The following is a 72,089-nucleotide window of genomic DNA, read 5'->3' as shown; positions in this document are numbered from 1 at the left end:
TGTTGTTTGATTCTCAAAAAGGGCCCCGAAACAAAAGAATAGTTATAAAGATCAACGAACTACTCCTATTACTACAAAAGCGTAGTAACAATGGTAAGTACGTGGTCGAACCATAGAGAGGCCAAGAATTAATTCTGTCTTAAGCTAAGTTTGACTTTGAAAAGCAGTATAAATAGGGTTTTGATTTTTTGAATAATTTGAAAACATGCAGGAAATTAAATTGCAAGGGATAAATGTAAATAGTGATTGGGTCACCTGGTTCTCAGATCAAGATAGACATCCAATGTAATTTCAATCATCATTTTCTGCCAATTGATTTTGCAACGAATTATGGATGCATAACTACTTACTCGATTCGATCTAAATAGTCTCTACAGTGGCGGACAACTACCATGAATCTAACCAAGAAAGCGTCCTACTTATTAATTAAGGTTGGAAATGTCATGCCCTAACTAATCTACATACATCTAAATTCTGTTGGGTTTGATAATGGCCGTATAGAACTAAAAGCACATGCATTATGATTTAGGATTCAATTATATCAATTAACTGTCAGGAAAGCCATATTCAATTAACCAATTTTATCTTTGAACCTGTTGGGTTGTATGTCCTAAAACTCACAATTTGTAGTGTTAAACATGTTGGTAATGGTGCCCTAAATCTTCTCGTAATCTTGTAGTTTGTAAACTCTGTATAAATATATTGTTATTAATAAAATAAGTGTTATTTTATAAGCATTTACTCGATCCAATAAACTAAGATTCGAGGTTATTTTATGTAAATTTAAACATGTAGAGACATACAAGTGGATCTTGTTTAAATAATAACCTAAATGGTCTGTAGTAGATGGATAAGGTTTGGTACCTTATCCTGGTGACACTACGGATACGACCCGCTTTGTAGGTTTTACAAGTGTTGTTAAGTGCTACAAATGATCTGATCCTGATCATTCAAGTGGAGACATGCGAGTGAGGGTATCCTATACAAAGAGTTTGTGTAAAACTGGACCACGAAATGATTAGTCTCTTTGTATAACACTGTTGATAATAGAGACTTATATTTCACTAGGATGACCATAGGTGACATGATCTGAATCCTAAATGAGTTGTGAACTCCCACTCATGAAGGTGATCCTTTGTATGGGTGAGAGTGGCCAGATTGTCAACTCAACAAGCCTACCATTTTGGAGATTCATCTGATTAGAGAGTTAGGAACTCAGCTTCACAAGATGGAATTCACTCATTCCCCGATGTAGGGGTAAGTAGATAAATTGCTCCCTTAAGGGCTGATTCTAGGTCTTGAACATAGTGGCCACACCCTTTCTTGATAAGAGATGACTCAGTCATAGTGGGACTATGACTTATTGTTCATCAGAGGAATCGGTGGTACTTAAGGAGTTAGATGTAACTATAGGGGAATAACGGTAATTTTGTCCAACTGTACTTATGAGTAATTTGTGAAGGGTCATCGCGCTATTAATTGGTTATATCCAATGGATACAAAAATTTATCTACAGTGCGAAGAGTGCAACTGTCGGTCTTTAGTGGAGTGCCAAGTAGTTAATGGATGGTGGATATCATGATTAAAGAGTTTAGTCAGTTATTTACGTACTGTTGGAGCTTACAAGCTATAGGTCTATAAGGTCCCCTTAGTAGCTCGATGAATTCAAGTTGAGAATAAGTTTTTGGGTTAGATTGAAATGTTCAAATTAACAAAAGAGAATTTGATTATATATGATATAATTAAATCAATTCAATTATATATGATATAATTGATATAATTTATTTGATACATTATTAGATTTGAGGAATTAATATAAATATGATTTGTATTAAATGTCATAAAATAGAAAATGAACTATGGTTTATATGTTGCATATGATGTAATATTAAAACTATAGGTTATAAATATAATATATAAGTTAGTTGTTGTATTTATTTATAATTTATTAATTATATGATAATTAATATTTCTTTTTCTAATCAACCGACCTTAGTGGTGGTTATACACGATTTTACGGTAACTGTGAGATAAAAGGAAAAATAGTTTGTCAAATCATTCAATTGAAAGGTCTCACATAATTCACTATCGAGTAAAAGGAGTTTTACTACAAGATGGTTTTACAGAGCCTAAACGATCGAGCGTCGAGTCTATGCGATAGACTTTCTTCTTCTACACGATAGAGCTGCTTGATACTCGATTGTTTACTTCCTCCATCCCTATATCCAAACACTACTACAGAAATTGGATTACTTGACATTTTTCTAATGTCAAGTAAAGGGTATACTTGATATTTATAAAAGCGTCGAGTATTCAAGTGTCAAGTATAGTGTGATAACTTGACTCCGAAAAAAAATCAAGACAAATGTTTCTTGATACAATTTTCGTGTCAAGAAAGATAATACACTTGACATGGTGGTATGTCAAGTTTATTGATTCTTAACATTGATTACGTATCATATATGATAACTCTTTAACGTTTTTTATGTGTCAAGTATATGCTTTTTTTTTTTCAAATTAAATGCCCCAATCGATATTCTCATTTTTTGCCTTGTATTCCAACAACACAATTACATCAACTCAATGAACATTATACATTTAAGATCTATCAACTCAATATATTCACCAAAAATCCATATGTTCAACTATGACCTTTCATATGAACACTTCTCACAAATTATAACAATATTTCTCTTTCACATGTACATGCACAAAATAAAATCTCAACTATTGCTTTTGTATACAAAACTCAACTTTCAACAAACACAAAAGTGACAAATTGTTTAATCTGTAACCTCTCAAATAAATACATTATTTAATCTATACATAACCTCCTTCAACAAGGCCTTTCTCCTTGAGTCAGCCTTTGTAAACCTTGCCAAAACCTCCTTCACCAAGCATTGCTTTAGCTCTGAAATTTTTGGTTGTAGCTTTGAGCTCTTCCATGCTATACTCCCTCAAGTTTGAAGATGGCAAAATCTGTCCATGTGGAAAAACTTCATCTCCACTTGCTATAGAGAATTGACTGTTCTTGGAGATGTTGGTGATAGTTGATGATGTTGTCTAACTGGTTGTCTAAGATACTGTTGGATTGTATCATCACACAGCGGAAGTGATGAGGATCGGTAAGCACTCGAATTCATTAATTTTGGCAGAAACTAAAGCATGATATAGCATAAATAAATGGGTTTCAATTAATACCTTTGTAGAACTTCTTCAAAGCTTAATTTCCAACTACAAATCTCTCCGAATCATGTTGTAGACCACCTCAAGATCTTCCTTACTATCCTCTTGGTGCTCTAGATTGAGTTGTGGGACTCAAAACAAGCTTGAATTAAAGGAATTTGGAGAGTAACTCACAGCAGCAACCCAATGGAAGAACACCTTCTTCACGCGAATTTTTCAACAAAAATTCTACTGATTTCATTGCCTCAAAATCACTTCAGTCTACTCAATATATTGCAGACTATCATACAATGAGGATGGTTGCATGAGATGCAGCTCATACTTGGAGTAATTGAAGCATTAGGAGGTAGGTTTAGTGTGAGCAACTTGAAAATGATAATGGAAAAACTCAAAATCCATTTTGTGTTATTCTTCTTTTTTAACTATTCAAAATTGATTTTATAAATCAATTTATTTTATAAAATTGAAAATATTATTAATTTTAAAAAATTAATTTCATTATTTAATTTTCTTAATAAAATTAATAAATAAGTATTCAAACAATTTAAATAATTCTAATTAATTTTACACAATTCCACCTTCATATATTTAAATCATATTTAAATTTTAATTTTCCAATTCTGTCTAATTCTAATTTGAATATTTCAAATTAACTTATCACGCTGCTCTCAAGCTAATCCATTTATGAGCTAGTAAGAGAACGTCGCGGACCTACAGATCATGGGCTCCAATGATCCGAGATTAATTGGCTAAACTCATTAGACCGAATTAACCCCCATTCGTTAACTAATGGGTCACTTCACTAAAGTCCATAATTGAATTTTATGTCCACTCGATATAACCATGATTAGTAAGTTAACCATTCATAGGTTGTTCGTAATAACAGCTGGATTAAATCTCTGTTTTACCCCCGAAATTACCTCTTGTTCCTTAAGTCCCACTGATCCGCTAATGAACAATTGATTTGTGACCCTATCAACAAATCGAGTCCCTCTCAGGTCAATGAGAGGGTGAGGTCTCTTGTTCAAGACCTAAAATCAGCACTTAAAGGGAACAACGTCTCTACTAACCCTAATCAGGTAGGAGTGAATTCCATCTTGTCCCTAGCTATTCATCCGGTCTTATCCCCAAAATAGGAGGCTCATTGAGCAGTGCTGTTGAACTACTCTCACCGTTTCCAGACCAAAGGATAATCCGAACAAACAAGAGTTCATAGTTACCTCAGGATTAAAGTCAAGTTACCTAGGTCATCGCTTTGAAATAGTCAATATTAAACATTAAACAACGTTATAAAGTAAGAATGACTGATTTCCTGGTTCGATCTGGTACAAAACTCATTTGCACAGAATGCCCCCACTCCTCGTATCATAACATGTACGTATTAGGATCACTTCGTTTGTAGCACTTTACAACTTTTTGTAACAACTACAAAGTAGGCCGCATTCAATAGTGTTACCAGAATAAGGCACCCAACCTTATTCATATATTATAGATAATTTTTTACTATTTACTCGAACTTGATCCACTTTTATGTCTCCAGATAAAGTTCAAGTACTCATATATGCAAGAGTTAAACAACATGCAGCGTAAGTACCAAGGATCTATAAGCATTCCAATTCACTAATTTCGGCAAAAACTTGCATACTCTTCATAAAAATAGGTTTTCTGAACATACCTTTGATGAACTCTCCAAAAAAATGTCTGTTCAGCTGCTGTCTTCACTTGATATTAACGTTTACCACCTCAAAGCCTTCCCTACTATGCTCTTGGAGCTTTAGATAGAGTTATGGGACTCAAGAACAACTTGAAGATGTGGAGAACAAGAAAAGCTCACAGCAGCAAGTTGAAGAAAACAGTCTCTTCTTCACCGTAATTTTTCTCTTCAAAATTTTGTATTCTTCTTTCTTCCCCAAAAACTCCAATCTTCTTTATATATTAAGATCAACATGCAAAGAGATGGAGTGCATGACTTGCAGCTCATGCTTGGAGAATCAAAGTAGAGAAGAAAATGGTTTGTGTGTGAGCATAAAGATGATGATAATGGAGAAAACTCTTTTTCCATTTTGTGCAACCATGCAAACGAATTTTCATTTTCTTTTTAAAACACAAAATGACTTTTAAATCATTTTAATTCAAAAAATTTATTTTCTTAAATTAATTTCATAAATTAATTTTTTTAAAAAAATAATTAATTTAATATCAAATATTAAATTAGTTTTTGCACAATAATCATCTTCATATATTTAAATCATATTTAAATATTTATTCACTTGTTCCGCTTAATTTGAACGTTTCAAATTAATTTCTCAAGCTACCCTAAAGTGTACCCATTTATGAGCTAGTATGGGGACCTCGCAGACCTACAGATCATGGGCTCCAATGATCTAAGATTAATTGGCTAAACTCATTGGACCGATCTCACCCCTATTCGTTAACTAATGGTTGATTCCACTAAAGCCCATAGCTCAACTCCCCTCACTTTAGCTATATTATGTCCACTCGATATAACCATGAGTAGTAAGTTAACCCTTCATAAGTTGCTCGTAATAACGACTTGATCGAATCTCTGTTTTACCCCCGAAATTATCTCTTATTTCTTAAGTTCCATTGATCCCCTAATGAACAATTGATTTGTGATCCAATCAAAAATTCGAATACCTCTTAGTCCAATGAGAAGGTAAGGCCTCTTGTTCAAGACCCAGAATCAGCACTTGAAGGGAACAACCTCTCTACTAACCCTAATTGGGTAGGAGTGAATTCCCTCTTGCATCCTATGTTCCTAGCTATTCATCCGGTCTTATCCCCAAAATGGTAAGCTTGAACAGAGGCAATTAATCTACTCTCACTATTTTCAAATCAAAGGATAATCCCGAACAAACAGGAGTTCATAGTTAGCTTAGGATTAAGGTTAAGTTACCTAGGTCATCGCTTCGAAATAATCAGTCTTAAACTGTAAACAACGTTATAAAGTAAGAGTGACAGGTTTCGTGGTTCGATCTTACACAAAACTCATTTGCACAGGACACCCCCACTTCTCATGTCTCAACATGCACGAATTAGGATCACTTCCATGTAGCACTTAACAACACTTTGTAACAACTATAGAGTAGGTCGCATCCAATAGTGTTACTAGAAAATGATACCCAACCTTATTCATATACTATAGATCATTTTGACTATTTACTTGAACCTGATCTACTTGTATGTCTCACATAAAATTCAAGTACTCATATAATAGTCAAGGGACTTAGGTTTATTGGATTTCTAAAAAACAATATATTCAACAACAACTTTATCGAATTCTAAAAATAAGTTCTAATGTTTACAAACCATGAGTTTTAGGATATAAAACCCAACAAACTCCCACTTGGACTAAAACTTCAGTGGTAACTTATATATCTGATATATAAGACTGAGTTTTTGAGTTTTGTAGAGAAATACAATAAACTAGGGCATCCCATACCCATGGTTTTATCATTTGGTATCTCATACCTGATATTTCTCCCATTTGTCCTAGGTTATTAATCTCTGGTATTTCTAGTCATACTAGATGATTCTTAAACACTTTAGCTGAGAGAATCATTGTAAATATATTAGTATACAAATAGGTTTCTTATGGGGAATTCATCTATTTCTCAATAATGGCTAGGAAACACATTTTCCTTCCACTACATTGAGGTACTCTCAACTCTTTGATTAAGATGGTATGACTTGCCTTAACAACTTTTGTTAACAGTCAGAGCTAGAAATCTTAAATTCATTATACTTCGATCTTAGCCATTTAAATATCTAAATATTTGCTGATGGCTATTAACAATTTGATTCTTAACAGAAGTTACTATGAGATAGAACAAACATATTTCTTGAAAAAATATTTCATTCATAACAAAAAAAAATATGTACAAAAGGTTCATTACAAGATTTAATAAAAGCAGGTAATTTACATCTTCATCAGCAACTTCTACTACTGGATGAGCTGAGCAAACGGTCTCCAGGATCTAAGCAGCCTATTTTCCTTTCTCTTCTCTCTTCTCTGCAAGATATTTAGGGCAATTTCTCTTCCAGTGCCCTAGCTCGTTGTAGTGTAAACATTTCTCTTTTTCTACAGCGGTTTTCTTACTCTTCTTACCATCAGGCTTTTTCCCTTTTTCTTTGTTTTTCTTCGCTGGAATACTCTTAGTCTGCGAAGACGAGGCAACTTCAGGCTTGGAGGACATTTCTCTCTTCTTAGCAGAAGCAACATTTACTTCTGGTACTGGTTCCAGACCTTTAGTTCTCCACATGGTCTAAAAAGCCTGCAGCTCATTAAGCAGAGTTGTCAAGTTGTATTCAATTTTATTCATCAAGGCATTGGTATAAAATTGCAGAAAACTCTTCGGAAGAGATTGTAGAATAAGGCCAACTTGACTTCTCTAATCCATCATAGCATCGTTCACTTCAGCCACATTAAAGTGGACCTTCATGTCCAGAACATGTTCACGAACATTGGTCCCCTCTTTCATGTGACAATTGTAAACGTATTTGATAGCATCATGCCTCAGGGTGAAGGGCGGTTGTCCAAACATCTCTCTTACAGATTCCATAATCTCTTTGGCAGTGTTCATACCCTCATGTTTTTTTGCCAAAACATCAGACAGGCTGGCGAGAATATAAGCACGAGCTTTATCATTAGCCCTGATCCATTTATAAAATGCTTCTCGAACAGTTCGGTTGGTATTTGAGCTAGGAATGGGAGGACATTCCTCCGTTAAGACAAATCTCAAATCGTCTATCGTGAGTATTGTATTCAAATTATATTTCTAGTTTACATAATTGTCCCCAATCAATTTGTTCGAAGCCAACAATTGTATAATAGAACTCGTCATTTTGAAATTTTAAACAAATTTTATAAGTGAATTGCTTTTAAATCCAATCAAGTTTTAGCAAAGTGATAATGTACCATAATCATTATTTTTGCAACTATACTTAAGTGATTTAGAACAAATGCTACCGTGGGGCAGTTAAGAATTCCTTCACAAAAGCAAAACAATTCTTGACCAAATACTATCTCCATAATAACTCATATTCCGATAGTCATTTAGTTATCGTTTTTTATCAAGATCATTACTAACACAAAGTAAGTCTTATAAGTGTAGACCCGTTATTTTCAAATCTTACAGAATGGTATGAGCATGCCTCCGGAATAGAAGACAATACCTAAAACGGAACTATAAAACCCTATTCATTTTACTGAAGCCTGGGTTGTTCCGAATCCTATGTTACAACCCTCCGTAGGGATCACCGCGGTTAACGACTAGCTAGTGCTGCATGAAAAACGACAACAGATGCAACATAAAAATCTCATGGTTCAAACTAATGGAGGAGACCGTAGGACAATGTTGACACATTTCCTTCACCCACTTACTATGAACGACTTCCCCTATTCACCTTGTTATTGACCCATGCAAACACTTTCCGTATGGAGCAGTTGAGGTAAAATTGACAAGAAGCCGAGTAAGGATCTAACGGTGTGAACTCTTGAGGATGCTAATAACTTTTACTCTCCCACTGAAGTGTTCTAAATGTTTGGGCATTTTACTTACGGAAGACGGCTAATTTCATACAACCTAAGTCTAAGTAGTTTATCCAAATATAACTCTTATAATTGGATTTAACCTATAATTTCTAGGTGATAAACCATTTTATTACCTCACATCGCTCACGAATGCTCATAAAACCAGTTACCAATGCTTAATTATTCAGCTATAATCCCCAGGTAGGAGATATTCCGTAGACCGTCAACTTAAATACTCCCAGCCTTCGACAGAATTATATATCGGTTGAGTTTGTAACCATAGTTTTATAAGTTTAACGACATATTTTAACTATTAAAACAAGTGGTTAACCTAAGTGAGCATGCAGTTGTTCTTTGTTATGGATTTTAAATGTCTAACCAATTTTATAACAACTTACAAAATTTAGACATGCTTAACATCCACGACAAACAACGAAGGTGATATAACTATTATATTAAACATAACTCTAGCATGCATACTATATATCATAACAATTTAACATACTGTCAATGCATGTAAAATGCTTCCTACAGTAAGGTTTTAAATCTATATGGCATACTGTATGTATATACATGAATTTATTTAATTATCACATACATCTCATGCATAAACAATTAAATACTAACTGTTATGGTTTTCGTTTTGGCATAAACAAGCAAACAGATAGCTAACTATTACAAACAACTTCATAACCGTCTTTGAACCACTCAAATTGCTCCAAACCGAACCCAAAACAACTTGAACCAGGCTGGACGAGTCTGAACCGGACCAACAAAGCCCGAACTGGACCAACCACAACCATTTGAGGCTGAACTAGATTGAATGTTGAGTAAATCGGTCAAACCGGTTGCTCTTGGTCAACCTCAATATGCAGCTTAACGCCTGGAGGTAATCATCTAGCATCGTCGCCTTGGGTTGAGAGGAAATACACAATCGCATAGTGTTTTCTGAAAGCTAGATGATTGTTTAGCTCTATCGCATAGGACTAGACGATCGTTTAGTTCCATCGCAGTGTAATCATTTAGCTCTATCGCATAGTACTAAGCGATCGCATAACACCATTGCCTAACGCATTCAAGTCATCGTTTATATCCGCCGCAACTAAACGATCGCATAGCTCCATCGTATAGAACATCATCGCATCATATAACATTTATCTACACGATTACTTAGCTCCGCGACCAAACAATCGATCAGTGTTATTGCATAGCACTTCATTGCATCACTTAGCGCGCATCATTGCTAAACGATTGTATAGCGCCATCGTTTAGCAAAATCAACGTATCGTCTAGTTCCCAGTTATAAAACTAAACGATCGCATAATGCTATCGTATAGCAAATGAACGCTTCGTTTAGCCCCCGCAAGTACACAATCATTTAGCATTCAACATCACAATGACCAGCGCATATTACTAAACAATCGTCTAGCTTTTCTTCTCATCGTGTAATGTCTGGAGCTAAACAATCGTTTAGCAACTGGACCTCAGTAACAAATTTAAGCAGAAGCTAAAAACTCTGGAATAGCAGCTCGACCTCTTTCGTTTGTTTCTTCAATTACATCTTAATTTCAACTCTAATGACTCCAAATAAATTACAGACTCTTGCTAACACATAAATGCTCATCAAACAAGAGCCAATTACAAATTTAATTGAGAAATTAAAGAGAATTAAAATGCCAAATCAGAGAAAACCATAGCAGTGCATCAGTTTCATATATCTCATGAAAAAACACCCACCTTGCCAAAATTAGACCGAATTGAAAGCTTAAAAGATGCTCTGATACCAATTGTAAGAGTTAAACAACATGCAGCGGAAGTATCAAGGATCCATAAAAATTTTAATTCACTAAATTTGACAAAAACTAAAGCATGCTCTTCATAAAAATAGATTTTCAGAACATACCTTTGATAAACTCTCAAAGAAAATGTTTGTTCAGCTGCTATCTTCACTTGATATCAACGTGAACCACCTCAAAGCCTTCCCTACTATGCTCTTGGAACTTTAGGCAGAGTTGTGGGACTCAAGAACAACTTGAAGACGTGGAGAAACAAGAAAAGCTCACAGCTGTAAGTTGAAGAAGACAATCTTCACTGTCATTTTTCTCTTCAAAATTCTATTTTCTTCTTTCTTCTTCAACAACTCCATCTTCTTTATATATTAAGATGAACATGCAAAGAGATGGAGTGCATGGCTTGCAGCTCATGCTTGGAGAATCAAAGTAGAGAAGAAAATGGTTTGTGTGTGAGCATAAAGATGATGATAATGGAGAAAACCTTTTTTCCATTTTGTGCAACCATGCAAACAAATTTCCATTTTCTTTCTAAAACACAAAATGACTTTTAAATCATTTTAATTAAAAAAAATTTAATTTCTTAAATTAATTCTTTTAAAAAAATAATTAATTTAATATCAAATATTAAATTAATTTTTGCACAATAATCATCTTCATATATTTAAATCATATTTAAATATTTATTCACTTATTCCGTTTAATTTGAATGTTTCAAATTAATTTCTCAAGCTACCCTAAAGCATACCCATTTACGAGCTAATATGGGGACCTCGAGGACCTACAGATCATGGACTCCAATGATCAAAGATTAATCAGCTAAACTCATTAGACCGACCTAACCCCTATTCGTTAACTAATGGGTAATTCCACTAAAGCCCATAGCTAAACTCCCCTCACTGTAGATATATTATGTTCACTCGATATAACCATGATTGGTAAGTTAACCCTTCACAGGTTGCTCGTAATAACAGCTGGGCCGAATCTTTGTTTTACTCTCGAAATTACCTCTTGTTTCTTAAGTTCCACTGATCCCCTAATGAATAATTGATTTGTGATCCAATCAGCAAATTGAATCCCTCCCAGGCTAATGAGATGGTGAGGCCTCTTGTTCAAGACCTAGAATCAACACTTGAAGGGAACAACCTCTCTACTAACCCTAATCGGGTAGGAGTGAATTCTCTTTTGCACCCTATGTTCCCAACTATTCGTCTGGTCTTATCCCCAAAATGATAAGCTTATTGAGCAGAGACAATTAGTCTACTCTCACCGTTTGCAAATCAAAGGATAATCCCAAACAAACAGGAGTTCATAGTTAGCTCGGGATTAAGGTTAGGTTACCTAGGTCATCGCTTCGAAATAATCAGTCTTAAACAGTAAACAGTGTTATAAAATAAGAGTGATAGGTTTCGTGGTCCTATCTTGCACAAAACGCATTTGCACAAGACACTCTCACTCCTCATGTCTCAACATGCATGAATTAGGATCATTTCGTATGTACCACTTTACAACACTTTATAACAACTACAGAGTAGGCGGTACCAAACCTTATTCATATACTATAGATCATTTTGACTATTTACTTGAACCTGATCCACTTGTATGTCTCCACATAAAGTTCAAGTACTCATATAATAGTCAAGGGACTTAGATTTATTGGATTTCTAAAAAACAATATATTGAACAACAACTTTATCGAATTCTCAGAATAAGTTCTAATGTTTACAAACCACGAGTTTTAGAACATAAAACCCAACAATATAATAGTCAAGGGACTTTTAATTTATTGGATTTCTAATAAGCAATATATTCAATAATAACTTATTGAATTTTCAGGATAAGTTATATTGTTTATAAACCACGAGTTTTAGGACATAAAACCCAATACCACTATCATAGCCACATATTTTAATCATATAAATAAGGGAAATTTTTCCAAATCATAAACAATATAATCATTATCTACATGTAGCCTTTAGTCTCAGATCAAAATTCAATGGAAAAAACCAACCACACACACTTAAAAAGCTAGGAAACTCTAAACATGAAGCAAACAATTACCCATATGGGAAGAATAGCAAAGAGTTTCGAAAAGTAATTCATCCTCAAAGATTGACAAACAATACACATCATATATAACTCAAAATTCATGGAAAAACCAACCAAACGCACTTAGAAAGATGGGAAACTCCAAACATGAAACAAACAATTACCCATATGAGAAGAAAGGAAAAGAGTTTTAGAAAGTAATTCCTCCTCAAAGATTGACAAACAATACACAACATTAATAACTCAGAATACAAATTAAAAGAAACCCTATCAAAAAACTCCAAACTCTAAAGGGGAAAAATTATTTGGGTAAAACTTGCAGATGGTAAGCACAAATTTGAAATAGAATTGGATTCAAGTAAAACCTATTGAAATTACCTGAACTGAGATGTCTAGTTGTATTAGGGATATGATTATAAACAAGATAACCCCAACAAATCCTCATTTATCTTCTCTATCTCTCTCTTCCTGTTGGGAGCACAAAAAGGAAGAAGAAAAAGATAGTTAATGAGAGCCCATGTGGATCCAGTGGAGGATTGAGGATGAAAATAGTGGATCCGGTGGACGACTGACCAGATCTAAAACAGGGGCAGTGCAGCTGTATAGCGAACCACGTTTGGAGCGAGGTTGGGCAACTTCAAACAAGGGCGTTGTGGTGGCTGGGGTACGAGCGGCGGCGTTTGGTCAGTGCAAATGGCGGGCGACGAAGGCTCCTTTCAACTTGGGCAAAGGAGACGAGTGCCGACGTCTGGTCATACAAACAGCTGGGCTCGACAGCAACAGACAGCTTCGACTGGACGCTGAAGGGTGGTGGCTGAGGGAGGAGCTGATCGGCTGTCGATGACGGGGAGAGAGACACTCGATTGGGGCTAGTGGATGCTTTGAAGAGAAGGTTTTTTCTTTGGGGGGGGGGGGGGGTGGTTTGCGAGAGAGAAAACGAGGAAGGAGGGAAGTTTTTTTTACTAGGGTGCATTAACCCTTTTACTTATTTAAAATAATAGGTTAATTATTTTTTATATTTTATTTGATAATTTTGGTAGGAGAGAAACCAAATTTGAAAGGGAAATGAAAATGGAGGAGAGAAGGAAACAAAAAATAAAGATTAAAAATACTATTTTTAATATTTTTCTTGACACGAAAGTTATGACAAGGAAGAGCTTCTTATACTTGACACGAAAAACGTATCAAGCAAGACCTTATATTACTTGACACCAATAACGTGTCAAGTAATAGTCCTCATGAAAATATCCAAAAAATTTCGTCAATCTTCGCTTTTTTAACCCTTTTACTTGACATTTTCTTTTCTAAAAGGTCATTACTTGACTTTTCTTCCAAAGAAACGTCAAGTAATTAAAAACTACAAGTGTCAAGTAATTTAGATTTTATAGTAGTAAAAATTATACAAAGTCCACAACTCCTGGATTCTTACATCGAGAAAACAAAGGTAATCTTGTGGTTGTATTCAATTGATTGAGGATCGAGTTATACTCATTGTTGGTGTTCGAGGGAGATCGAGTTTAAGTTCTTGATCATTGCATTCGAGTTTGATCGAGGGAAACACTTGAAAGGTATTGTTTCTTTTATCCCTTGTATTTGATTCAAAGCCATGCTGTAATTTTATTGATTAATGAATAATCGTTTCTGTATGATTGTAAATGTTTGAGTCCTTTCACAATGGAGTTTGGAATGATTTGCTTCCACTCAAAAGTCCTCTAGATATAGAGTTCCTTCAATACATATTCTACTATCAATATGTTATTGACGTTTATTCAATAAAACTATTGTTGAATATGTGAATTGGACTTGTAAAAACTAAATCCAATAAACTAAAGATCCATGGCTATTATATGAATACATGAACTTTACGTGGAGACATAAGAGTGGATCAAGTTCAGTAAATAACTAAAATGGTCTATAGTATACGAACAAGACTGGGTACCTTATTCAGGTAACACTATTGGATGTGGCCCACTCTATAATTGTTATAATTTGTTTTAAAGTGCTGCAAACGAAGTGATCCTGATTCGTTCATGTATTGACATGAGGAGTGGGGGTGTCCTATGCAATGAGTTTTCATAAGATCGGACAAACAATTAAGTCACTCTTACTTTATAACGTTGTTTATTGTTTAAGACTAACTATTTCAAAGCGATGATCTAGGTAACTTGACCTTAATCCTGACCTAACTATGAACTCCTATTTATTCTACATTATCCTTAGATTTTCATAGGTGAGGTTTAGCTCAACAGCGCCGACTCAATAAGTCTCCCATTTCAGGGATAAGACTGGGTAAATAGCTGGGGACATAGGGTGCAAAAAGAAAAAATTCACTCCTACTCTCTTTTAGAGATAGTGGAGAGGTTGTTCTCTTAAGTGCTGACTCTAGGTCTTGAATAAGGGGCCCCACCCTCTTATTGGCCCGAGAGGTACTTAGTTTAATGATTGAATCACAAACTAATTATTCATTAAAGGATCAGTGGAACTTAAGGAGCAAGATGTAATCTCGAGGGTAAAACAACTTATACCAGCTGTTATTACGGACAACCAGTGAAGGGTTGACTTACTTATCATGGTTATATCAAATAGATACATAATATATCTACAGTGAGAAGAGTGCAACTACAGGCTATAGTGAACAGTCCTGTTAGTTAACGAATGTTGATTTACTAGGTTAAAGAGTTTGGCTGGTTAGTCTCGGATCATTGGATCCCATGATCTGTAGGTCCATCAGGTCTCACTACTAGCTCACTACCAACAAAATTGAAGAACTAGGTGAAGTAAGAATTTGAAATGTTTAAATTCGGGGTTTAGAAAAATTTCTATTTTATATGAGATATAATTTACAATTAAATAATTAAATAATTAATTTTTTTTTTTAGAGTATTCTTGAACATTGAAATTTTTTTAAAAACTTGATTAATATGATTAATCAAAGTTAGGTGTCAAAAAAAAATTTAATATGTGATATTAAATTTGTTTTTAAATATTTTCTAAATTATGAAAAAAAATTCATAAAAAATTGATTTATTTATTTTATAAATTGGTTAGTGGAAAAATCCAATTGTTGGATTTTCCTACTAAGTAAGTGAACTTTGAAGTCGCACTTTCAAAGCTTGACAACTAAAGATTACATGCTAGTGGAGTTTGAGGTGGAAGACATGCAAGATAGGATTTTGCATGTAATTTGTCTTTAAATAGTTTGGTTTTTGAAATATATAAGAACTAATACTTCTTTGACTTTTGACTTTTCCACCAAAATCTCTTTACTCTCCCTTTTACTAGAGTGAAGTTGCCTTATCTTCACTAACAAAATGGTCCCACTACCGTGTTCTTCAACTGGAGAAAAGCGAGGATTTACCGTTGGTGGTGTCGATCGAGCACAGAGAGGAAGCATGCTATAGATGCATGTGATGTATGATATTGTTTTATTATGTGTACATAAAGTATGCCATATAGTTTTTTTTTTTCTTTTATAAAACCTCATCATAGGATAAGCATGTCGCATGCATTTGATATATATTATAAGTGTTATAATGTATATAGTATGCATACTTAGTTTTAATATAAGTGTTATATTAAAGCATGTCTTTTTAAGGAAGCACATTATAGATGAATGTTCTAGGGTTATGAATGTTATAATTTATTTTTATAATTGTTGTAAAATAACCTAGACTTTTAAAATCTTTAACAAAGATAAGATGCATGCTCACCTAGGGTTAATTGGTGCATTTGAATCACCTTTTTTTAAGAGTTAGAATAAGTCGATTACTTGTAAAACAAGAGTTGTTTACTTACCTGGGGAGATCTTGTCTAAGCTTGGGGTACTTAAGTTGACGGTTTACGGAACACCTCCTACCTCGAGATCAAATTGGCGTCTAAGTCAATAACCCTAGTTTTATGAGTATGCATGAGTGCTGTATGGTAATAAAATTGGTTCCTCACCTAGATAACCTAGGTTAAATCCTAGTATAAGAGTTATACTATGATTTTATACATAGACTTAGGTTGTTTAATTAGTCGGAATATTCCTAAGTAAAGATTTACTTAAAAACAAATAGTACACTTCAGTAGGAGATTAATAACATATAAGATATGTTGTTCTTAGCTCTTACATCCTTAAGAATTCACACCGTGAGATCCATGCAACGTTTCTTGTCACCCTGGAAGGGACCTCTATTCAAAAAGTGTTTTCATGGGTCAATAGCAAGGTGAATAGGGAAAGCAGATCATAGTAAGTGGGTAAAAGATGTGTGTCAACGTGTTATGCTGTCTCTTCTGTTAGTTTGGATCGTGAGATTCTTATGTTGTCTTGCTTGTCATCTTTAAGTCGACATTAGCTAGTTGCTAACCACGGCTATCTCCTAAAAGGGTTGTAATATAGGATTCAGAACAACTCAAACTCCAAAAATGGATAGGATTTCTTAGGTCGTTTCCCAACTTTGACCCTCCAATTCGGTAGCATCGTTAGGGCTGCTAATTTATGAGATATGAAAATGGAGGGTTTGACTGCTCCTATGGGAAATGGAGGATCTGAAAATGTAAAATCTACTGGAGTTTTAGTGCAAGTGAGAGTTTGTTGGGTTGTATGTCCTAAAACTCGCAGTTTGTAATGTTAAATATATTCTATTATCAATAAAGATGTTATTGACGTTTATTCAATAAAACTGTTGTTGAATATGTGAATTGAACATATAAAGACTCCAATAAACTAAAGATCCATGGCTATTATATGAATACGTGAACTTTATGTGGAGACATAAGAGTGGATCAAGTTTAGTAAATAGCCAAAATGCTCTATAGTATACGAATAAGGCTGGGTACCTTATTCTGGTAACACTATTGGGTGCGGCCCACTCGTAGTTATTACAATTTGTTGTAAAGTTCTGCAAATGAAGTGATCCTGATTCATTGATGTATTGACATGAGAAGTGGGGGCGCCCTATGCAATGAGTTTGCATAAGATCAGACCAACAAATAAGTCACTCTTACTTTATAACCCTATTTACTGTTTAAGACTGACTATTTCAAAGAGATGACCTAAGTAACTTGACCTTAATCCTGAGCTAATTATGAACTCCTGTTTATTCGACATTATCCTTAGATTTGCATGGATGAGGGTTGACTCAACATCGCCGGCTCAATAAGTGTCCCATTTCAGGGGTAAGATCGGGTAAATAACTATAGATATAGGGTACAAGACGCAATTCACTCCTATCCGCTTTTAGGGACAATAAGTGTTAGAAGAGGGTTGATATTTGTTGTCCTTGCATCTCCTCTTGGTTCACGCAGAGCAGGTGATCAGAGAGGAGGTGTGACATTCCATTCTTTTTAAGACAATAGAAAATATTAAATACTTGCAGCAAATACCCATAAGCAAATATACCATATACAAAACTTGCAACAAAAAAATTCTATTCTACTATGAGCTCGTCAATTTCTCCTTGCTTCTATACATTATGCAATAACAAAGAACTTCTATAAAAGTATAATCAAGTACATCATTCGACACTTCTCTATCACATATGATACCATGCGTCCCTCTAAAAGCTACAATCGGAAACATAAAAAAATTCTATAATATATATGAACAACCATCCATCCACAAACTACAATTAGTATCCAAATTAACATTCAGTATATTTATAAATTAGTATTTACATTCTATTAAAACCAAAATAAATAAATAAATAAGTTAAGCCTTACACAAACCGTCGAATAAAACTTTTCCATTATGTTCGAAACTTTTATCAATCTCTTCTCGTTTATATGCACATTTCTTTGCAGTTTCATATAGGCCTGTTTGTATGACTTTTTGGGAAACAACTCACATTTCTTTACATTCTATGTTAGGCTAGAAAAATCAAAGTATACAATTTTCCAATAGAAATAGTAAATCCATGGAAAGTTGAAGTTTGAATACATGCAGGTAAAACATTAGATGGAATGAAGTGCTAGCAATTCACACTCCAGAAAAGAAACTCTCTTAGGAAACAATATTGACTGATGAAACATTGAATATACTTGGCATTGCAACCTTCCACAAACAGAATTATCAGGAAAAAAAAATTAATATATAGTTATAAAAGAATGTAAATAGATTTAAGATGCTATTAAGATTTTTATCCTTCCAGTCATTACTTTTCTCTATGTAACTCAATAATTTATGTTGGGTAACAAAACAACATTCAGAATTTCAAAGGTCCACTTTTCAGCGGTAATAAATAGGATTGGTTGCACAAATAACAATTAGGGCAAAAATAATAAAAAATGTAAAATAAAGATAAAGATAAACATATTAGGAATATAGTACAAAATTAGCGTCAAATATCACTAATAGTAATTATCAGTGATAGTTATATAGGTAAATGACTAAAAAGCCCACATACAGCCCAACATTTCATGCTTCTTCTTCTAGTTTTCTCAAGTTGAAAACTATATCACTAATAGCTACTATCAGTTGCTATCATTGATAGCTGCTATCAGTGAAAGCTTTCAATTTGAAAAATGTTAATACAACCTTAAAATAGTAACATTTGAAATATCATCATTAAATTAGTTATCAGTTTTCAATGGCTATCATTGATATACTTTGATCAATTGTAATCATACTTGAAATATTAATACCTAAGACTCTCAATGGATATCAATGGTAGACTTTTATAAGTAGTTATCAACTTTTGAAAGGAAACTATCATATTTCAGAGATTAACATTTAAACCTTTAAATGACAGAAGTCTAACAATAAGATGTCTATAACTATCTATCTAACAATAAGATGTCTATAACTATCTATCTCTGATATTTGCCTAATTCATATCATCAATATCATCAATATCATCAATATCATTCATTTTATTGATATATACCAAAGTCATATCACTGATATCACTAATAGCTATGACTATCGTTGATAGCTTTAATCAGTAGCTATCATCAATAACTTTTAACAGTATCTATCAATGATAGACTTTCATCAAATGGAATTGACTTTTATATTATTGATATCATCAATATATGGATATCACCTAAATTCTATTACCAATATCACTAATATCACTAATAATTATTATTATCAACACACAAATATTATAGTACACAAATACACAAATATTTCAATTTGTACCATTCACTTTGAGTCATTTATGCCACTTTTCAAGTTTATTTATGATAGACGTCATACTCTTAAAGTCTTATAAAAAGGAAAAAAAACTATTCATCTGTTTGATATCGTTCACATTTCTCATTTTTTGAGAAATCAACTTGTTTAATAACTATTCTCGTTTTTATTTCAAACTTTTAAGAAATGTTTCTAAAAGTCGCGTAAATTCGTGGACTAAAAAAAGTAGTTTTTTTCAAATTCGTTTTCATTTGCTATTTATATTTAATGTTTCGTTATAATAATCAAATTTGATGATTAGCTTGTTGGGGTTAAGTCACTTATGAATTGGATACTTCCAAGTCTTGGATACGAAATTCAAGCCTCATAATTCTGATGAAAAAAAGAAGCAAAAATCGGATAAATGAAATAAAATAAAATAAAAGGAAAGAAAAAAAATAGAAGAAGCACAAATTGGAGAATGGAAATACAATTAAGAAAAAGGGAAGAAACAAAAACTGGAGAAAGAAAGAAAATAAAAATATAAAAAAAATGAAGGGAATAAGCAAAAATCGGAGAAATGAAAGAAAAAAAAAAGAAAATGAGCAAAAATCGGAGGAAGAAAAGAAAAAACAAAAGAAAAAAAAAACAAAGAAAAGAAGATGAAAAGGAAAGAAATTAACAAAAAAAATTTAAAAAAAAAAAAGATGAAGCAAAAACTTGATAAAGGAAAGAAAATAAAAAAGGGAAGAAACAAAAACGGAAGAAATGAAAGAAAATAAAATTGAAGAAAAGAAAGAAAAAAAAATGAAGAATAAAGCGTGCAACACAACAAGACAAGAAAGAGCGAAATTGAAAATTAAAATAATTCAAAGGTTGACTAATCAACAATTTTATATTTGCAAATATTTTAAAGATATGATATAATTTTAGAATTTTTCCCTTATTCTACTATCTATTACAAATATTCTTCTTTTATTTGATACAGGGATGACCTAAGGGAAGAAGAGGGAAAAAGAAGCAGAAAATCGGAGAGAAGATAGTAGTTTGGTTTTTCAATGGCAGCTTTCATAAAGTTGTCACTTTCTGTGGTTTAAACCGTTGGATCGTGCTGAAATTGGTCAGTCTATTTGGGATACAAAATTTCTTGTTTTGAACGGTTGATTGTTTTTTGAAGTTTTGGTTTGTTCGTAATCATTGCCGAAAAGAATCTGTAAAGATGGGTGATTTTCATTCTTTTTATCTCTCAAGTATTCATCTTTTATGTATGCAAGTATTGATGGGTAGTAAACCTTTGTATCACTGATTTTGGTTCTTTTTCCCACAATTTTATGATAATAAGAGAAGTTGAAAAGGATAGACTCCTCACAAGTCTCATGGTTTTTACTCTTCACATCGGAAGGGTTTTCCACGAACAAATCATGTGTGCTATTTGTTTTTAATCTTCCCGAATTTTATGGTTTATTGCTTTGCTTGGTAATTATTTAGTTAGTTAATTTGTGGTATTTTGGAGAACAATTGTTTGGTTGATTGTTTTGGAGGAGATACTAGTGGGTTGTTGTTGTTATATTATTTAGATCCTATGAGTTGGTATCAGAGAAAGTTTTTTAATTTAATCATTGTTATGGAGTCTACTAGTAATACTGGAGGTAATTCAATAATAAATTGACATCAATCAATTATCCATCTGGAGACCAATGATGGAAAATTTGTTATATTTCAAAGATTTGTTTGATCCAATCATAATTTCAAAAGAAAAAGAGTTTTATTTACTAATAAAAACTTTGGTCAATCATGATAATACAATCCTAAAAGCTAAGATAAACTTAAAAAAAGAAGAAGAAAGAAAGAAAAAAAGAAAGAAAGAGGTCACCATCAAAACGAGAGTGTGTAAAATATAAAGTAAATATTAAATCTATAGAAAAAGACCTTCAAGTAGACGAATTGGGTAGACTGAATTAAACAAGACAATTTAGTGTCCCTCACAAATAACTGTATAACCAAGGAAACATAACACAATAGAGATGCAACTTAACCAAGACACATTTCGCTCATTGCTCAACGACCCATGTCAAGACTAACTGTAAAAGTAGTTTCATTTGAGCTCATGGATGTAGAAGGAGCATTATATGTAGGAACAGGCATTTTATTCGGAAGATTGGGCACAACAGACTCAAAATTAAGAACTTGAATCACTTGTTTTATGGAAGGTCTAAGATTAGGGTCTGGATAAGCACTCCATAATCCAACAAGCATTAGACATTCCACTTGTTTTTTGTCATATTCCGATTGTAATTTCTCATCCACGCCATCAATCAGTTGTGCACTCCCATAAAGATCCCAAACCCACTCCACCAAACCCTTATGAGAATCCTTTTCCATCGAAGTTCTCGACACTCTTCCGGTGGCAATCTCCAAAGCAACCACTCCAAAACTGAACACATCAGATTCTTTACTTGCTCTACCTGTGCTTATGTATTCAGGAGCTAAGTAGCCCAAAGTTCCTACCAACCCAGTTGTCTGAGCACCCAACTCATGGTCCATTAATCGAGCGAGTCCAAAATCTCCAAGCTTGACATTGAAGTTTGAATCCAACATGACATTACTAGATTTAATATCTCTATGAACCACACATTGTTCCCATTCTTCATGAAGATATAGCAAAGCAGAGGCTAAACCTAAAGCAATCTTGTATCTCACACCCCAACCAAGAGGGGTTCTCTTACCAAAGAGATGAGAATCAAGACTACCATTAGACATGAATTCATAAACCAACAAGAACTCCCCCTTATCATGACACCAACCAATGAGTTGCACCAAATTTCGATGTCGAAGCTGACTAATGATCTTCACTTCAGTTATGTACTCTTTTCTCCCCTGTCTCGAACCCCTTGAGATTCTCTTCACAGCCACTGTCAAATCTATGTTTGGTATGTAGCCTCTATACACTGCACCAAATCCTCCTTCCCCTAACTTTCTTTCCTTAGAGAAGTTGTTGGTTGCCATGGCAAGAAGCTTGTGAGAAAACCTTCTGGGTCCAGCCCCTCTTTCCAAGTCATCGTTAATGGATGTCAAATTTACTTCCTCGTGATTTCCTAGCTCTGCTTTTCTTTTCTTTTGTTTCAACTTCCAAAGTACAGCAAATACTATTATTGCCACGAGAATTAAGCATCCAACTGAAACCATTACACCTACAATGACACTAACTTTGTTTCCAGTACTTTTACCTGTTGGCTTCACGTCCAAAGTAGAGTTGAATTCCCAGGAAGATACCGTGTGTCTCTCTAAATAAGCACCAGTTGCGGCTGAGAATCCCACAGTCGCCTGTTGTGGAAGAACTGTCATTAAATCAATAGGATAAGTCAGAGTGGTATTCTCTAATAAAGTGGATGTCTTTTGGTATTTCCAAGATACACTCAAGATTTTAATGGTTGAGTTATAGGAAATCCACACATCAGCAACGTCCCCACTATGTAAGCTAGCATTCCAACGAGTGTGATTAGAAGAAGAAACGGAGTTAACATTTATGCCCACATGTTCATATGGAGGATCCCAGCCATTTATGCCAGTATCAAACTCAACATGAACAATCTGATTTGTAATTGAATTACTGTAGGTCTTGTTGAAAAGGCCAAGAAACCCACCGGCTGAGTTTGGAGAGATTTGAAACCCAGATGGAGCCAAGAAAAAAGCAAGGCCTTGGCCGTAGGGTGAAGCTTTTGTTGTATCAATGGTGAAGGTGAAATGGGTCGTGAAATCAGTGAGTTTTGCTGTTTCAGAATCCCAAATTGGGATAGTATCTTTGTAAATAGCTCGACCAACATGACAATGAAATTCAGGGTCACTTAGTAAAATCTCTCCACCAAAAACAATAGCATCTCCTTGATAAAGTATGGTGTTATCATTGGACTTGAATTGGTCTATTTTGAAAGAAACAGAGACAACAGAGAGAGGAAGATAGAGAAACAGGATGAAATGGCTTGAAAATGCATACAAGAACCTAGCCATATGGCTTATCAATGGGTCATTTGGTGTATTGGGAGATTACTGTAGCCCTTATAAAAGAAGTTTGCAATACTTTGAAACCATTTTGGGCACAAGTCTAAGAGGCGAACAGGGACAAAGAATGACTGAAGAATTGTTTAATAACATATATTATATTAGATGTTCTTTTAGTGGTCGGATTATTTTTATTTATCAAATAAGGAGTGGAGTTAACTGGTACACTTTTGAGCTTCTATTCTTTAGGTCAAATATGTCTTATATCTCCTATTGTACCTCCACATAATTTTGATTCTCATAACTTTTACATCAGTCTGTTTAAGATGTCTTTCAATTTTATCAAAATAATATCCAATAAATTAACACTCCATTTTGTAATTATTTGATTTTTTTTTTTATATATATTTGTGTATTTTCTCATTTTTCTTAAATAAAAGAATTAAAATCTTAACCAAATTCTAAAAATCAAAGGTAAGTTTTTAAAAACGTTTTTTAGTTTTTGGTTAATTTAGAAAATGTTGGTAGAAAATAGAAAACAAAGCAAGCAATTTAAAAGTGAAATGGTATTTATAGGTTTAATTTTCAAAAATTAAAATCAAAAAATTAAGGTCCTATTTCGTAACCAAATTTTATTTTTTGTTTTTGAAAATTAAGCTTATTTTCTCCTCATTGCTTACAATAATTTGCATCTTTCCTAAGTATAATGGTTGAATTATTAACCAAATTCTAAAAAGAAAAACAAACTTTTAAAAATTACTTTCTTTAGTTTTCAAAAGTTGGCTTGATTTTTTAAAACATTAGTAAAAATTCGATAACAAATGAAAATTGAATGTGAAAGTGGTGTCTATATGCTTAGTGCTCTAAAATAAAAAAATGAAAAACGAAATAGTTATCAAACGAGACCTAAATACTTACAAAACGGAGCCTAATTTTTTTGTTATTGTGTTTAATAAATCTTTAAACTTTCAATTTTTTATCTGATTAGGTCTAGAAAGTGTTTTGAAATTTAACAAACCTATTGGATATATAATCAAAATGTCAACGTCTTACTACAATTTTATGTTTGATAAATTCATTATTTTCCAAGATAAATGTTAGAATATGTTAGGGACCTATTATATTAATATTAGATAGAAATTTGGAACATTTTAAAATTAATGAACGATATATTTTTTTAAAAAAATTCATGGACCTGTCATAATTTAGTATTAATTTTGTGTTGCTTTTTTTTTAAAATATATATATATATATATATATATATATATATATATCTCAAGGGGATTAGTTTTACAGAACTAGGCATTTAATATTATCACTCAAAATATATTTTAAATTTTCTTAACAAACTTCCCTTTCAAGAGGGAAATATTTAATTTTTAAAATGACTTTCAGACGAATACTTATTTTTTTTTAATATTTATATACCGTTAGCAAAATTATTCTGTGATCCAATTTAAAATCAGGTTATACGTGTGACACGTGTTAACTTTTTTTAAAAAAATAAAAATATATTAGCGACTAAAATTACATTTCATTTTTAAAATATATCATCAATAATTAATAATATCTTAACTCATCAGTTGTCTTCAAACTAGCTAACTTATACAAAAGTTGTCTTGATTCATAACCATATAGACAAGATATAAGACTATTTCTTATGAATCAAATATTATGTTTAAATTGTGTTTTAGAACATTTAGAAAGGAGCATCTAAATTAATTTTAGGTTAAATAGAAAATATGTTGTCGATAGTACGTTTCGAAAAAATTAGTTACTGAACTAAATTCTAATTTTTAAAATTATAAGAACTTTTTTAATAAAAAAAATAAAAAAAATAAAGATTATAGGAACTAAATTTTTACTTCCTTCAAGCCATAGGGACCAAACTTGTCATTTATCCTAAGAACATTAGCAAGACTAACAAATATATATATATTGTAAATTTAGCAATGGTTTCTTGAAATTTACAAATACAATTAAAAAATTATTAAATCTGATTTTCATTTTGTGTTATTCCCCTTTTACCCTCTTTGGTGTATCAACATATATATCAATAATATATCTAATATACTTGATATTTATTGTATAAGTTTATGTGTATACTTTATATTTGATATATCATTCAATCTAATATACTTTATATTTGGTACATCGGTTAGTTATATAATTACTATACCAAAGTTATCATTCATTATATAAAATTTGTCTGTCGATAAGTGTTCATGTACTTATTATTATCCGTGGACTTAATTTGAATATTTATTCATTTGTTTAAGAATATTATATTTTTTTACATCATCATTAATTTATAATGGTTCAATTTGTCTCATTGGTAAGTATTAATGTATGTTCATAAACTATTGATACATCAATGCCATACTTTAAATCTAATTTTGAATGGGTGGTGATCTACTACTGATATATTAAAATAAATGTAAACTTAAGAAGTATTGATATATTAAGGATAAACTAATATTATATTTGAAATGAATTTTGAATTGACATTGATATATTGCTAATATACCAATTTTATACTTCAAACTTAATTTAGAATATAATATGAATATAAGTGACACTACACCAATATTAGATTTGAAATAGATTTAGAATGAGTGTAGATATACTATTAATGCCGTGTTTGGCCTCGCCGTTTTCGAGAATGATCTGACGCCAGCTAGGGTTCTCATCCCATTTCCTCCGGCACGGAAGTAGAACGGGCGAAATTACGTAATACACTAATTAAATACTTGAAATGAATATTTAATGAGTACAAATATACTATTGATATACTGTTGTTAAATTTTAAATTAATATTTAATGAATTTATAAACTCTTGATACACAAATATAATACTTAGTATTGCAATTGATCAAATGTTAATAAACTATTGATACACTAATGATATACATAAAATTTATTTTGAATTTTTAGTGATATAAAATTTCAAATACCAATATATCATTTTCAATGATATACTTCATATTTGATATATCACTAATATTGTTGATATATGTATTTATTTCTCTCTAAATCTAGTATATCAATTAACTAACATATGAAATATAAATATAAAGTATATACATTATGCAATTGAGATACAAAATTAAATTTAACTTACATGTCATCAAAAGCATATTAAAATTAATAGAACAAATTAAGTAATGATATATTTTGTATTTTGTATATTAGTGGATATAATTAATGCAATGAAGATGTACCATAAAATTAATTAATATTCAGGTCAATCTCATCTCATTTAAAAATGACATGGAGTGTCCACCAAGAGCACCATTAAATTAATTATCCATAAGTTTAAAAAAAAATTGTAGTACAAACACAAAACGAAGTACTCCACGGTATTTGTGCGGCACTCATTTGATCAAATCTTTTTCTTTTTGTGCTGTCCACTTATTTAGCTTGTTATGTTTTACTTTATTTCTTTGCTCAAACTTGTTTTATTTTATTTTTAATTTTTACATAAAGAAAGTTTAGAGAGGTATCTATTTTGTTTTTCATTTTTGTTTTTAAAAATTAAGTCTCAAGATATTACTTTTACCTTTAAATTTTCTCATTTCTTATCTATTTTTCACCAATGATTCAAGTTTGAGAACTAAAACATGTAGCTTTCAAAAAACCAATGATTTAAAAAATTTGTTTTTGAAATTTAGCTAAGAATTTAACCATTGTATTTAAAAGAAAGATGCAAACCATTATAAAAAATGTGGATGAAGTATGTTTAGTTTTTTTTTTTTAAAAAAATCAAATAATTATCAAACGAGATCGAAATTGTTACTAAATAGACCTTATTTTATGGATGTTTTTTTGTTTTTTTTTATATGAGTGTCTTAGTTTCTATTATGATAAACTTCTAGCGTCTAATTTATGATTGAATCTTCTTCTTAACAACTTCGTTGTCTTTATTGTTTACATTATCTTATTTTCTATCTTGTTCTACGGTTGTTGAGTGATTAATTTTGCATATTATTTTATGAACAAAACTTGCCTGTCACCTAAGTTGGATCTATTGGAAGAAGTTCTAGAACTACAATAATTAGCCAGAACTTTTCTTGTTCATTCTTTGTCATGATAGTAACATCAAGAATTATGAGTCCATAAAATAAATTCATAACAAGTTAATATGTCATTTAATGGTATCAAATTATGAATTGAGAGTAGTAGATAATATTGTATTCCTAGAAGATTCACTACAAGAATTTGAACATTTCCCAACGATGGAAACCGTCGACAAAAGTTCAAAAAATCGTCGACACAACCTATCCCGATTGTAATCCAATCATCGCAAAATCATTGAGAAAGCACCGTCGTGGAAAACTTTCCCAATCCAAAAAAGTCGTGGCGTAGGGAAAAAAGATATCTCGACAGATCACAAGGATGGGGCCTTTTTGCTGACCCTAAACGAAACCGTCGGGATAGATCCTTTCTCTCATACGGTAAAAAAAAATTACAATTGTTGGGAGATGTCAACTTATGCCAACAGTTCCTTTTGGCGCCGAGATAAGTCATTTCTCTCGATAGTAAGAATAAATTACAACTGTCGGGAGAAGTCAGCTTATGTCGACGGTTTGTTTTGGTCGTCGGGATATTGTTACTTATCCCGACGCTTTCTCTACGATACTACCTTCGGCAAAAGTTAACGTTGAACAATTTTAGGGTGAAATTGCATTTTGTTCGACCCCTAGACTATTGAGATATGGTTACTTATGCCGACGGTAATCTATTTTAGCGTCGGAAAAAGTTAAAAAATGCATGAAATTACATTTTTTCCAACCTTTAGACCATTGGGATATAAGTCATTAACTTTTTACTTTATTTAATATATTTTATATCTGTTTTTTTCTTTACAAATGTCATACCTATTTGAATCTTACAAATATCAAATAAACTATAATAATTTTACAAATAAACATGTTTGAATCTTAAGAATTTATCAAGTAAACAATCACTAATACTATTTATCTTAAATATAACATAACATCAACAAATCCTTAACTCCAAAGTAACATTAGATAATAACAAACTACTTATAGAACACAATTCTACAACCTAACTAAGCTTTTCGGGAGATGTATCTTCAACATAATCTCAAGATACCTACAAAATACAAATTTAAATAAATTTAATACTCAATATACCATATACCAATCTCAAAATGAATATAAAACTTAAAACTCAACTAAGAACATTAATGAATTGAAACAACCAACTCGAATTTACATATTTCAATCTCAATCTCAATATAGAACTTAAAACTCAACTGAGAATATTAAGAATTGAAACAAATCAACTCATATCAACATATTTGAATTTCAAAGTCAATATAGAACTTAAAACCCAACATAAACTCAATACTACTAGGTAACAACATATATAGTCTTCTATTTAGTTTACTACGAAAGTTGAAGAGCTCATTGATGCGTTGGAAAAAGGAAGAAAAATATATATGCGTGCATCTTATGTTATGCGTTAATCTTCATGCATAGATGGTCATGTGTTGGACATAGAAAATATACAATATGTGTTTAAGCATGTATGTGATGATCATGCGTTCCTGTCACAAGTTTTCTCGCTTTCTCGACGAGTATAACGAGAACGTAAGTTTATCGGGGTGATCCGAAGTCGAACACAGGGACTTGTTACTCAATAATGTTTGTGAAGTAATGCGTTTGAGGCGATGAATAAAAGCAGAAAGAAAAAAGTTAAAGGATTATACACTACTCCTACTCCTAACTAAATAGATTGAGCAATGGAAGTTTAACTATGAGAATTGGTAGAGATGCGGCAATTGTTAACGCGTAATAATATGCATTAAGAAATAGAATTGTGGAGGGGATAGATTCATTGCGGCGTTAAGCTTGGTCGTAAGGGTAATCCCAGCTCACCACACTAACGCATCACACACCTCTCGGTGGTCAGCCTCATGCTTATATCTCTATAACGTATGGTTGCGTTGAACATAAGATTATTCCTATCTTTAGGAATACTATTTACTTTGCTTAGTGAATTCCACTACTTACTCTCTCGGGCAGTGATTATAGCTACTCAGCTCATAGACAAGCATTGCGATAGCCTCACATTAAGAAAAGAGGATTGACTCGTTATACTCGTACAACGTACACCTCTTGGTGGGTTGCTACATGCATCATATCTCTATACTGCATGATTGAGTATGCGATAACTCTTGTAACCTTCCCTTAACTCTTTGCAATGAATGTAAAAGATGATAAAGAAGAAAATGTAAAAGAGGATTGACGGTGTTGAAGGAACTAAAGAAATACATTGATTACAAAATGTATTAATGTCTTAAGCTAAAATGTAATACAATACAAAGATAAGAAGAAAGATGGAGGGCTAGATGTAGGCAATCTCTTGCTTCCATCAGATGTACTTCAAGGCTGTCGGTGGTGCTATGGATGGGTGGTGGAGTAGTCTTTTTTTAGCTTTATCTCCGGCGAAACTTCAGTCGTCACTCGGAATGGGCTGTGGAGGTGAAGAATCCTCAAAGAAAATCTTGCTCATGCTCTCATCTGTGATCACAAGGATCTGCCTTAAGGCAGAAGCTCAGATACCTTGAATTTGGGCTCAAAGCCTCTATTTATAGAGCTCATATGCCAACAACATTGGTGGTCCCGCTCTGAATCACTGCCACTTCTGACGCGGTAGGTGAAATGTCAACATCATCTTATCCTTTTGATACTCACAAGGTATGCGATCATGCTTGTTTTTCCAAAGTACCAACGCATTCCACCCACCTTGCGATCACCCTTCTATCATGGTTATTACTCTGTAGCCACAACATCTATGTGATGGACGCATGCGATCAACTTTGCGATGGTCTGGGATTCAACGCATGCGATCGATTCCTGCGATAGCTACGAAAATAGACATTTTGACGCAGAATAACGCATAATATTGGGTTAGCAGAGATTTTCAGTGCTGATCGATGCAAGCTCACTTTTCACATGCATTCTTAGTATTATCAACGCATATTCTTCTTGTTAGCCCTCATTATTCTAAATAAAAGGCTATAGTAGCTTGTATTTCTACCAGCTATCATTCATACCTAGCTTGATTTATCTTTCATGAGCTGTAAGACCTATCATTATTCCTGTGCAAACAAAAATATATATGTTATACAACAATACATAAGTTGTGAAATGACAAAGGCGATACACATTTGCATGATTATTCTGTATTATTAAGATGATCTTCTTATCTTACTTAATTATTATCTTTCACTATGCAAAACAAAAAAAAACAAATCAAGACATATACAATACTATAAACTTACAATTTAGGAGAAAAAAAAGTACCAAATATATTGTTGGACAATCACAATGAATATATATCTACCACTTTCCATACACACATCAATTACTAATGCAACAACAAAAAGAAATCAATCACATTGAAAACTGGAAGAAATAAACAAGTTTCACAAAGAAATTTTGACATCAATTTCTATGCAAGCAAGAACATAAATGAACTAATCAACAAATCAACAAAACAAAACAAAAACATGGATTATTAAGCACAAAACAACTCAATCAACAAGAAGCGTAAAAATGTATAAGCAAAAATAAAATAAAGTGATAAGCACAAAAATGTGCGTGTTTGAATAGAACATCGACCAAAACAAAGCGATGAGCAAAAAATTACTAAAGATATCACCAAAACCATAAAAAATCACCGAAAAATCACTAGAAAACGTAACGACAAGGTGGAGAAGAATCAACAAGCAATAACAACTACGAAGATAGATTAAAAAGGAAAAAAAAGGAGTAGAAAATGGAAATGATAATGAAAATGGAAAAGAAGAGACCGAAGATGGGAAAAGTTACTGGCGGCTAACAGCGAATTGTGGGAGGAGAGGACGGCGAACTGGCAGCGAACGACGATGTTTGTGAAGTCGGTCTGTGTGGGGAGGAGAGAAACAGACGTTTAGGTAGAGAGAAAATGGAAAAGGTCACAGGCGGTGGGGAAAATGAGGGAAAGAAGGAGGGTTATAATCGATCCTCTCCCGACGGTGGAAAAACCATCGGGATAAGTATAAAATTGGCATACGCCTGATGGTAGAAAATTCGCCGGGATAATCAGGATCTTCTAACGGCTGTGCCTACCACTGTCGAGAGAACTTCAAGAAAAAATTCTAATATCTTTTTCAAAATTGACCCTCTCTCACCGACCATACAATCATTGGGCGAGGTCAGTTCTCCTAACGGTGTTTGGGTTGGTATCGGGATAACTAATTTATCTCGACCCTAATCAAACATCCGTCAGGAGATGATTTATTCCCAACGCCTCAGTATAAGCATTGGGAAAAATTGATTATCCACTTTTTTGCACCTGCATAATTATAAGATAATGCCACGATGACACACATTTTATAAGAGGAGAATAGGGAGGAAGAAAAGAAAACTATTAGTTTTGAGTTTTTCTTATACCTGTGCTCTTTCTTTGCTTTTTTTTTCAATCACCATTTTTTCCCCTTAAACCTACACTCCCCAAAACCCCTTTCAACCAACACAGCCGCTCCACAACTTTAAAAGAAGGGTCTCATATTTTGTCAAGCAATAGAAAGAGTAAGGTTTAGACTGATTTTTTTCAATTTTTTTTCTTTAAGTTTGATGTAATTCGATCTTGTTTTATCCCACCACTTGTCATGGTTCTAGGTTTTGCATAATGCCCATTTGGCAGATTATGAGCATGAAATAAATTCCGTTCGTAAAATCATTATTTTATTTTTCATTGCATAATTAGTTTGTTATTTTTCTTTATATATTTGGTTGAATATAATAGATTGGCATGAATTTATAGTAGTTTTTTGTTTTTTATATCATTGTTGTTTTATTTCATATTATATACTTAAATTCATTTGACTTATGTACACTATTTTTGCATCCCTTGTAATCATCAATGACGAAATTCACAATTTTTGGAGGTTTGATTTTGTTATGATTTCATAATGACATATTCGAATTCTTGGAAGGCAAAGATTTGATTTTTTTCTTTTTTTTTTTTTTTCTACTGAATTTGATTGTTAAAAAATAAGGAAAACATTTTTCTTAATTTTCCTTGAACCATGGAAAAGGGTAATCATATACTTTATTTTTTATTTTTTTTAAATACTTGTTGAAGACATGCATTTAAAAAAAGAAACTTTCATAATAGGACGTCTTTTGCTTTTGCCAAACAATGTGTTAAGATATTTTTAAATTCTCCTTTTGTACTTTTCCTTTAAAAAAAATAATTAAATAAAAAATGATTTCATGAATAATATTTTTTCTAAGAAATATAAAACTAAAAGAAGATTTTTGCAAAAGATCTTTTTTAAATATCCTTTTATTAAAATATCCCTGTGGTGAAACAAGGATGAACGTAATGAATGCAAGGTTGTTTTCATCTCTGGAAGTACTACTCGCTTTAGTTAACACATTCTTCTAACCTTCTCTCGACAGATCAGAATGACATCTTCACTTCTGCTCTCACAGGTCAAGATGTCGTCTAGCATGCCTTAGCTAAACACATTTATCTCTTTAGCACAGATTAAGTTACTCGTTTAATCCATATTAATTACCAAGGTATTAAGAAAACTTCATGGAGAAAACGATTAATGGAGGAACGAAAATAGACAGAGAAGTGATAATAAAAGTGATCGAGACATTCAATAAAATTATTTAGCGTCTGATACATGATTTGTGAATGAAGAGATTAAGAAGATGAAATACACTTGATGAAATAGAGTTAGAAACAAATACAAATAAGCGCCAACGTCTTAGCGCCGATCTGGATGGAGATTTGTTTGCCGGCGTGGATGGACCGTGCGGAAGGATGAGCTTCCCTCTCAGGCTCGCTCAACCGGTAGCAGGGATCTAAGTACAGAGCTTCACGACAGGGATCTGGCAGATTCGCACTAAGACTCACCTCTCGGTCTTGTCTCTTCTCTTCTCGGATTTCTTCCGATTAGTACTCAGCTCAGCCTTTCTCTCAATAATCCAGCATTAATTAGCTCTCGTATCAATTATACCCGTATCAAATATATTTTCTCTGAATTCTATGGGGGTATTTATAGGTGAAAAGCTTTGACTCTTGGCTTGTGGACCCCACTTCTTGTTATGGAAATTCCGAAGATGGAGGAATAAATATTCCTTCTATTATGCAATCAGACCATCAAATTTGCACAACGGTTAATTGTACACATGTCACAATCCTTCGCATTTGCGTTGCTCAGCTGCATCTTTCGATCGGTTGCTCGCATGCGGTGTTGTTTTTATTACCGCATGCGGTTGAAATTCAGCTCTGGATCGACTGTCGCATTGCGCCGTCATTGCGTTAATCGTCTCCTCATTGTTGATTGACGAGTGCAATGTGACAGAGATGCATTGTTCAGTTTCTCATTGAGTCTTGATCGCAAGCGGTGACTTGGTTTCCTGCAAAACAGGGTAAAAATATCCTCTTCTACCATCTTGACGATGTTAGTGGGTATAATTGCGATAATTTATAATTCTTGTATTTCTGAGCTACTTTTCATACAATCGATGCATATTTCTTTTCTTTTAGCCGCAATATCTAAATAAGGCAGCATAAATAACTTGTATTTCTACAAGTTATTACACCCCCAAATTTAGATATATGCTTGTCCTCAAGCATATCTTCTACTAAGGCAATAAAGCTAAATTCCTCTCCTATATTTTTGCGTCGATTGGCTACTACTAATGTTATACTTAGGCACATTTCTTAACAACGCAATTTCCTTCTATCCTTGCTAATTCTTAACAAAGTCTTACTTTATTCTTCTGTATAACAAAATTCTGATCAAAAATGCTTTTCTAGTTTTTAAAAATAGAATGTTTATCTCTTCTTTGTCAAAACAACTTGATATATCTATATGCGGTAGCAAAACTTTGTGTTATTTATTAGAAACTATTGGTCATGGTTATACTCTTCGTTTTGGCTTGTTCTCAGGGGTGTCATGCGAACATCCAACTACAGTTGTGTGCCAATTTCAATTTTAACTCATGATATTCAGAGGAGTTGTCTCTTACACTCATTTATTTTCTTTCATATTACGTTGTTCTTGGAAACCCACTTTCATTTTGGCTTGCTCCTATGGGTGTCATACAAACATCCAACTACGAGCAGGCTCCTTTCACAACTAAACTCTTATCAGGTTGGGACATTTTTGAAGTTTTCCCTTGTGCTGACATTGGAGTTTGGCAATTTAATTTTTTTTTTCTTTTTTTTTTTAAGTTAAAAGTGATCGCATATTCTTGATCTTATCTGCTCAGACCTTCCCCACCCCCAAATTTAAAGATAAGTAAGGTCCCTATTGCGTTGTTTGAATAGACTAGACAAACACTTGGAATAAAAATTTCAAAAAGAAAGTTTGAGCAGAACTTTGAAAGATAAAATGTAAAGTACTGCTAAACTAAGAATTAACTAAATGTTAGTCAGGATTTACAAAGTATGGGAAATGTTTCTGAGTATAAACATATATTACATCATGGCAGTGCAATGAATAATGCAAAAGTAAAAGATTAAGAACATCGTAAATATTGACAAAGGATGATAAAGAAAAAGGCACAGGAAGAAAGGAGTGAATCTGTACTCATTTTTATTGAATATTAACAAAGTATACAAATAATTAAAAATTAACGCAATAAAAAAATTGTTGCCTATACAAAGAATCAAAGAATTTTGTTAACTTAGAAAAATAATGAACTGAATAAAAATATATAATGGCTGCAAAAAAATGTAAAGATTATTGTTGAGGAGCAGAAGGGTCTGGAGGAGGATTTTGAGGTGGTACTGCAGGAGCTTATTCAAAATTCAATTGCTGCTTGAGATGCGGAGGCATCATGGGACCATGAAGATAAGCTGTGAGAAAATTAAAGTACTCATGGTTGCGCTTCGTAATTTGTCTTTGGTGGCGATGGACTTTATAAATATTGCGCTGAATATTGATCAACGCCTCCCTTGACGTAGCAGCATTGCGTTGTATATTGTTGATTTGCTCCATTACCACATCAAACCTCTGGTTGAAGAAGGCTTGTTGTTAAGCGAAGAGTTGTTATTGTTGGGAGAAGAGAGACCGCATTTCAGCTAACTCTGAAGCCAAGGAGGGGATGGAAGGTTGTGCCTACGATGTCTCGCCAGCATCGTTTTGGGGTTGGGCAGAGGTGCCTTCACCCAAATCGTGTGGGTCATCAATATGCGGCAGTGGAATGGAAAGTTGCTGTGATGAAGCTGCAGGTGAGTAAATTGGTGGGTATGCGGTTGGAGAATTTGGAGTGAGAAGAAGGTTGGTAAAATGCTCATGGAGTGGGGAAGAATGTTGTGCAGGTGGGCTCGAAGGACTTGGATGGTGGATTTCTAAGGGTAAAGGGTTCAAAGGTTCTGGATCTTGCGTTGTTTCTTCTTGGATTTTCCCTTTTCTCTTATCATCTCTGCGCTGTCTCTTTGGCCTGGGTTCTTGCGGCATATTGAGATTGATTGTGGGCCTCTTTAAGGGTAACTCTGGGCAATGCGGGGAGTCTTTGAGGAGCAGCCTCAAGATTTTGATATTGATAAGGCCATGGACTTTTTCCATGGGTTTCTCCTCAATGCCTATGCCCACTGACAGGCACAGACTTGAAACAGTCTATGGAAAGAAGTATTGTCCTCTAATGTGCCCCACAAAGCCTCAAATTTAACTTGCGATCAACTGGCCTACATCGATAGGAATGTCGCGCGCAATACAGTATACGGCCATAACTCGATCCCTTGAAATGGTCTTGTCATGGGAAGTTGAGATCAACCGCTTTTTAACCAGATAAACCCAAAGCCTTAACTCCAGAAGCAGAGTCTTAGACGCCAGGGTCTTGATGCCTTTTAAATAAACCAACCACTTCGTGCCCGGTTGCGTTAATACTCGCAACGCATCTTCTAACTGTTGTTCTGTGGGATCATCAATGATTTTGTTACAGGGTGCATCCGGGTTATCCTTCATTTGGTATAGTTCATTGATGTCCTTTGCGTTAAAAGGCACCACTTCCTCTTTTATGGTTACCACGTCCTTGGTGCCATGCAGCCGTCCATGGTAAAAGTCACACACTACCTTTAGAACAACAATGGCTAGGCACTGGCAAAATGTGTCCCAGCCATGCTCCACAATCACGCTTGTGATGAGGTCAGGTAGTAGCGTTGGCGCAGGGTAAAAGCCAATCTCCATCAACAAGTCGTCATTTTCTTTCTTTCTGGATGGGCGCGCCTTTGCCAACGCGGGCTTGCTGCTTTCTGCGACCGCTTTGCCCTTTCCTTTGACCAACACAAGGCGAGATTGTTGCCTTTGTTTTCTTTCCCATTCCTTGCGTTGTTCCTTCTTCTCTCGCTCCGTGAGTTCTTTACCTTTCTTCTTTTGTAAGCGCCTTCTATTAGCTTCGTGCTTCTTCTCCTTCTCCTCTTCCAATCTCTTCTCCTCTTCTTCCTTCTTTCTCTTTTCTTCTTCTTCCTCTTCTCTCACTTCTCTTTCAAACTCCTCCACAAACTGCTTGGAGGCCAACAAAAGGCGTTGTTCCCCTTCAGTCCGCCTTATTTCTTCAAGCTTTGAGATCTCGTTATTGCAGCGAACTTCCTCATCATGCAATCTTCTTCTTCTATCACCTTCTACGGTGATGAGTTTCGCCCGCTCCATTTTCTCTTGTCTCTCTTCCTCCTCCTTCATCCTTCTTTCCTTTTCTTCTATTGCGTTGATCAAAATTAAAGGGTCAACGATAGACCTTTGCAGCGCATTCTTCTTGCGATGCCGCATCCGGGGGGTATCTCTCCTTTTTCGCCTTCCTCCGTCGCAACCAATTGCATTGTTTCAGGTTGCGCTGGCTCCATCAATTGTGTTGTTTCCCCCCTGTTCTCCCTTACATAGGTTGATTCTCCATCATTTTCCAGGCTCGCAGCCCTCTGCTTCTTTTCTTCTTCCTTTTTTAGGCGTCTTTCTTCACGCCGGCGCATTCTTCTTTCTTCATTCTCTTTCTTTTTCCTTTCCTTCTTCTCTTCCTCATCTTCATCATCATCCTTCTTTTCTTTATTCTTTTTCCCCTTGCAATGATGAGATGACTCAGTTTCTCTAGCCTTTCTCCCTTTGCTTTTCTTCTTCTTCTTTTCCTCTTCAACTACTTCCGGTTGCATCTCCATTGCAACCTCATCCATCGCAACTTCAGCCACCGCAACCTCCTCCACCGCCACTCTGGAGAGTTCGTTATATGTTTCTACGTTGGCAGTCACCTCAGGAGTCTCTAAGGTCAGAGTGCCTTTTCCTGCTTCTTCTTCATTCACCACTATCTCCGCCACTACCACTTCTTCATTTACCACCACCGCCACCTCTTCCGTCGACAGTGGTTGGTTTACAACCTCTACCTTGGGTAGTCCACCTCTTTGCTCTAGATTGCTCAGAATGTTGCCAAACACCTTAGTGTCATCGCGTCTTTTCTTCTCGCTCTCGGTTGAGACAGCTAGGGTTGGAACAGGGGTACTTTCAGTGCTTTACCCCCTTTTGAACAGAGGAGGCCGAACAGACAATGGGTTTCTCCGGGTTCTACCGACGATTCTCGAGACGGTGTGGAGTTGGGTAGCAAACCTGCGACTGGCAGCAAGGAATGTTGCCTCTCGCATGGCGATTTGGTTAGATGAAGGGGTTGATGGTGAAGCAGATTGGTTAGAAGCTTGGTCAGCCATGGATAATAAACTCGGGAGAACTGGAAAATCGTTGGGATGCTGGGGGAAGAAAAAAGCTCTGTATGCTGGCGCTAGGGTTTTTCATAGTGCAAATGAGGTAAAAATCTCACAGACGGGGAAGGGTTCCTATTTATAGGTTGGGCCGCAATGGGCCCAAAGTGATTTTTACGGCGACAGGCCTCGAGAAGCTCAAAAGGTCCGTCGTTCGAACTTCCCTCATTTATGAGTTTTCAGAAAAATGTCCTTTCGTCTACAGAATCATCATTGCTTGGGATACGAAACGATTGGACTTCTCAAATGCAAAATTAATTTTCTTTAATATTTTATTCGAATGGACGCAAGATAAGGATTAACGCAATGTACTCACCAACGCAAATGCATCTTCGTAGAGGACGGGCAACAATGCATACACCCCCCAACACACCCTTTAACTAACACATTTCTGGAGGATACCTCAACATAATGTATTTAGCTAAGGATGGGCAAAGGAAACATACGTGCGCAACACACCCCTCAGCTCAGCAAACTTGAGTTAGATGAATGCAAAGCGTATCTTATTGGTTCAAAATCCATCCATTATCACCTTGCATATTTTGTTGTTAATTGTTTCATTTTATTTATTTTATTTTATTATTCATCAACGCAAGTTGCTAAGACTTGCGGCAATAAATTTCTCTTTATTTCTCAATCATTCACCATTTAAAGACTAATGCATTAATTACAGAAAAGTTCAAAGAATTAATGACGGTATGGAAAAAAATGAAAATTAAATAAATGAAGAATTAAATTCATAAAGTCATGAAACGAATTAAATGAAGTAGTAAAGACGAAATTCAAGAATTCAATAAGACATAAATTAAAGAAAGCATTAAACATAGTTGTGAGATATAGACCGAAAGATACGTTTCTTCAAATGAGCACAATCCACATCCCTGTGGGCGGTCCGGCTTGCCTACCCAATGTCCTAGGGACATTATTCCTTTCCATTGGATCCTAGGACTTCTGAGTTGCTGGGCAACGTTCTTGGTGCTCTATTTCTCAGCTCAGATGCCAGCTGGCCCACTTGGACTTCCAAGTTTCTAATTGAAGACGCCTGCGCCTGCATTACTGCATCATTCTTGTCCATGTATTGTTTCAACAGGGCCTCCAATGAGCTTCCAGAGGTGTTTGATGATGAGGGTTGCTGGTTATGCGATTGCCTTGGTTGCCCTTGGTTCGAGTTATGGTGAAAAGGATGATTTCCTCGACTGACACTCTGATAGTTGATTGGCCCCCCTTGGTTAGGATTGCCTCCCCACCCGAAGTTAGGATCGCTCTTCCAGCCATGATTGCAGGTGTTACTGAAGGGGTTGTTTTGGATGGCGCATACTTGCTGGAGATTTGATGCACACATTTCTGCTACATGAGCCCCTCCACAATTAACGTAACTTATTGCGGCCATTTAAGCCAATGCAGCGGGTTGTGCTGATTGTTGGGAGATGGCTCCTTGATTGATTGCCATCGGTTGAAGAATGAAGGTCACTGCGGCCATCTGAGCGACCAACGTGGTCATTGTCTCCGCAGGAACAATGGAAGTTACATTCTTTCTTCGTTCGGCGCCTCGGCCTCCATAGCCATCATCAATCTAATCATCCATGTTCCGCGATATGCGGTCAAGGATGACTTTAGCCTCAGTATACGTTTTTTTCCATAAAACCTTCTGCCGCGGAGGCGTCAGCAACAGCCTGCGTCGATCTATACAGGCCGTTATAAAAGGTCTCCATTAACACGTAATTGGGTATCCCGATATGTGGGCAGTTTTTCACCAATCTTCTAAATCGCACCCGACAGTGCTCAGGGTCTCATTCTCCATTTTTTCAAAGTTCAGCACGTCCTTCCATCGCCTTGCATTGACGACCGGTGGGAAGAAGTTCTTCATGAATCGCTCCACCAGTTGATCCTATGATGTGATTTCGTTCGGCTCAAGTGAGTGAGCCCAACTCTTGGCTTCGTCCCTCAAGGTATAAGGGAACAGATACAGTCTAATACTCTTCGGGGTTACGCCAGGTAGTAAGAAGTTGTCACACATTTCGAAAAGCTCGTCAAGTTGGCATGCGGGTCTTCACCTTGCAGACCCCCAAATTGCCCTGCATTTTGGATCTTTGTAGCATGACCGACTTTATTTCGAACCTTGCGTTCTCCTCAATAGTAGGCCTCGAAATCCCAAGTGAAAAATCATACAAGTTGGGTGCCGTATAATTCCTCATGGGGATGTTGTGATCAGCAGCCAGGAAAACAGGATCCTGCGTTGGTCTAATAGCTTCATAATTTACTCGGAATCGCATTATCGTTATTATCTGTCATACTTACTGCTTTCTTTCGCCTTATCCAATTCTGACGTGCCCGTGTGCGAAAGGTACGCTCGATCTCAGAGTCAGCTTCGAATTCTGGTTCAGCACTAGTACTCATAAATCGTCAAGCTGCTCTCCGCATTGAACAGCCAGTATAACGAGATCTATCTTGCAAATACCACAAACAAACTCAAACAATAAACCGTTAACCAATCCCCGGCAATGGCGCCATAAACTTGTAAATGCATAAACTATACAATGATGCAAACAAAGTTCAAGTCCATGTCCCCATTACCAGTTCCCTGGCAACGACGCCATAAACTTGTTAACGCAGATTTTATGCGATGATATGTGATACTACTTCTAGATATGTGTTATTAACAAATGTTCTTGTAGTATGCCGTGCCTTGTTACAAGTTTCCTTGCATTGAAACCAAGTATAATTTCACCGTAAGTTTTTCGGTGTGATCCGAGGTCGAACACAGGGACTTATTTAGGTTATTGCATTATATTTGTGATATATGCGACTAGAGGTTTCAATTTAATAAAGAATTTATATACAAGTAATTAAACATGCGATAAAGTAAAGTAAAGTGGTAAAAATGCGATAATAACATAAATTACGCTAAAGTAAATTGCGTTAAAGTAAATCTAAGATAAGATGATACAAGATACAGGATTCATGATACAAGATACTGAGGTCAAGGCTGGCTGTGAAGATTATGCAAAGATCGTGTAATGCGATGACAAGTCTTATGTACAAAGCAGAAACAAAAAAGATAACTAATATAAATAGCACAAGTTCCTTAATTGCGTTAAAGATATAAGTACTGTTCCGTTTTTCCCTTGGCGTAAACCTCTCGATGATCGGCCATGTTCCCACATCTCTGTGGTGAAATAGGGATGAACGTAATGAACGCAGGGCTGCTTCCATCTTTGGAAGATAATGAACGCATTTATCTCTTTAGCACAAATTAAGTTACTCGTTTAATCCATATTAATTACCAATGTATTAAGAAAACTTCATGGAGAAAACGATTAATGGAGGAACGGAAATAGACAGAGAAGTGATAATGAAAGTGATCGAGACATTCAATAAAACTATTTAGCGTCTGATACATGATTTGTGAATGAAGAGATTAAGAAGATGAAATACACTTGATGAAATAGAGTTAGAAACAAATAAAAATAAGCGCCAATGTCTTAGTGCCGATCTAGATGGAGATTTTCTTGCCGGCGTGGATGGATCGTGCAGAAGGATGAGATTCCCTCTCAGTCTTGCTCAACCAATAGCAGGGATCTAAGCACAGAGCTTCATGGCGGAGATCTGGTAGATTCGCACTAAGACTCACCTCTCGGCCTTGTCTCTTCTCTTCCCGGATTTCTTCCGATCAATACTTAGCTCAGCCATTCTTTCAATAATCCAGCATTAATTAGCCCTCGTATCAATTATACCCGTATCAAGTATATCTTCTCTGAATTCTATGGGGGTATTTATAGGTGAAAAGCTTTGACTCTTGGCTTGTGGACCCCACTTCTTGTTATGCAATATTTCTTCTGTATGCGATCAGACCGTCAAATTTGTACAACAGTTAATTGTACACGTGTCACAATCCTCCACGTTTGCATTGCTCAGCTACATCTTTCGATCGATTGCTCGCATACAGTGTTGTTTTTATTACCGCATGCGATTGAAATTCAGCTCTGGATCGACTGTCGCATTGCGCCGTCATTGCATTAATCGTCTTCTCATTGTTGACTGACGAGCACAATGTGACAGAGATGTGTTGTTCAGTTTCTCGTTGAGCCTTGATCGCAAGCGGTGACTTGGTTTCTTGCAAAACAGAGTAAAAATATCTTCTTCTACCATCTTGACGATGTTAGTGGGTGTAATTGCGATAATTTATAATTATTGTATTTCTGAGCTACTTTTCATACAATCGACGCATATTCCTTCTCTTTTGGCCGCAATATCTAAATAAGAAAGCATAAATAACTTGTATTTCTACAAGTTATCAAGTTCAACTCAAGTGCGAGCACATGAAAATCCTCACTCAAGTCGACCTTATTAGAAGGCTGATAGGAGTGCCTTTGTTTTTTTTCCTAGATAAAGAAGGAAGCGAGGACAACTTGGGGACCTTTGATTTATGTAGTAAAGCATCACCACACATAAATAATGGTTGTTTGTTAACAGGTGTTTGTAATTGTTTTCTTTGGCATACATTGTTATATCATGTATCTTTGCCAAAAAAAAAAAATGTTTGTTCAAGTTTTCCCAATTGATATGCTTATTTATATGTTGGAGCTTTAACAACAGGGTTGTAAGTCTCAAAGAAATCTACGTTGAGATGTTGGTGAAAGCCCTTGGCTACAAGTCTGACTTTGTGACGTTGGATCGACCCAGCAAAATTTCTTTTGATCCGGAACACCCATTTACATCCAACAACATCCTGACCAGTAGCAGGTGGAACAAGGATCTGTTGGGCTTGCTTCTTTATATTTGTAGAATTCAGCCCAGATGATGAATAATATTTGGCCTTTCTTTGCTGATCCAAACGTGAGCCCAGTTATTTTGCCCCAAATTAATTTAGTTTGGTAGAAAACTTGTCTATCAATCGCCCACGATCTTTCAGCTGATGCTTTACACGTGGTTTGATCCACTGCTCTTTGTCTGATGGAAATGAAAGAAAAATTGGCTTTTCTGATGGGTGTTTAATCACAATTAATTTTCTTTCTCTCTCTTTTGCTCTCTTGTTCTCTCGTTCTCTGTCCTTTCGAATTCCTTACACTTCTTCTAACCCTAATGTCTTCTTGTTTGATCTGTGCAACTACTTTGAGTAAACGATGAAAAAAAACATGCAATCGTGTAGACGATGGGAAGAAGAAATGAAGAGCAACCATGCAATCGTGTAGACGAAAGGAAGAAGAGATGGAGAAACACAACGATATACGTGGTTCAACTTATTGATGCCTACATTCACGAAAATGAGGGAGATTTTTATTAAGAGCTAAATCACAAATTCTTTCTTTTTACAGATTTCAAGTTCTTCTTAAAGCTTTTTATATTTTATGCTACAAAATTTGTAAATGATGAGTATTTATACTAATTTCTGATACAAGTAGTTACAATAACTGACTGTAAAAGTTAAAGAAATGTGAAATAGTTCTTGAATATTGAATGTTTAAGCTTATATTCTTCAGAATCCAAGTTTGATTCTGACGTAAAGCTTGAAATTCATGATCCATGGTTTCATTCTATACTGGTGTGGATAGGGCATTTGTCACTCTTGAAGGTTCGGTGTTGTGCCAGTCTCTTATGGATGTGGATAGCCACACCTTAAGCTTGAAGATACCTGCCTTGGCTCTCGTTATCATGGGATGACTAGTTGAGAGTTGAGAATGGTCGATAGCTGTAGATGAGGGTATCCGTGAAGTGGAGAGGGGCAATTGGGTGGTGGGAGATGGAGAGGTAGACTGGCTTGGGGAAGACAATGAGTCAGTCAAGGTTGAACTTGGGGAAGGATCCCCTCGATTTGGGAAAAAAACTGACACACAAGGAGGGGAAGTGGGACCAAATGGGTTGGGTGATGGTATATATGTGGCAAGTGAATGTTATGTTAGCCTGTTGATTGTGGGACTTGGGCAAGAGGAAGTACTAAGGGTTTGGGTCAGTCCATTTGTGTTGGGCATAGGTTGAAAAGGTGTCGGGCTAGATTGGGCTATTGGTAATGGACTAGACAATTCAGTGGACTGAAGATCCCATGGAGCACTCAGAAGATAGCCTGTGGTACCTGAACTGAAAAAGTTCAAAGATTCACGTGACAACCCAAAACCTGTTTCACAACGAAAGGAATTTTCATCAAACTCAACATATCTTAAAATGTAAATTTTACCTGACGAGTTGAGGCATTTATGTCCTTTTTGGACTGGACTAGGGCCCAAGTAAATACACTTTTCTAATTTGTATTGAAACTTTTGAGAGTTGTATGGTCTAAGGCATGGGTAGCAAGCATAACCAAAAGTTCAGAGATCACAGAAGTTCAATTGTCTTTGTATTACTTTTTTTCCATGGGAAACTGTCCTTTTTTAACACCGTAGATGGAAGCCCACTAATGATAAACATGGTTGTCATGAAGGTCTCCCACCAGAACCTTAATGGCATTAAAGCTTGGGTTAGTAAAATTAGTCCCATTTCCACTATGTGTCGATGCTTCCTTGCAGCTCTTCCGTTATGAGATTATGTATAAGGACAAGAGAATCTAGATTTAATCTCTTGGTCAGCACATATTTGATGTACCTTTTTGTATTCACCTCCATTGTCAGATTGAAAAGCTTTAATAGATTTTTCAAATTGACTTTTTACCATTTTTAAGAAGTGATCAAAGGTAGCCACTGCATCACTTTTTAACTTTAAGGGATATATCCACAAACCTACTAAAATTAATAATGAAATGCACATAGTATCTATAATCGTCAGTAGACATGACAGGAGTAGGACCCCACAAATCTGAATGAACTAAATCAAATGGAGCAAGGGAATGAGATGAAGAGTATGAGAAAGGAAGAGCATGAGATTTGCCAAACTTACAAGCTTGACAAAAATTGAAATTTTCATTGGCTTTCACTAGTAGATTACATTTTTAATGACAGCATGTAAAACTTTTAAGGATGGATGTCCAAGTCTCTTATGTAAAACTATTTTTGACACAACAATATTAACACAATTATTCTGAACAACTGCAAAGCAAGCCATTATCTTATCTTCTAACTTCAAGCAAGAAGCAACCGAACCTGAAACACTACCAATGGCTCTTATTGTTCCAACCTTGTAAAGCCCATCTTTAAGTTCCCTCTTCAACACCACTTTGCTCATATGAATATCCTTGACAAGACAATAACCATCATGAAGTTCAATAAACACCTTGTTATCTTGAGCCAATTTAGACACACTAATGAGGTTTTTAGTAATTTCAGGAACACACAAGACATTTTTCAATTTCAACCTCCCATCAACAGTGGCTAAAGAGCATGAATCGATATGAAAATAGATAAGGTAACACCATTACCGATTGTTACTTTCTCATTACCTCCATACTCAGATGAATGTGTCATGCCACAGAGTCTGAGGTCATATGATTTGAAGCCCCATTGTCCATATACCATCCAAGATCAATGACCGATTCAGGGTGTAGCGATGAATTGGTTGTGTTTTGAGCTGCCAGAAATGCTTGATTAAACTATTGTGTTTTAGTGTTGGGTCTATTTCGTTGAACATTTCCTGAAAATGGTTGTCCCTGAGAGATTTGATTGCTATTCTGATTGGAGGGAAAACGATATCCAGTTAATTTAAAGTAGGTTAATGCAATATGACCTTATTTGAAGCACACTTGACAAGTAGGACAATAGTTTCCACGACCGCGTCCTCTTCCTCGATTGTTCCCTCTTGATCCATTGTTCTGTTAGGGAGGTCTGCTACTTGTGAAGGACTGTTGTTGTTTGTTTCCACCACTGCTTGTGGTGAGAGTCACTGAGGATGTGCTACCAAATGATGTTGTTTTATGAGTGTTTTGCAAATCAAGATGTTTTTCAAAACTCAACAACTCCGATTGCATATCGGACCACTTAGTGTTCACCCTTCCTTGGATTGTTGTGGCCACTGGATTATACTCCTTATCAAGTCCAATAAGGACTTGTGAAATTAAAGATCGAGTTGGGATAGGACTATCAGTCAACTTCAAGTTATCAGCATGATTCTTCATAAGACGTAAATAGTCATTCATTTTCATATATCCCTTACGGGTAGACTGAAATACCTGACAAAGATAGTCTTCTTCAGCACGAACTGAATAAAGATTTTGGCAGTTTTGTGACCCATTACATGAGTTGCAACTTCAACAGTCATCGAGTTGTAAAGCCATGCTAAAATGAGTTGTCTATAGCTATCCACGATTCATACAGAGGACTCACGGTGGATAAGATGTTGTTGAGGAGCTTGAAGCTATTGTGCCGGTTTGTACAGACGTGGTGCCTATCCCAACAACAGTGACAGCTGCAAAGGTTGGAGCTACTAGAGTTACGGGTGAAGTTGCAGCGGCTGGAGATTCACTAAACATAGGTAGGCAAACATTTTCACCAGTGAGATGCCCCAAAATGCGATAACTCCTCAAAATCAGGTGGGCAAGGTTCTTCCATAGCAAAAAAATTGCTCCTATCCAGCTTGATGGTGGTAATCTGATTTAATGGTGGGCTGCTATAGGTAGGACTGTTGAAGGACCCCAAAGACATTAGCAAAGGTGTTGGCCAACGAGCTCTGATACCAAGAGATGAATTAATTTTTCACAATAAGACAAAAGAGCGCAATAAAGATGACATCAGAATCAAGAAAGGGAGAAAGCCCTCTTTCAATATTCAATTCAATACAATCACTGTAGCTATAAGGGTGCATTTATACAAGAAGTGAAAGGGAAGTCTAGAAGGCATAATGGACAAAATAGGTGAGCCCTACAAACATTATTCACCAATGAAAAGAATATTACAGTGTACAGAGGGTATTTAATTAATTTGTGGAGCTTTATCCTCTAATTTAGATTTTTCCTTCACAATGTATACTCTTATTTCATCACATCTCACACGCAATATGCGTTCATTGTCTACTGCAAATAAAAAGAAAATAAGCTTTACTATCTTGAAGTACTGATCGATTACCAATAGACCAAATTCTAAACAATGGAGAAGAAACCAACCATCACAATCGAGGAATCAAAGACTAGGCGTCAATGGTCAGAGCAGATGCAGACCAAGTACAGGGATGGACCTAAGAGATGAGTTTCATGCAAACTCCTGGAAATAGATGTTTTCAGTGGCTCCCTGCAAGGTACGGCTAAATTAAGAGAAATTTGGGAAGGTTTCACCTCGAGATGTATATTTGCTTTTACAGAAAAGTATGGTCACATAGTTAGTCTTTTATACATCAAGACTGATGCAAGTGTTCTGGCTTCGGGCCTGTACTTTTGGAATCTAGTTTATAAATGTTTTACATTCAATTCGTTCGACATTACTCCTATTTTGAAGAATACCAAGAGTTGCTTCATATGCCCATAGCAAGTGAGTCATTATGACTAAAGGATGCTAGGCAAAAGGGTTACGTTTTGCAAAAATCATGGGCCTAAATGTCAGCGAAACGGAATGTGGCCTTAAAATTAAAGGAGACAGCGAGGGAATGCCATTAGATTACCTTATAGGTTTTATACAACCATACAAGAATGAAAAGCTAAGTCTGGAGATCTTCGTATTCTGTATGTTTGGGACAGTTTTGTTTGCAAATCTTCGAGGGTATGTGGTTGTGAAAATGGCCAAATTCTTTCCACCAATTCAGCATGGGGCTAACTCCATTTCACCCATCTTGGCAGAAACAATCATGTCTTTAAAATTTTGTATGACACAAATGAAAGGAAAGTTCTTTGGTTGTACGCCATTGTTATATGTTCAGTTGTTAAGTCATCTAACGTGTCTGGCTGACTTCGGATACCCAGAGGTAAAATTCTCAAGTCCATGGTTTACAACTAGGAATCTGACTTCAAAGTTTAGGGTCATCAAGCGCAAAGTTGATGCATCAAATAAAGAATCATGGGTGTCTTTCCTGAAAAGTTTGAAAAATGAAGACATAATATGGAGGGCCCCTTGGATGCCATCAAAGCCAATGGTCCACAGGTGTGGCAAATTTCATAATGTCCAACTTTTGGGCCCTTGGGGAGGTACTAACTATGCACAAATTGATCAACTGAAAAATAATGTCAACAATTTACAACAACTAGTTTTGGATTTGAACAAGACACTTGATGCACTTACTAAACAAGTTGTCGAATAAGAAGATCAACTTTAGAAAACCATTTTCTTCAGCCAAATTCTCATCATTTCTGTTCACTTTAGAGATCTTTTATTCTTTTGCAGCATGCAAGCCCTTCATAGCCAACAACTACTTCCCAATTCAAGTGGGAACTGTGTGATTGGACATGAGAAGCACCTCATGCTTGAGAAAAGTGGGAAACCCACTTTTTCAAATTTTCAATTTCAAATTAATTTCTTAATTTCCAATTTTCCAATTAATTCGAAATTAATTAAAACCAATTTGATTTAATTCATAATTAATCAATTTCAACCTTTCAAAATTCAATTTTTCAATTTGAATTTAAAATTGAAATTAATTTTATTTTTAATTAATTAAATAAATAATTTAATATCAAATATTAAATTAATCACACACCTAATTTTAAACATGAATCTTATTCATGTAGTTAATATTTAAATATTATAAACTCTCCAATTTCGTTTAATTTATATCGAATATAATTAAACAAACCTTAATTTATTTTGAGTTTGAACATTTTCGAATTGAAATTCAATTTGAACAATTTAAATTGATATCATTCCAAATTCACTCGATTTAATAATTCAAGGTGTTCATGTTTTACGAGCTAGTAGAGGACCTTATGGACCTACAGATCATGAGCTACAATGATTAAGGTTAATTGGTTAAACTCTTTAGATCGAATTAATCGATACTCGTTAACTATCAAGTCATACCACTATAACTCGATAGTTGTACTCTTCTCACTGTATATATATTTGTGTCTACATGATATAACCATAACCAATAAGTCGACCCTTCACAGGTTGTTCATAATAACGGTGGGGTCAATATGCTATTTTACCCCTGATATTACGTCATGTTCCTTAAGTTCCCACTTCTAATGAAAAATTGGTTTATGATCCAATCACTAAACCAGATCCCTTTCAGGCCAATGAGAGGGTGGGGCCCCTTGTTCAAGACCTAGATTCAGTATTTAAGAGAACAACCATTCTCCTATCCCTAAATCGGGTAGGCGTGAATTTCGTCTTGCACCGTATGTCCCCAGCTATCTACCTAGTCTTACATCTGAAATGGGAGGCTTATTGAGCCGACACTGTTGAGTCAACCCTCACCCATGCAAGTCTAAGGATAATCCCAAATAGATAGGAGTTCATAGTTAGCTCATAATTAAGATCGAGTTACTTAGGTCATCTGCAAAATAGTCCGTCTTAAACACTAAACAACATTATATATTAAGAGTGACGTATTTCTTGGTCCGACCTTATGCAAACTCATTGCATAGGATGCCCTCACTCTTCATGTCAATACATGAACGAATTTGGATCACTTCGTTTGTAGTATCTTTACAACAACTTGTAACAGAATAAGATACCCAACCTTACTCATATACTATAGACCGTTTTGACTATTTACTCGAACTTAATCCATCTTTATTTCTCTACATAAAGTTCAAGTATTCATATAATAATAACCATGGATCTTAGTTTATTGAATTTAGACTTTATGAATGTAATTAATAGATTCAATAACAACTTAATTGATGAAATGTTGAATAACATCTTTATTAAGAATATGTTTAATTTTACAAACTGTGAGTTTTAAGAAATACAACCAAACATATATTACAAAGTTCAAGGGTATTTTTTATAATTTAACCTCAAAGAAAACAATTTAGTGTCCCTCACAAATAACTGCATAACTAAGGAAAAATAACACAATAGAGATGCAACTTAACCAAGACACATTCACATGGTTGTTCAACGACCCATGTCAAGACTAACTGTAAAAGTAGGTTCATTTGAGCCCATGGATGTAGAAGGAGCATTATATGTAGGAACAGGAATTTTATTCGGAAGATTTGGCATAGCAGCCTCAAAATTAAGAACTTGAATCACTTGTTTTATGGAAGGTCTAAGATTAGGGTCTGGATAAGCACTCCATAATCCAACAAGCATCAGACATTCCACTTGTTTTTTGTCATAATCCAATTGCAATTTCTCATCCATGCTATCAATCAGTTGTCCACTCCCATAAAGATCCCAAACCCATTCCACCAAGCCTTTATGAGAATCCTTTTCCATCGAGGTTCTCGACACTCTTCCGGTGGCAATCTCCAAAGCAACAACTCCAAAACTATACACATCAGATTCTTTACTAGCTCTACCTGTACTTATGTATTCAGGAGCTAAGTAGCCCAAAGTTCCCACCAATCCAGTTGTCTGAGCACCCAACTCATGGTCCATTAATCGAGCGAGCCCAAAATCTCCAAGCTTGACATTGAAGTTTGAATCCAACATGACATTACTAGATTTAATATCTCTATGAACCACGCATTGCTCCCATTCTTCATGAAGATATAGCAAAGCAGAGGCTAAACCTAAAGCAATCTTGTATCTCACAGCCCAAGCAAGAGGGGTTCTCTTGCAAAAGAGATGAGAATCAAGACTACCATTAGACATAAATTCATAAACCAACAAGAACTCACCCTTATCATGACACCAACCAATGAGTTGCACCAAATTTCGATGTCGAAGCCGACTAATAATCTTTACTTCAGTTATATACTCTTTTCTCCCCTGTCTCGAACCCCTTGAGATTCTCTTCACAGCCACTGTCAAATCTATGCTTGGCATGTAGCCTCTATACACAGCACCAAATCCTCCTTCCCCTAACTTTCTTTCATTTGAGAAGTTGTCGGTTGCCATAGCAAGAAGCTTGTGAGAAAACCTTCTTGGTCCAGCCCCTCTTTCTAAATCATCATTAATGGATGTCAAGTTTACTTCCTCAAGATTTTCTTGCTCTGTTTTTCTTTTCTTTTCCTTCAACGTCCAAAGTGCAACAAATATTACAATTGCCGCAAGAATTAAGCATCCAACTGAAACCGTTATACCTACAATGACACTAACTTTGTTTCCAGTTCTTTTACCTATTGGCTTCACGTCCAAAGTAGAGTTGAATTCCCAGGAAGATACCGTGTGTCTCTCTAAATAAGCACCAGTCGCCGTTGAGAATCCCACAGTCGCCTGTTGTGGAAGAACCGTCATTAAATCAATAGGATAAGTCAGAGTGGTATTCTCTAACAAAGTGGATGTCTTTTGGTACTTCCAAGATACACTCAAGATTTTGATGGTTGAATTATAGGAAATCCACACATCAGCCAAATCCCCACTGTGTAAGCTAACATTCCAACGTGTGTGATTAGAAGAAGTAACGGAGTTAATATTTATACCCACATGCTGATATGGAGGATCCCAGCCATTTATGCCAGTATCAAACTCAACATGAACAATTTGATTGGCAATTGAACTACTGTAGGTTTTGTTGTAAAGGCCAAGAAACCCACCAGCTGAATTTGGAGGGACGTGAAACCCAGATGGGGCCAAGAAAAAAGCAAGGCCTTGGCCATAGTCTGAAGCTTGTCTTGTATCGATGGTGATGGAGAAATGGGTTGTGAAATCAGTGAGTTTTGCTGTTTCAGAATCCCAAATTTGGATAGGATCTTTGTAAATAGCTCGACCAACATGACAAGAAAAATCAGGGTCACTTAGTAAAATCTCTCCACCAAAAACAACAGCATCTCCTTGATAAAGTATGGTGTTATCATTGGACTTGAATTGGTCTATTTTGAAAGAAACAGAGACAACAGATAGAGGAAGATAGAGAAACAGGATGAAATGGCTTGAAAATGCATACAAGAACCTAGCCATATGGCTTATCAATGGGTCATTCGGTGTATTGGTAGATTATTGTAGCCCTTATAAAAGGTATTTATTGGAAGTTTGTAACACTTTGAAACCATTGTGTGCACAAGCCTAAGAGGCGAATTGGGACAGGACAAAGAATGACTGAAGAATTGTTTAATCAGATAAATTATATGTTCTTTCGGCTCATTTGAATCAAATAAGGAATGGAGTTGATTACTATACTATTCGAACTTCTACTCTTTAAGTCAAACATGTCTTATATCTGCTCTTGTACCTCTTCACACTTTTGATTTCCATAACTTTTGCATGGGTGTGTTTAATGTCTTTGAACATTATCAAAATAATATCCAACAAATTAACATCCGTTTTGTAATTATTTGATTTTTTATTCTTCAAAATTAAGTATATTTTCTCTCATTTTTCATAAATAAAGGAATTGAAATCTTAGCCCAATTCTAAAAATAAAATACAAGTTCTTAAAAATATTTTTTAGTTTTCAAAAATGACTTGATTAATTTAGAAAATGTCGGTTGAAAGTAGAAAACAAAGCAAGAAATTGAAAAATGAAAGGGGTGTTTATAGGTTTAATTTTCAAAAATTAAAATATATATATATATATATATATATATATATCACCTCATTTTGTAACCATTTCGATTTTTATTTTTTGTTTTTGAAAATTAAGTATATTTTCTCTCAATTTTTTACCATGATTTACATCTTTACTCAGTATAATGGTTGAATTCTTAACCAAATTTTAAAAACAAAAACAAATTTATAGAAGCTACAATTTTTAGTTTTCAAATTTTGACTTGGTTTTTTAAACTATTGGTAAAAGGTCGATAATAAATTAAGAATTTTGTTGGTGAAAATAGTGTATATATACTTAATTTTAAAAAATAAAAAAAAAAAAAAATTAATTACCAATCAAGATCTAAATTATTCAGAAAAGAAGCCTAAATTTTTTATTGTGTCTAATAAATTTTTTAACTTTCATTTTGTATCTGATAGCTCTCGAAAGTATTTTGAAATTGATCAAACCTGGACACGTAATCAAAATGTTAGTCTTATTACAATTTTATGTAAGATAAATTCATTATTTTTCGATGTAAATATTAGAATATGTTAGAGACCTATTATATTTATCTTAGATAGAAATTTAAAAGTTGAAAAACCAATTTTACATTTTAAATTTAATGAACGATATATTTTTTTAAAAAAATCATCGACCTATCATAATTTATATTAATTTTGTGTTGCATTCCTTTTTGTCTTTATAAACAAAGTTTTTCTTGGTAAAAAAGTTTGAAGTTTGTTATTTTCCTAATTTTTTTTTACCTCAATGGGATTATTTTTCGAAGGAGAATTTTTAAAAATAGAAAAATAAGGAAAATTATTTACATAAAATGGTAAAATTTTAATCTTCTTCGATAAAGACTGATAGAGGCGAATAGAAGTATATCGATACCTATAAGTACTTGAAGCGGATAGAAGTCTATCACTTATAGACATTGTTAGAAGTTTATCAATATTTATTAATATATTTTTTATTATTTCTATAAATAGTTTGATATTTTTTCGTTTATAAAATATCTTGGAGATAGCACCTGAATGGTGTTTGCATGACCTGCCAAAAGAATGAAATAATTAATATTATCACCTAGACAAAATCTGATATTAATTACTATCATTTCTATGGTTGTCCAAAATATATTTAAATTTTGTACCAAAATTCTCTTTCAAGAGACGGCAAGATTTAATTTTTAAAATGACTGAATAATATTTATTTGTGGTTCGCACGTTTATTATCTATACCGTTAGGAAAATTATTCTGTGATCCAATTTAAAATCAGGTTATACAGGTGACACGTGTTAACTTAAAAAAAGTCAAACTAATATTAGAGACTAAAATAACATTTCATTTTTAAATTATATCATCAATAATTAATAATATCTTAACTCATGGGTTATCTTCAAACTAGCTAATTTATACAAAAGTTGTCTTGATTCATTTGTAAGATATAAAACTATTTCTTATGTATAATATGTTTAAATTGTTTTTCTTTGAACATTTTGAAAGGATCGTCCATATTAATTTTAGGTCAAATAGAAAATATGGTGTCTATAGTATGTTTCAAGAAAGTTAGATATTTAATTAATTTCTACCTTTTAAAATTATAAGAGCTTTCCTAAGAAAAATGAATAAAAATTATGGTAACTAAATTTTTACTTTAGCCAAGTTATAGGGAACCAAACTTATCATTTATTCTAGGGGCAGTGGCAAGACTAACAAAAAAAAAATTATGAAAATTGTAAATTTAGCGATGGTTTTTTTAATTTACAAATATAATTAAAAGTATATACATTATATAATTGAGATAATATTGATATATATGCTTTTATTTCTCTCGAAGTCTGTTATATCAATTAACTAACATACTTTATGTAATTGAGATATCAAATTAAATTTAACTTACATGTCATCAAAATTATATTAAGATTAATAGAATAAATTAACTAATGATATATTTTGTATTTTGTATATTAGTGGATATAATTAATGTAATGAAGATGTACCGTAAAATTAATTAATATTCAGGTGAATCTCATCTCATTTAAAAATGACATGGACTGTCCACCAACAGCACCATTAAATTAATTATTCTTAAGTTTAAAATTTTGTGGTACAAACACAAAACTAAGTACTCCACGGTACTTGTAGGTACTCATTTGATCAAATCAAATCTTTTTCTTTTTGTGATGTCCATTTATTTATCTTGTTTTATTTTAGTTTATTTCTTTGCTCAAATTTGTTTTATTTTATTTTTAATCTTTACATAAGAAAGTTTAGACTGATGAAAGTTTAGAAACTTTAGGCTGATGACACTACTCGATAATTATTTTATTTTATTTTTTAAAAAAATTAAGTCTGCAAATATTATTTTTACTTCTAAATTTTTCTATTTATTATCTATTTTTCACTAATGATTTAAAAAAACAAAACCAAATTTAAGAATTAAAAAATGTAGCTTTCAAAAAATCAATGGTTTAAAAAATTTGTTTTTGAAATTTGGTTAAGAATTTAACCATTGTAGTTAAAGAAATATACAAACCATTGGAAGAAATGTGAATTAAGTAGTCTTAGTTTTTTTAAAAGAAGAAACAAAAAATCAAATAGTTACGAAATGGAATCGAAATTGTTACTAAATGGATCTTATTTTATGAGCACTTTTTTTTTTTAATTTTATTTGAGTGTCTTAGTTTTTGTTATGATAAACTTCAAGCGTCTAATTTATAAATTAGAATCTTCTTCCAAACAACTTCGTTGTCTTTATTGTTTATATTATCTTATTTTCTATCTTGTTCTACGGTTGTTGAGTGATTAATTTTGCATATTATTTGATGAACAAAACTTGCCTGTCACCTAAGTTGGATCAATTGGAAAAAGTTCTAGAACTACAATAATTAGTAAGAACTTTTCTTGTTCATTCTTTTTCATGATAGTAACGTCAAGAATTATGAGTCCATAAAAAAAATTCATAACAAATTAATATATCATTTAATGGTATCAAATTATGAATTGAAAGTAGTAGATACTATTGTAGTATTAGAAGATTTACTACAAGAATTTGAACCTTTTCCAACGATGGAAACTGTCGGCAAAAGTTCAAAAAATCTTCGACAAAACCTATCCAACCATAATCCAATCGTCACAAAATCATCAGGAAAGCACGTCGCGGAAAACTTTCCCAGACCCAGAAAAGTCATGTCGTAGGGAAAAAAAGATATCTCGACAGATCAAGAATGGGGGCTTTTTACTGACCTTAAACGAAACCATCGGGATAAATCCTTTATCTCGACAGATCAAGAATGGGGGCTTTTTACTGACCCTAAACGAAACCATCGGGATAAATCCTTTCTCCCATACAGTAAAATAAATTACAACCGTCGGGAGATGTCAACTTATGTCAATGGTTCCTTTTGGCATCAGGATAAGTCATTTCTTCCAACAGTAAGAAATTACAACCATCGAGAGAAGTCAACTTATATCGACAGTTTGTTTTGGTCGTCGGGGATATTGTTACTTATCCTGACGCTTTCTCTACGATAATACCATCGGCAAAAGTTAACGTTGAACTATTTTAGGGTGAAATTGCACTTTTTTCGACCACTAGACCATTGAGATATGATTACTTATGCCGAAAGTAGTCTATTTTAGCGTAGGAAAAAGTTAAAAAATGCATGAAATTACACTTTTTCTGACCCCTAGACCATTGGGATATAAGTCATTAACTTTTTTCTTTATTTAATATATTTTATATCTGTTTTTTTCTTTATAAATGTCATACCTGTTTGAATCTTACAAATATCAAATAAACTATAATAATTTTACAAATAAACATGTTTGAATCTTAAGAATTTGTCAAGTAAACAACTACTAATACTATTTGTCTTAAATATAATATAACATCCACAAATCCTTAACTCCAAAATAACATTAGATAAAAACAAACTACCTATAAAACACAATTCTACAACCTAACTAAGCTTGTCGGGAGATGCATCTTCAACATAAATCTCGAGATACCTACAAAATACAAATTTAAATAAGTTTAATGCTAATATACCATATATCAATCTCAAAATGAATATAAAACTTAAAACTCAACTAAGAACATTAATGAATTGAAACAAACCAACTCGAATTTACATATTTCAATCGAAAACTCAATATAGAACTTTAAACTCAACTGAGAACATTAAGAATTGAAACAAATCAACTCATATCAACATATTTGAATCTCAAAGTTAATATAGAACTTAAAACCCAACTTAAACTCAATACTGCAGAGTAACAACATATATAGTCTTCTACTTAGTTTACTACGGAAGTTGAAGAACTCATACCCAGCTCGATTTATCTTTCATGAGCTATAAGACCTACCATTGTTCCTGTGCAAACAAAAATATATATGTTATACAACAATACATAAGTTGTGAAATGACAAAGATGATACATATTTACATGATTATTCTGTATCATTGAGTGATAAGCACAAACATGTGCACGTTTGAACAGAACAACGACCAAAAGAAAGCAATAAACAAAAATTACTATAGATATCACCAAAACTATAAAAAAAAATCACTGAAAAATCCCCAGAAAACGTAGGTGGAGAAGAATCACAAGCAATAACAACGGTGAGGATAGATTAAAAAGGAAAAAAAAAGGAGTAGGAAATGGAAATGATAATGAAAATGGAGAAGAAGAGACCGAAGATGGGAAAAATAGGTTATCCCGACGATCTTTCTTTTATCGAAAAAAACTAAAATTCTTGTAGTGATTTTTTACACTGCATAATTATAAGATAATGTCATGATGACACACGTTTTATAAGAGGAGAATAGGGAGGAAGAATAAAAAAACTATTAGTTTTGAGTTTTCCCTACACCTGTGCTCTTTCCTTGCTTTTTTTTTCAATCACCATTTTTTCCCCTTAAACCTACACTCCCCAAAACCCCTTTCAACCAACACAGCCGCTCCACAACTTAAAAAGAAGGGTCTCATATTTTGTCAAGCAATAGAAAGAGTAAGGTTTAGACTGATTTTTTCCAATTTTTTTTCTTTAAGTTTGATGTAATTCGATCTTGTTTTATCCCACCACTTGTCATGGTTCTAGGTTTTGCATAATGCCCATTTGGCAGATTATGAGCATGAAATAAATTCCGTTCGTAAAATCATTATTTTATTTTTCATTGCATAATTAGTTTGTTATTTTTCTTTATATATTTGGTTGAATATAATAGATTGGCATGAATTTATAGTAGTTTTTTGTTTTTTATATCATTGTTGTTTTATTTCATATTATATACTTAAATTCATTTGACTTATGTACACTATTTTTGCATCCCTTGTAATCATCAATGACGAAATTCACAATTTTTGGAGGTTTGATATTGTTATGATTTCATAATGACATATTCGAATTCTTGGAAGGCCAAGATTTGATTTTTTTTTTTTTTTTTTTTTAAATCTAAATCCGTTTTTTCACTCTCTCTTATGTTCTTCTTCATTTTTTTTTACTGAATTTGTATTGTTAAAAAGTAAGGAAAATATTTTTCTTAATTTTCCTTGAACCAAGGAAAAGGGTAACCATTGATTTTAGTTTTTTTTTTTTTTTTTTTTTTTTAATACTTGTTGAAGATATGCATTTAAAAAAAAAAAAAAAAAACTTTTCAGAAAAGGAAAATTTTTCCCAAAAGTAAACTTGGATTTTTCTAAATCTAATCTTTTAACATTTTTTGTAATGAAGCATCTAAAAAATAATCAATTCAATAAAGATTTCTTTTTTTTCCCCAAAAAAATGTAGTTAAGATATTTTGAAATTCTCCTTTTGTACTTTTCCTTTTTTTAAAAAATAATTAAATAAAAAATGATTTCATGAATAATATTTTTTCTAAAAAATATAAAACTAAAAGAAGATTTTTGTAAAAGATCTTTTTTAAATATCCTTTTATTAAAACTTTCTTGTGACGGAGTTTTAAGGTTTTAAAAGGTTGATTCCCTAATTTTCTTGAGGTGATAATTTAGTTTGGAAGACCAAATTTAATTCAAGTAAATTTTCTAGTGGTCTTTGGCCAATCGTAGTGTTGGTCGTTATTTATTTAATAGGGATCAATAAATCATGGGACATTAAAGAACTCAATATAAATTTTTCTTTTTAAAAGGCCACTTTCTTTAATTTTGCACAAGAATAAAAGATGAATTTTCGTTATTTTGAACGAGTACCATAGGTGCTAACACCTTCTCCACTCATAAAAAACCCATGAATCCATTAATTTCTTATATGCATATCATTTTTGTATGTTTTTGAGTGCTCGGTCACGCCCTATAAATGAAGACTGATGATGACTCCATTTTTCTCCTCACGGGAACAAAAGTTGGTCTCTCCACGTCACGAACTCCTAGCAATAGTTTGGTGACTCCACTGAGGACCTCTTTTTAAGCAAGTCAATTTTATTTTTTCCTTGTATTATACTTTGGTTTGTATTTTATCTATTGTCGTTCTTTTTGACACATACATACACAAGCCTCCTATCCAGGGTTTACCTATAGAATTAGAATTGAGGATTAGTAGTGGTGACCTTCGTGGAGTTACGACTCAACTGCAGGCACATGAAAATCCTCACTCAAGTCGGCCTTATCAGAAGGCTGATAGGAGTGCCTTTGTTTTTCTTCCTTGATAAGGAAGGAAGCGAGGACAGCTTGGGGACCTTTGATTTAGGTAGTAAAGCATCACAATACATGAATAATAGTTGTTTGTTAATAGGTGTTTGAAATTTTTTTTCTTTGGCTGCATTATTATCTCTTATGTGTTTACAAAAAAAAATGTTTGTTCAAGTTTTCCTAGTTGATATGCTTATTTATATGTTGGCCCTTTAACAACAGTGCTGGAAGTCTCAAAGAAATTTATGTCGGGATGTTGGTGGAAGCCCCTGGCTACAAGTCTGATTTTGTGACGTTGGATCGACCCTCATTCGGAACACCCATTTTACATCTAACAGCATTCTGACTAGTAGCAGGTGGAACAAGGATCCAAATTTGATTTTGACATAAAGTTTGAAATTCATGATCCGTGGCTTCTTTCCAGACTTTTGTGGACAGAGCATCTGCCACTCTTGAAGGTTCGTTGTTGTGCCAGTCTATTATGGAAGAGGATATCCACACCTTGGGCTTGAAGATACCTTCCTTGGGTCTTGTTATCATGGGATGACCAGTTAGGGGTTGAGGATGGTCGATAGTCGTAGGTGAGGGTATTCATGAAATGGAGAGGGGCAGTTGGGTGGTGGGAGACGGAGAGGCGGACTGGCTTGGGGAAGACAATGATTCGATCGAGGCTGAACTTGGGGAAGGATCCCCTCAGTTTGAGGAAAAAGCTAACACATAAAGAGGGGATGTGGGACCAAATGGGCTGGGTGATGGTATATGAATGGCATATAAATGTTCTTGTGTTGGCTTGTTGATTGTGGGGCATGGGTACGAGGAAGTGCTAAGGGCTTAGGCCGGTTCCTTTGTGTTGGGCATAGGTTGAGAGGGTGTCGGGCTAAATTGGGCTATTGGTAATGGATTGGACCACTCGGTGGATTGAATGCCCTATGGAACACTCAGATAATAGTCTGTGGTACTTGGACTGAAAGTGTTCAACAATTCACCTGACAACCCAAAATTTGTTTTAAAAAGAAAGGAATTTTCATCAAACTCAACATGTCTTGAAATGTAAATTTTACCTGACGAGTTGAGGCATTTATGTCCTTTATGGACTGGACTAGGGCCCAAGTAAATACACTTTTCTGATTTGTATTGAAACTTTTGAGAGTTGTATGGTCTGAGGCATGGGTAGCAAGCACAACCAAAAGTTCTAAGATCACAGAAGTTCAATTGTCTTTGTATTAACTTTTCCATGGGAGACTATCCTATTAACATCGTAGATGGAAGCCCACTAATGATTAACATGGTTGTCATGAAGGTCTCCCACCAGAACCTTAAGGGCATTGAAGCTTAGGCTAGGAAAATTAGTCCCATTTCCACTATGTGTCGATGCTTCCTTGCAGCTCTTCCATTATGAGATGATGTATAAGGACAAGAGAATCTAGATTTAATCCCTTGGTCAGCATATATTTAATGTACCTTTTTGTATTCACCTCCATTGTCAGATTGAAAGGCTTTAATAGATTTTCGAAATTGACTTTTCACCATTTTTAAGAAGTGATCAAAGGTAGCCACTGCATCACTTTTTAACTTTAAGGGATATATCCAAACAAACCTACTAAAATCAATAATGAAATGCATATAGTATCTATAACCGTCAGTAGACATGATGGGGGTAGGACCCCACAAATCTGAATGAACTAAATCAAATGGAGCAAGGGAATGAGATGAAGAGTATGAGAAAGGAAGAGCATGAGATTTGCCAAACTTACAAGCTTCACAGAAATTGAAATTTTCATTAACTTTCATTGGTAGATTACATTTTTTAATAACATCATGTAAAAGTCTCCTATGTAAAACAATTTTTAACACAACAATATTAACACAACTATTCTGAACAACTGCAGAGCAAGCCCTTATCTTATCTTCCGACTTCAAGCAAGAAGCAACTGAACCTAAAGCATTACCAATGGCTCTTATTGTTCCAACTTTGTAAAGCCCATCCTTAAGTTCCCCCTTCAACATCACTCTACCTGTATGAATATCCTTAACAAGACAATAACCATCATGAAATTCAATAAACACCTTGTTATCTTGAGCCAATTTAGACACACTAATAAGATTTTTAGCAATGTCAGGAACACATATGACATTTTTCAGATTCAATATCCCACAACAGTGACTAAAGAGCATGAACCAATATGAGAAATAGATAAGGCACTACCATTACCAATTTTTACTTTCTCTTTACCTCCATACTCAGATGAATGTATCATACCAGCAGAGTCTAACGTCACATGATTTGAAGCCTCGTTATCCATATACCAACCAGGATCAATGATTGATTCAGGTGTGGCGATGTATGAGTTGTTATTTTGAGCTACTAAAAATGCGTGATTAGACTATTGTGTTTTAGTGTTTGGTCCATTTTGTTGAACATTCCCTGAAAATAGATGTTCTCGAGAGATTTGATTGCTATTCTATTTGGAGGGAAAACGACAGCCAGTTAATTTAAAGTAGGTCAATGCAATATCACCTTGTTTGAAGCACACTTGACAAATAGGATGATAGTTTCCACGACCGCGTCCTCTTCCTCGATTGTTCCATCTTGATCCATTGTTCTATTGGGGAGGCTTGCTACTTGTGAAGGACTATTGTTGTTTGTTTCTACCACTGCGTGTGGTGAGATTCACTAAGGATGTGCTACCAAATGATGTTTTATAAGTGTTTTACAGATCAAGACGTTTTTCAACACTCAACAACTCTAATTGCATATCATACCACTTAGTGTTCATCCTTCTTTGGATTGTTGCGACCACTGGATTATACTCCTCATCAAGTCTAATAAGGACTTGTGAAATTAAAGATCGAGTTGGGACAGGACTACCTACTAACTTCAAGTTATCAGCATGATTCTTCATAACACGTAAATAATCATTCATTTTCATAGATCCCTTAAGAGTAGATTGAAATAGTTGACGAAGATAGTATTCTTCAACACGGGAATAGATGCCAAAAAGCTCTTATATCGCATCCCAAAGGCTTTTGGCCGTTTCGTGACCCATTACATGAGTTGCAACTTCAGCTGTCATCCAGTTGTAAAGTCATCCTAAAATGAGTTGATCTGTAGCTATCCACGATTCATAAAGAGGATTCACTGTGGGAGAAGATGTTGTTGAAGAGCTTGAAGCTCCTGTGCCCGTTTGTACAGACGTGGTGCCTAGCCCAGTAGCAGTGACAATTGCGAAGGTTGGAGCTACTAGAGTTACGGGTGAAGTTGCAGTGGCTGGAGATTTGCTGACCATAGGTGGGCAAACATTTTCACTGGTGAGATGCCTCTCAATGCGATATCTCCTTAAAATCGGGAAGGCAAGGTTCTTCCATAGCAAAAAATTGCTCCTATCCAGCTTGATGGTGGTAATATGATTTAAAAGTTGATTTAATGATGGGCTGCTTTAGGTAGAACTGCTGAAGGATCCAAAGACATTAGTAGAGGCATTGGCCATCGAGCTCTGATACCAAGAGATGAATTAATTTTTCACAGTAAAACAAAAGAATGCAATAAATATGACACCAGAATCAAGAAAGGGAGAAAGTCCTTTTTCAGTATTCAATTCAATACAATCACTTTAACCATAAGCATACATTTATACAAGAAGGAAAAGGGAACCCTAAAAATGTACAAAATACAAGAAGGAAAAGGGAACCCTAAAAGGCATAATGTACATTATTCACCAATGAAAAGAATACTACATTGTACAGAGGGTATTTAATTAATTTTTGGAGTTTTATCCCCTAATTGAGATTTTTCTATCACACCATATACCCTTATTTCATCACATCTCACGTGCAATATGCGTTCATTGTGTTGTGCAAATAAAAAGAAAATAAGCTTTACTATCTTGAAGTACCGATCGATTACCAATAGACCAAATTCTAAACAATGGAGAAGAAACCAACCATCCCAATCGAGGAATCAAAGAGTAGGCGTCAATGGTCAGACCAGATGCAGACCAAGTACAGGGATGGACCTAAGAGATGGGTTTCATGCAAACTCCTGAAAATAGATGTTTTCAGTGGCTCTCTGCAAGGTACGGCTAAATTAAATGAAATTTGGGAAGGTTTTACCCCGAGATGTAGATTTGCTTTTACAGAAAAGTATGGTCATATGGCTAGTCTTTAATACATCAAAACTGATGCAAGTGTTATGGCTTCGGGCCTGTACTTCTGGGATCTAGTTTATAAAGGTTTTACATTCAAATGGATTTTGAATACAGCTAGGAATCCAATTTCAGAGTTAGGGGTCATCAAGCGCAAAATTGATGCATCAAATAGAGAATCATGGGTGGCTTTCCTGAAAAGTTTGAAAATGAAGACATAATATGGAGGGCCCCTTGGATGCCATCAAAGCCAATGGTCCACAGGTGTGGCAAATTCCATTATGTCCCACTTTTGGGCCCTTGGGGAGGTACTAACTATGCACAAACTGATCAACTAAAAAATAATGTCAACACTTTACAACAACTTGTTTTGGATTTGAACAAGACCATTGATGCACTTACTAAGCAAGTTGTCGAATCAGAAGAGAATAAGGAAGCATTATGTACACTCATTGGAAATCTTCAATACCACATTAAAAAATTCCAGGAATCTGTAGGAAAGATACTATTGGAACTTAGGCTGTTGAAAAAGAAACAAGAGTCAATGCTAAATAATGAAGAAAATTTCGAAGGCCTAAGACGGGAGAATTTGAAATTAATCCAGAGATGTGAAGGCATGAGACACCAGATGACCATCGTTGTGGAAAAAATAAGGGTAATAGCCAGAAGAGCTGGGGCATTTTTCGATTAGGGCATGAGCATAGAACAGGTATATCTCTGTTGCAAGCTAAAGGAGAGGAATTAGGAGAGTTTTTACAAATGTTGTGCAAAGATTTGTCACACTTTAGTCGTTTCTTTTAAGATATGTTGTACTTTTGAATTTACGTCTAAGTTTGTATTTCATTCCACTTATTTCATTTAATGAAGCTTAAAATACTTTTTTGTTTCGCACAACAATTGAACCTTTATTGTTTCATTTCATGTTCATGCCTCCCGTTTTACATGTTTCATCATAGTTTATTTTGAGTAAAAAGGAAGTGTGATAATAATTAATTAAGGGATTCTTATGAAACTTTAATTAAAGGTTCTAAATAGCTAGATTACCTTCAAACCGACATCCTTATCGGACCAAGCGCAATCAAGAATCGTGAGTGAGCAAAAACACAATCAAAACCAGGAATTAAGGCAGGATGTTGATGTGGAGTTTTATGCCATTAAAACTCGTGGATAGTAAATGTTATTAATTGACCGTCATCAATAAAGAATTATCGATGTTAATTTGATAAATATTATTGATTGCGTTGTATTCTATTTTGTCTTAATAACTCTAAATTCAATAAACTAACATCCAATGCTGTCTTATGAGTCTTGAACTATATGTGGAGACATATAAGGATCAATATTTAAGACACAACCTAAAGGGTTTATAATATAGGGATAAGGCTAGATACATTATCCTAGTGACACTATGGATACAATTCACTTTGTATTTGATACAAATGCAATGATCCAACGCATTCGTGTAGATGACATGCAAGTGGGGGTATCCTATGTAATGAGTTTGCACAATCGAACTAGGAAATGGTAACCACCTAGATGTAACGTCGTTAACTAGTTAGGTTATTATTTCAATTGGATGACCTAGATAACTTAATCTTAATCCTGAGTGTATTATGAACTCTTGTTCACGAGGGAATATCCTTTGATTTGTATAGGTGAGAGTGGTCAGTTTGCTGACTCAATAAGCCTACCATTTTTGGGATAAGATTGAGTGGGGAACTAGGAATATAATAATACAAGATGGAATTCGCTCATTCCCGGCTTCAGGGTAAGTAGATGAGTGTTACTTTAAGCGGTGTCTGCGGGGCTTGAACAAAGGGCCCTACTCTCTTATTGGCCTGATAAGAGATTCTATTTATTATCTGGGCCATACACAGGTTTCATTAAAGAAACACTGGTACTTAAAAGTCAGAGGTAACATAAGGGTAAAATGGTAATTTAACCTAGTTGGCATTATGAACACTCATGAAGGACTAACTTGTTGTTATTGGTCTATATCCATAGACACTTAAATATATCTACAATGAGAAAAATATTGTTGTGGTTTTTTAGTGGAGTGTACCCACAGTTAATGAATATTAATTAATTTGGTTGAGTTTAGCCAATTAATCTCACATTGTTTGAGTTTTTGATCGATCCACCAAGTCCTCTTGTTATCTCACTAAAGGATATTAAAGTGGAATGATTTGAATTTTTCAAATCAAATTGAGAAAATTGTATATTAATGTAATTAATATGTAATTGATTATAGATATGATTTATAATTTAAATTAAGTTGGAGAGAAATATTTGAATGAGATTCAAATATTTAATTCGAGTGAATTAGATACATAAAGAATTTATCAATTAAATTAATAGAGAGGTGGTGCACATCAACATACGATGTTTGTTTATGTTAGTTAAATATATACATTAAATTAGATTTAATGTATAGATGGTTATTTAATTAATGTACTAATTAATTAAATAAACTTTATTTAATTAATTAAGCACAAGGGTAAATAAGGAAATATTTGGAGAAGAGGTTAATCCTTATACATATAAATTCTACCTTATGGCCCTTTTTAGGGCAAGAATTCATTTTGTGAATTTTAACCTAGCCACCAAAAGAAATTTAAATTAATTTGGAGAGAAATATTTGAATGAGATTCAAATATTTAATTCGAGTGAATTAGATTCATAATGAATTTATCAATTAAATTAATAGAGAGGTGGTGCACATCAACATACGATGTTTGTTTATGTTAGTTAAATATATACATTAAATTGGATTTAATATATAGATGGTTATTTAATTAATATACTAATTAATTAAATAAACTTTATTTAATTAATTAAGGACAAGGGTAAATAAGGAAATATTTGGAGAAGAGGTTAATCATTATCTATATAAATTCTAGCTTATAGCCCTTTTTAGGGCAAGAATTCATTTGGTGTATTTTAACCTAGCCACTAAAAGAAAATCCTTTCTACTCTCTCCAAAGAAATCTCTCTACCTCTTCCTCTTATAGAGTAGGATGATAACAGACAGAAATGCACGTTATTACAACACAAAAATATAAAACAATGTAGGATTGCGACGATAAAAATATATAAAATCGTGTCAAAAAGCATTAAGCTCAGAACATTTCGATTGCATGCGTTCATCGCATTAAAGCAGCTAATCTATGTATTTTGTGCAGGAAAATGCATTGGCGCAAGGCAGAGTTGCGATCCAAGGAATTTAGCGTCTTAGCGCATTAAAAGATTGAGACCGCAAGGTTATGTGATCGTATGCTTCGAAGATTTGCTCAAGAAGGTGGCCGCATAAAGCCAGCGCATCAAGGTGATAAATCACAATGGGAAAGAAAGCTGATGACGGTTGAATTCGAATTTAGTTGACAAGCCGTTAACGACACACTGTAGCAAGTACACTCAACTTTTCGGTGAAAATTAATCGGTGCATCAGATAGAGAATTAATGATATCCCATCAGTGCAATCATTTTAGAGAAAAAGCTCTTCCCCCTGAAGCTCTATAAATACCGAAGGCCACCTTCGTTAAAAGTGTTCAATTCCAGTTCCGCTATTCAGAGTTTAGAGTTCTTCTTCGCCTTATACATAGATATTGGTAGTTTGTATTTTATATATTTAGAGGGCGGAGACGAGTGAAGAAAGAAGACGACGAAAGATTGTTCTGGTTAGCTCGGAAGAGTGGCGGGAAGCATTGAGAACAAAGAGAAGGCCGACTCTTGCGGAAGCAAGAATATTCTTTTAGGCAGAGTAGAGGAAACTCAGTGTAAAAACCTTGGGAAGCAAGACATTGCTACTAGGCTATCTATCCTTATTTTCCATTGTCATTTTGTACTCTTATCTTATTTATAAAATGGAATCTGCATCTCTACATATGTTCACTCTCTTTACATTACGCATGAGTAACTAAACTGTCAAATGGGTTGAGAAGCACTTAGCTAGAATAACCTGAGATCTTCACTTTATGTGATCATCTTGTATTATGTATGTGCCATTCGTCCTTTAGAGATGCTCAGGAGGGTGGTCTAAGAATAGGATCTATACTTAGAAAAGTCAGATTAGAATCTAGACTCGAGAGAGTCAGGTTAGAACCACATAATCAAGAGATAGAAACTTAGGAATAAGTTCTTTTTCCTATTAATGCATCGCATGCACCCTAGAGATAGGATATGATAGTGTGCAGTCACCTTGTATATGTGTGTGTCATTCATCATCGCATAGACAAGAATAGAGGCTTAGAAATAAGTCCTATAGACATCATCGCATACATCACATGCGTCCTAAAAATAGGAGCTATAGCATTTGCAATGGAAAATGAATTGTTGTTGTATGTGTATAGCATGATTGCATAGCTTGAATGCAATCTCAAGAAGCGCTAGCTAAATACTTTCTTAACCCGTTCCCCCACATACTCATTATCTTTCGTTGTTATAAACTCTTTTCTCAAGTCCACCGCATAGATTATATACCTTAAACAAACATACCAACCAACTCACTGTATTATTTGTCACCGCAAAGAACTCTAAAATCTCCGTCGCATATTGTCTCCATAGTCCCTGTGTTTGACCCTGGGCTTACCAGGCATTTAGTAGGATTTATACTTGGATTCTGCTAGGAAAACTTGCATGCACAACGCATATACCACCATTGCAATATACACCATAATTTCATCATATTCACAACACTTCATAGGATACCACCTATCCTTCTATTAGAATCCTAGAGAATAACAAGTTTATTCCCGTGGTAGTTTTCAAGATCAATTGAGGTGACGGTTGTGTTTAAGATCGATTAAGGAGACGTTCGTTGGAAAACTGAGAGGATCTTTCTAGAAGCTTGGGAATCTTCAAAGGTAAGAAATGGTTCTCTCTTAGTTTCCCTTCTTCATTAAAGCATGCTTTTAACATGTTTATCTTTCATGAGTTTTGTTTTAGAACGCTATTTTTGTTTATTCAAAAATCAGTTTTCAGAATGCAAGGTATTCACACGCTTTCGTTTGGGGTTTGATCCTTTCAATTGGTATCATAACCAATTTCTTGCATCTTTTCTTCATATTTTTTAAGCAAAAATCAGTTTAGATGTTGGTTTTAAATCTGCATTTTGAATGAAGGTTTACAAAATTGGATATTTATACTTTTTGGCACTTAGATTAATTTTTTTATGAGATTAAAATGTAAGGGCCCATTGTATTTTGGGCATTTAATTTTCGCTTCAAGCCTGTAAGTTCGTGTTGATTGAAAGAGCAATTGTTGTTGATGAGATTGAGGAAGAATGGAGGTGATCAATGCAAGTTCACAGGAAAAACGCACAAAATAGAGGCATTCTGCAACGCTACAAGGCGAGGCACAATGCTTGGAGATATAGCATCGTAACGCTAATCCTTTCAACATTTGCGATATACCTCTCATCTTTTATAAACGTTTCAAAACTACCCATAGAGTAAAATTCTTTAGAATTTCAAATAGAAATTAAAACTTAGAACTATGTTAGAAAGACCTAAAACAATGTAGTGATTCAAAAAAAATTAGTTTTATGTCATATATTACACCATTTTAGATCTCAATTTCCATCAAAATTAACAAATTTTTACTCCAAGGGTATTTTTGAATCGTTTTTAATGTTCTAGGGTAATATTGCAACTTTTGAAAGTATAAGGGTATTTTAGAAACATATTGATGGAATATATTAGCATGCAACAAAAGAAAATAGAATCAATAAGCACTCTAATTACATTTAATTCGAGTTCTAAAGCATGCTACTTAAAAAAAACTCAAGAGGGTTTCAAGTTGAACTTAACTTTGACAAAATCTTCCAATTCCAAGTTACTCTTCGCTCCAAATCAACTCCAAATCGACAGTGAACCACCAAGAGATCTTCTCTACTATTCTCAACCTTGAATTTGAGTAGTGGAACTCGAATTTGAGTGAATTTGTGAAGTGAAAATCTAGGTTTGAGAGAGAGATGATGATCAACTTTAGAAAACCATTTTCTTCAGCCAAATTCTCATCATTTCTCTTCAATTTAGAGAGCTTTTATTATTTTTTTTTTTTTTTTTTTTTTTTTTTGCAGCATGCAAGCACTTCATAGCTAGCAACTACTTCCTAATTCAAGTGCGAATTGTGTGATTGTGCATGAGAAGCACCTCGGTTTGGAAGTCAAAATCACTGTCTCCAGTAAGGATCAGATCCTCAGCACCGTACACAAGCATATAATTTCTCGTTTTCCAAAAATACTTGAGAATGTTCTTAACAGCAGTCCAATGATCATATCCAGGATTGGATTGAAACCTGCTAACTATTCCAACTACATAGCATATGTCGGAACGTGTACACAACATGGCATACATTAAATTCCATATTGCTGATACATATGGAATTGGTTTCATATCCTCAACCTCTTGAGGTGTCTTAGGACTTTGTTCCTTAGACAAATAAATTCCATATCTGAAAGTCAACGTTCCTTTCTTGGAATTTTGCATTTTATATCTAGACAACATTTTGTCTATATAAGATGCTTGAGATAGTGCTAAAGTTTTTTTCTTACGGTTTCGAACTATTTGGATCTTGTGAACATACTATGCTTCTTCCAAATCTTTCATTTGGAATTGCATAGCCAGCCATTTCTTCACGTAAGCTAGAAATTCTACTTCATTCGTAGGGTTATATCAAAATATAAATGTTTTACTTGGATAAAAATGATATAAATTTAGGTTATTCAAAAGTTAACCATTTTTAACCTAAGTAAATAGATACCCAAACATTTAGAACACTTCAGTAGGACATTAACAATATATTCGATATATAGTTATTAGCTCCCACATCCTCAAGAGTTCACACCATAAGATCCATGCTCGGCTTCGCATCGCTTTTACCGCTACTACTCCATTCAGAAAGTGTTTGCATGGGTCAATAACAAAGTGAATGGGGGAAGTGGTTCATAGTAAATGGATGAAGGAAATGTGTCAACATTGTCCTACGGTCTCCTCCATTAGTTTGAACCGTGAGATTCTTATGTTGTGTCTGCTTTCGTATTTAGATGGCACTAGCTAGTCGTTAACCACGGCGATCCCCTCGGAGAGTTGTAACATAGGATTCGAAACAACCAAAACTTCAGTAATGAATAAGGTCTTATAGTTCCGTCTTGGGTATTGTCTTCCATATCAGGGGCATATTCATACTGTTCTATAAAATCTGAAAATGGCGGGTCACACTTACAAGAATTACTAATTGTTAGTAAAGATCTTGACCGAAAATGATAACCAAAAGAACTATACGAGTAAAGAGTTATTCTGATATAGTATTTGATCAAGATTGTGTTGCTTTAGTGAAAGAATTCTTGATTGCCCCACGCTAGCAACTATTCTAAATCACTAAAGCATCGTTGTAAATAAATAAAGATTTATTGGGTACTTTATTATTTTTGCTAAATTTGGATTTAGATGCATAAAGTTTTATAGAATTTGTTTAGATTTTTCAGTAATGTCAAATTCAATTATACAACTGCTAGCTTCGGATAAGTTTAACGGTGAAGGATATTCAAACTGGAAATTCAACATCAATACTATATTAGTTTTGGATGATTTGAGTTTTGTGTTGATGGAGGAATGTCCTCAGGTTCCGAGTACAATAGCGAAACAAAATGTTCAGGACATCTATGATCGGTAGGTTAGGGCTAATGAAAAAGATCGAGCCTACATCTTAGCAAGTATATTTGATGTACTTAATAAGAAACATGAGGTAATGCCCACCACCCGTGAGATAATGGCATTACTCTAGGAGATGTTCAGGCAACTGTCATCCTCTGTTCGACATGAATCCATTAAGTATGTTTACAGTACTCGCATGAAAGATGGGTCCAACATTAGAGAACATGTTCTCGATATGATGGTCCAATTTAATATTGCGGAGGCTCATGGGGCGATGATAGATGAGAAAGTCAAGTCAATATGATATTGGAATCTCTCCCGGAGAGTTATCTGCCTTTCAGAACCAATGTTGTTATGAACAAAATCACTTATAATTTGACTACGTTGTTGAACGAGTTATAGACATATCAGTCTATGATGAGACTTAAAGAAAAAGAAGTAAATGTTATTTTTTGATCTAAGAAGTTTTTTAAGGGGTCAACGTCTGGAACAAGACCCACTGATAACAAGAAGTCTATTTTCTCTTCTTCGAAAGATAAATCTATACAAATGAAGAAGAAGGGTAAAGGGAATAAGAAAACCACTGCTAAGAAAAACAAAAACAAAAACAAGACTCCCAAAGGAAAGTGTTTTCATTTCGGAGAGGATAGGTACTAGAAATGTACTGCCAAAATATTTGGTAGAAAAGAAAGCGACAAAGGCGAAACATGGTAAATCAGATTTACTAGTAGTTGAAACATGTCTAGTAGAGAATAC

General features: G+C 34.4%; 2 pseudogenes across 1 annotated transcript; both read right to left on the bottom strand.

Annotated features, from left to right (window-relative positions):
* Positions 1 to 21,467: 21,467 nt before the first annotated feature.
* LOC120088896 (L-type lectin-domain containing receptor kinase IX.1 pseudogene) lies at positions 21,468 to 23,723 on the bottom strand (annotated as a pseudogene). The gene has a single exon (XR_016523969.1). The product of XR_016523969.1 is annotated as an L-type lectin-domain containing receptor kinase IX.1 pseudogene (transcript).
* A 26,478-nt stretch (positions 23,724 to 50,201) lies between these two features.
* LOC120089267 (L-type lectin-domain containing receptor kinase IX.1 pseudogene) lies at positions 50,202 to 52,311 on the bottom strand (annotated as a pseudogene).
* Positions 52,312 to 72,089: the final 19,778 nt, after the last annotated feature.

Source organism: Benincasa hispida, chromosome 10 (assembly GCF_027475165.1).
Source record: "Benincasa hispida cultivar pf3 chromosome 10, pf3_genome.v1.1, whole genome shotgun sequence".
Lineage (NCBI taxonomy): Eukaryota > Viridiplantae > Streptophyta > Magnoliopsida > Cucurbitales > Cucurbitaceae > Benincasa > Benincasa hispida.
The sequence above is the reverse complement of the archived record's forward strand: the minus strand, read 5'-3'. Positions and strand labels throughout refer to the sequence as shown.